This window comes from Impatiens glandulifera, chromosome 6, assembly GCF_907164915.1.
Source record: "Impatiens glandulifera chromosome 6, dImpGla2.1, whole genome shotgun sequence".
In the NCBI taxonomy this organism is placed as follows: Eukaryota; Viridiplantae; Streptophyta; class Magnoliopsida; order Ericales; family Balsaminaceae; genus Impatiens; species Impatiens glandulifera.
Window position 1 is genome coordinate 2270211 of NC_061867.1, and position 70358 is coordinate 2340568.

General features: G+C 28.0%; 11 protein-coding genes across 16 annotated transcripts in view; 8 read left to right on the forward strand and 3 right to left on the reverse strand.

Annotated features, from left to right (window-relative positions):
* The first annotated feature begins 4380 nt into the window (after positions 1-4380).
* On the forward strand, positions 4381-8761 carry LOC124941110 (probable LRR receptor-like serine/threonine-protein kinase At1g63430). The gene is made up of 13 exons (XM_047481378.1): positions 4381-4865; positions 4959-5097; positions 5163-5234; positions 5318-5461; positions 5550-5699; positions 5783-5899; positions 5981-6045; positions 6676-6927; positions 7008-7213; positions 7305-7437; positions 7509-7666; positions 7901-8119; positions 8205-8761. The coding sequence occupies exons 1-13, from the start codon at positions 4772-4774 to the stop codon at positions 8463-8465; spliced, it is 2010 nt and encodes a 669-aa protein (XP_047337334.1). The 5' UTR covers positions 4381-4771; the 3' UTR covers positions 8466-8761.
* A 1082-nt stretch (positions 8762-9843) lies between these two features.
* LOC124941112 (protein ELC-like) lies at positions 9844-11620 on the forward strand. Its single transcript, XM_047481380.1, has one exon. It carries the CDS (start codon positions 9991-9993, stop codon positions 11260-11262), a length of 1272 nt encoding a protein of 423 aa, XP_047337336.1. The 5' UTR covers positions 9844-9990; the 3' UTR covers positions 11263-11620.
* Positions 11621-13278: 1658 nt separating this feature from the next.
* On the forward strand, positions 13279-15500 carry LOC124941111 (tubulin beta-2 chain-like). Its single transcript, XM_047481379.1, has 3 exons — positions 13279-13735; positions 14300-14569; positions 14657-15500. Exons 1-3 carry the CDS (start codon positions 13342-13344, stop codon positions 15334-15336), a joined length of 1344 nt encoding a protein of 447 aa, XP_047337335.1. The 5' UTR covers positions 13279-13341; the 3' UTR covers positions 15337-15500.
* Positions 15501-17406: 1906 nt separating this feature from the next.
* LOC124942715 (AT-hook motif nuclear-localized protein 5-like) lies at positions 17407-19843 on the reverse strand. Its single transcript, XM_047483262.1, has 5 exons — positions 19111-19843; positions 18966-19033; positions 18424-18558; positions 18155-18322; positions 17407-17868 (listed from the first exon to the last, which is right to left on the reverse strand). Exons 1-5 carry the CDS (start codon positions 19574-19576, stop codon positions 17620-17622), a joined length of 1086 nt encoding a protein of 361 aa, XP_047339218.1. The 5' UTR covers positions 19577-19843; the 3' UTR covers positions 17407-17619.
* A 2689-nt stretch (positions 19844-22532) lies between these two features.
* LOC124941697 (serine/threonine-protein kinase BSK7-like) lies at positions 22533-26646 on the forward strand. Its single transcript, XM_047482044.1, has 11 exons — positions 22533-22820; positions 23091-23185; positions 23265-23485; positions 23560-23695; positions 23972-24105; positions 24176-24281; positions 24464-24549; positions 25139-25327; positions 25539-25694; positions 25881-25994; positions 26087-26646. Exons 2-11 carry the CDS (start codon positions 23098-23100, stop codon positions 26318-26320), a joined length of 1464 nt encoding a protein of 487 aa, XP_047338000.1. The 5' UTR covers positions 22533-22820; positions 23091-23097; the 3' UTR covers positions 26321-26646.
* A 957-nt stretch (positions 26647-27603) lies between these two features.
* On the forward strand, positions 27604-30500 carry LOC124942379. The gene is made up of 3 exons (XM_047482869.1): positions 27604-27749; positions 27951-28216; positions 29840-30500. Exons 2-3 carry the CDS (start codon positions 27954-27956, stop codon positions 30393-30395), a joined length of 819 nt encoding a protein of 272 aa, XP_047338825.1. The 5' UTR covers positions 27604-27749; positions 27951-27953; the 3' UTR covers positions 30396-30500.
* Positions 30501-32451: 1951 nt separating this feature from the next.
* On the forward strand, positions 32452-37150 carry LOC124942149. Its single transcript, XM_047482578.1, has 8 exons — positions 32452-32845; positions 32953-33015; positions 33596-34336; positions 34444-34578; positions 35064-35147; positions 35780-35839; positions 36437-36511; positions 36607-37150. The coding sequence occupies exons 1-8, from the start codon at positions 32495-32497 to the stop codon at positions 36904-36906; spliced, it is 1809 nt and encodes a 602-aa protein (XP_047338534.1). The 5' UTR covers positions 32452-32494; the 3' UTR covers positions 36907-37150.
* A 2286-nt stretch (positions 37151-39436) lies between these two features.
* LOC124941075 lies at positions 39437-42383 on the forward strand. 6 transcript variants are annotated; one of them, XM_047481337.1, is made up of 4 exons: positions 39437-39609; positions 39764-39818; positions 39960-41203; positions 41936-42383. In XM_047481337.1, the coding sequence occupies exons 3-4, from the start codon at positions 39971-39973 to the stop codon at positions 42254-42256; spliced, it is 1554 nt and encodes a 517-aa protein (XP_047337293.1). In that variant the 5' UTR covers positions 39437-39609; positions 39764-39818; positions 39960-39970; the 3' UTR covers positions 42257-42383. The 6 variants fall into 6 exon arrangements, with proteins under 6 accessions (XP_047337293.1, XP_047337290.1, XP_047337291.1 ...); XM_047481334.1 differs by having other exon boundaries at positions 39437-39605; positions 39742-39818; XM_047481335.1 differs by having other exon boundaries at positions 39437-39605; positions 39763-39818.
* Positions 42384-60079: 17696 nt separating this feature from the next.
* Positions 60080-63175, forward strand: LOC124941751 (transcription factor EGL1-like). The gene is made up of 9 exons (XM_047482104.1): positions 60080-60413; positions 60505-60655; positions 60739-60993; positions 61089-61185; positions 61381-61395; positions 61476-61532; positions 61604-62362; positions 62449-62880; positions 62948-63175. Exons 2-9 carry the CDS (start codon positions 60528-60530, stop codon positions 63017-63019), a joined length of 1815 nt encoding a protein of 604 aa, XP_047338060.1. The 5' UTR covers positions 60080-60413; positions 60505-60527; the 3' UTR covers positions 63020-63175.
* A 1486-nt stretch (positions 63176-64661) lies between these two features.
* On the reverse strand, positions 64662-66802 carry LOC124942343 (GMP synthase [glutamine-hydrolyzing]-like). Its single transcript, XM_047482823.1, has 5 exons — positions 66211-66802; positions 65884-66134; positions 65444-65819; positions 65066-65373; positions 64662-64974 (listed from the first exon to the last, which is right to left on the reverse strand). Exons 1-5 carry the CDS (start codon positions 66754-66756, stop codon positions 64851-64853), a joined length of 1605 nt encoding a protein of 534 aa, XP_047338779.1. The 5' UTR covers positions 66757-66802; the 3' UTR covers positions 64662-64850.
* A 3182-nt stretch (positions 66803-69984) lies between these two features.
* LOC124942247 overlaps positions 69985-70358 on the reverse strand; it is a 2208-nt gene continuing 1834 nt past the window's right edge. The window contains exon 5 of the mRNA XM_047482707.1: positions 69985-70358. This exon is cut by the window's right edge and continues 274 nt beyond it. Within this exon, the coding sequence (XP_047338663.1) occupies positions 70070-70358 (289 nt within the window). The 3' untranslated portion in view covers positions 69985-70069.

The window sequence follows — 70358 nt, forward strand, 5'->3', positions numbered from 1 at the left end:
AAAACATAGTGTCTAACGTTAACGAGCTCAGAGATTTTCAAAAAAATCAATGAATTCACCGACCACTCCACCGACTTTTTAAAAGAGATCTTCCATGTTGTCAAAATAATAACGTTATGCCGTAAACGTATCGATATTTAAAATATTTGTGTTAATATTCTAACTAAAAAATATATTTATTTGGTAATGTGAATAGTAGAAAATGCTAATCAAATAAGTTTTTGTAGCTGTAAGCACGTGTCGACAATAAAATCCATTCTCACTTCATTTTCTAGACTAGAAAACCATTGAGATTATTTGAAAATTCTATTTTTAGAGTATTTTCAAGGTATTTCCATAAATAAATAAAATGTAGAATAAAAGTAATGGTATTGTTTATGTATATAATTGAGCATTTCAGTTTCAAATTAAGAAACAAATACACTTCATTTTATATAAAAATTAAGGTGATTTAATTACTCATTGTTATAAGGTGATTTAAGTAGGTTACAAATACAATTCTTTTTTTATATGGCAAGCCAATTCTAACTATTAAAAGCATGTTCTAATCTTTTTTTCCTTCATTGGCTGGTCCAACTGAGATTATTTCTACATATTCAAGCTTCATCAATCTCATGGCCACTTCAAGTATGTCAATTTCTCCGGTTATAGTCAACTTTCTCTCGTTCAAATCAACAGTCATCGAGGCGAGTCCTACTCATTGCAAAAAAAAATATATAATGAAAAGTTTAAGAAATACCGATTCAAAGAGGGTATGTAAATAAAATTGAAACATACGTATTTCATACAAACCTTGAATATCTGCGACTACTTCCATAGTTTTCTTCTTTGTCTTCTCATTATGCATGCTCCCGACTTTTACCACAACCTTCTTCTGCAAAACCAACAATAAGAACATTAAGGATCCAATATCGGACCAAATAAAATGCAAATCTCGTAATTTGTGTGCTTACGGGTGCCATTTGGAGAACAAAGATTTGAAACGAAGTTTGAGTTTGTGGGTATGGCTTGAAATTAATATTGAATGAAAACTTGGGAAGTTTCATTCAATTTAATGGATTGATTTGATGATTAATTGAAGGTTTGGTGACCAACCAAAATTTAAAAGGAGGCATTATTCATGCCTTTTGTGACTGAATGATTTAAAGATTTTGTATTGTCAAGTTTTTGCCTTTAAAATAGAAGAAAAATGTAACTTATCAATTATTTAAAATTTTATATTATGCTTTATAACATATAAGAATTTTATTTGAAAACTTTAATTGTCTAATTGTGATTATTTATATATTATATTTGGAGAATCCAATACATATTTTCAAAAACAAAAACCTAATTGTGTTCTCATTTGGGCCTAAGTAAATGAATTTAATGGGCTCATACATGTAAGCCCACATCATGAAACATCTCAAATGACAAAAATACCCTTCTATTATTGGTTGGTCGTTGGAGTTTCACTAATTAGGTAAACTATTAAAATAGAATTAATAAAAATATATTTAAAATATAAGTTAACAATTTTAAAATTGAGAAAGCAGCAAAATTAAAGGAAGGGACCCTTATGTTCTTTGTTTTTTCTTGTAACATAATGGTTCAGTCCCCACCATGGGCCAATAGGTCACGGCTCCATTGTTTATTCATCGGCAATGCTCGTGAAAGACGCGTAAAAAAAATTATTTTCTTGGTTTGATTCGGTTCTTATCGCTGATTCTTCACCATGGAAATTATGATTTCACTATTTTGATTCGATTTTCGACTATTTTGACAAAATTATGTCGGTTCTCATGTCTATAGAAACTAGACATGTTTATGAAGAAAAGAATAAGTATTTATTTTGAAAAATAAAATTGTTACAAATTTAATTAAATTAATTCATACTATTATTTAATTAAATTAATTCATACTGTTATTTGAGATTGAACCAATCGGGCTCACCCTTGTCACACTAGATAATAACAAAATTATAGATACTTATAAATAGACACAATCAAGATTCAATTCAAAATTAAATTAAATATCATACAAATTTCTTTATAGAAGGGAGAATATTATAAAATAGTTAACCTAGGGTAAGATTGGCTAGGCAGGCACATATATGCGCCTAGTTAGTCCCTCTCACTGGCACAAAAAAAATATATACATGAGCAAAGATTTTTTTTTTGAAAAAAAAAAGAGACTAGTGTATATAATTACAATTATTCAACTAAATTATGTTACTTTTATGGATTGGTAATATAAAATATATCTAACAAAAAAAAATAAGAACAAAACATGAAGGGCATATTATCCTCGTGATTAAGTATCATAATTGGTACCAAAAACATTATATTTATAGGTATTTTTCTAGACGGGTTAAAGATAAGTAATTCAAATCGAGTTCAAAGTTAAGAACAAAAAAATATAAATAGCATACTAATTGGGTTTAGATTCAAAAATAAGTAATTATCGATAACCGTTAGTAAAATTCTAAACCATACACCCTAAAATCCACACATCATTTATACATAAAGATAGTTGATATATATCTATATTAAAATTATCTTATATAATATTTAAAAAAATTCACTCTTACATTTATTCTCTCTGATCATAAGTTTAGATTTCTTCCTATTGTTTTTAATTTATATTTTAAGTTAACAAATATAAGATTAAAAAAATATCATAATGTTGAGTATGTGGGTATTTACTATTTACAAGGGATTGAATACCAATATTATTGAGAATAAAAATTGAATATAAATCACTCAGTCTCCGTGAGATCGTGAATAATCATATTGAAATCAGATAATACATCGAAAACAATATTACTTCACGTTTAATGTAATCGATACCCTACTACTCATTCTACAAGAAAGATAGACTACATTTAAAGAAAGAAAGATTGAAATTGGATAATATAATTTAGAATGAAATAATTAATATATATATGTATTTTTTTATTTTTTTATTTTTTTGAAATTTTAATTTGAATTAAGTTTGAAACAAACAATAAATAAATGTCTTAATCATATATACATGACAAATCACAAATGACACAACAGTCCCTTTCTATTTAAAGAAGCCAACTCTTTCTCTTTCTTAAAACCCTACCTAGGCTTTAAATCTAATTGGCAAAATATTGCAGCCTCTTATTTAGTGAGCAATATAATATATGTATACATTTTGTTCTCTTTATAATTTGAATATTTTATCGTACATAATTTATTTTATTATAATTAAAAATTAAAATTACCTAATATTTTTTATATTATTATTATTCTACTCTTTGTTGACTTCTGGGTACTAATTATTTCCTATAATTTCGCATTGCATCTCAATCCCAGCTGTGAACATTTTCATTTCATTATTTTAAAATTTCAATTCTTTTTTTTTTTTTTGTCAACTCATAATTTCATATATTCAAAACAAATGAAAAATACTAAAATAGAGTTGGATTTAGAGTTTATTTGACTCTTTTACTTTAACTTAAAAAAAAAGTGAAATCAATCTGACTTATTGTTTTGTAATATTCCTTTATAAAAATGTCAAATTATAAAATTAGGGTAACGAGGTTAATTGAGATTTGGAATGTTTTTTTCTTTTTGAATTTCACAATTTTGAATTCTCTTTATGTTTAAAATTATATCAAAAATAAATATTTTATTTTTAACAGTTTCATAAGCATAAACAGTTAATTTATTAATAAATAAATAAAATATTTATATTATTAATTTAACTATCAAATTTCGAACTTTTACTTTTAAAATTAAAATAGAATTATACTTTCATCTTTTTCACTATAACTTGGTTTCAAGCACCGGATCAAGCACATCTAAGAGGCACAAGTGGAGTAAGTATATATCCTACCATTTAAAGTGAAGAGGATTTGTTCATAAGGTCGCTTCCTTTTATGATAAAAATGTACTTCGTTTTCTTCCTTAGGTTCATGGACGATTTCAGTTATTTTTTCGTGGAACGCATAATTTCTCTTAATCAATTCATATCATAGATAACAAATCACGCAAAATCTAATACTCTTCGATGGTATGGTCTATGTATCGATGAAATAGACAGAAGAATAGTCGAGACCAAGAGGTCGGGAAGTGGTTTATCTCTCGACAAAAAATGAATTTCTTGATAAAATTTCAGGGTTTTAACTACCTATTCTCTAAAATAAATTTGGTAGTCAAAATCCGTTTTTAAATTTTTTTTTCTATAATTTTAACAATAAGAACCTGGTGAAGAGAGTTTAAAATTAATAATAATAATAATAAATGATAAAAATATATATATAATTATATGTAAATTAATCAAAATCTTAACATTATAATTATTATAATTATTATTTTAATAATACAATAGAACTAAAACATTCTATAGTTCAGATTTCAACCTTCTTCTTCTTTCAGCTTTCTCCATTTTCATTTCTGGTTCATTTCTCTCTCTTCAATATCCAAATCCGATTCATTCTTTTTCAAGTCTTTCCATTCTCTCTTCTTAACGTCTCTTTGAATCCAAGTTTTCATCTCCCACATTGATTCACCATACTCTGTTTCTTCATTCACTCATACAATGACTCAGATTCTGTTTTTGACTTGCTTTAAGAAAGCTGTTCCAGACTTCTGCTTACGCAAACCCTAACTCAACTCATGTGAATCTTCGTCGGTTTATCTTTCCCTATCATATATCAGTTTATAATTATACTTCAAGTTATTCCTGTTTAAGTCATCAATGGATGATATATATCTAGTTATTTGATTTAACTGAAGTTTGCTACAGTTATTTCGAACGGAGAATGAAACGATTTGCTTCGTTTCACTTAACTATATTACTTTACGCAGCGCGGATTATAATCTCGCATTGTAGCAGCTCTCTTCCTCAAGATGAAAGTAAGTTATATGAATTCTTTTCTTAGATCTTAATTCAGTTGATTGATTAGATTTAGCTTAAGAACTGAGATCTGATTAGAATTTTCTTCTTAGTATATGCTCTTACCAGATTTAAGGAATCTATAAGTGAGGATTCAACTCATGCTTTGTTAACTTGGAATCGTGCTGGTTTAGATCCTTGTGATTGGCCTAGCGTAACGTGTTACGCGACTCGTGATCATGTTCAAAAGCTGTAAGTGAAATGACTTTCATTGTTAGGAGGATAGAGTTAGAAATATAATTGGATATGTTCTACAGGGAGATTTCTTGGGCATCGTTGAAGGGATTCATTGCACCGGAATTGGGGAAACTATCGCATTTGCAAGATTTGTATGTTTTTTATTTCGATATTGTTACGAATATTGATGGAAGTAGTATTTCTATAGCTGACATGGATAATGAATGGTGAATAGAATTTTGCATGGAAATAAGCTTACTGGAATCATCCCGAAAGAATTTGGATCGTTGAAATATCTTAGGATATTGGATTTAGGAATGAACCAGCTGACGGGAGCAATTCCTATGGAGCTTTGGAGTTTGACAAACCTTGAAAAGATGTAAATGAGATTGTATAGATTTGTTAATTGGAATAGGATTACATTACTGTGTTTCTTGTCTGATCTTGTAACTTTACTGTTGTTACAGTAACCTTCAATCGAATGGGTTGACTGGGAAGTTACCGTCTGAGCTGACTAAGTTAAGCAACCTTACGGAACTCAGGCTTGATAGGAACAAGCTTGAGGGAAGTATTCCTGGAAGTAATCAGTCAGATTCAACTGAAAATAATGATGGAAAGTAAGTTTAGTGATGTTGGTTGTTGTTAACAATAGTACTTTTATAGTGATCAAGAAAGAATGTTCATGGATTGATATACGCAGGAATGCATCAAATTTAAAGGCTACTGGTTCCTGTTGCACATCTCAGTTAAAAGTTGCAGATTTTTCATACAACTTCTTTACTGGGAGCATCATAAAATGCCTGGCTTGCCTGCCAATGTAATCTATTTATTTTGCACATACATTTGGACCAAAATAATAGGTGCTGACAGTTGAAATCATGTATCTTTTCTTATGTAGCACGAGCTTCCAAGGGAACTGCCTTCAAGACAAAAATGTTAAGCAGCGTCCTCCAGAACAATGTGGTAATTACATCCTTATCCTTGTTGTTTGGGTTTTATAACGCTGAACTACCTGAAGGGATTGATGTCTCAAAACACCCAAAGAAGATTAATCTTACTTAATTGTGTAAAATATATAAGCAAGCATATGGAAACCTTAAATAAACTATCTTACTGACATATGCTTTTAGAATTCTAATGCCACATTGATTTGAATCAACATTTAAAACTAAGCTGCTAATGTTGGAGCTATCGGTTTCATCTTGTTCACTTTAATAAACATTTAGAAAAATAATTCAGAATAGAAAATCTTTAGAGCATACCTATAAATAGTCAAAAAGGAAAAGAGAAACTCAAATGTTCATTTTGAAACACTTTCTGGAGCTGGAGCTAGAGCTGAGTTTGGAAAAGAAAATGTCAACAAATTAAAATATATATGTCTAATTAAAGTGAGATACTTGACAAACACCTGTTTCCTAGGAAATTTATCAGCGATTTCTTGTCCAAACCCATCTTACAAAAAGCGTTTCCAAATGTTACATAGGTCTATTATTGGAATTGACTTATAGCATCAATTGATTTTACATTAATATTACCACATCATCTTACATACATTGGATATTGTTTATTATGGTTTATTTCCTTCTCTTTCAGTCGCTCCACAATCCAGGAGCCATCCACTACTTGCGAAAAATCCATCTCCTCGGCATCGAGAAGATTCAAGACTTAAACCTGCTTCCAAACCTACCTGGATCTTAGCAGTAGAAATTGTAACTGGAACAATGACAGGTTCCATCTTCCTCGTTGCTGTTCTTACAGCTGTTTTCAGATATAAAAGTAAATCTACAAACATTATTCACTGGAAGAAGTCAGCAAGTGATATGGATCATTTGGCAATCTACATAGGTAGGCTGATTTATCTTTTTATTTATTTATTTAAACTTCACAGAAGTCTGATCTCCACAAACGGAACCGTCTTTATGTAGATACAGAAATGTTGAAGGATGTAACGAAATTTAGCCGACAAGAGCTTGAGATAGCATGTGAGGATTTCAGTAATATTATTGGATCTTCACAAGATAGCCAAGTCTATAAGGGCAATTTGAAAGGTGGTCCAGAGATTGCTGTTATTTCCATTTGCATCAAAGAGGATCATTGGGCAAGTTATCTTGAACTTTATTTTCAAAGAGAGGTATGTTAATTGTTAAATGCCTATTACATACTTACAATAATAAACAAAAAAAATGGCCATAGTGATATTTTTTTGTTTTTACGCAATTCAGGTGGCTGAATTAGCCAGATTAAATCATGAGAATATAGGAAAGTTGCTTGGTTATTGCAGCGAAAGTTCCCCATTCACAAGGATGCTGGTTTTTGAATATGCATCAAATGGAACTCTATATGAGCATCTGCATTGTAAGTATATTTTCTAATTCATTTATCTTGAGATTGAGAGTTACTCATCTCCTTTATTCATGTAATTTCAGATGGAGAAGGATGCCAGTTTTCTTGGACCCGACGCATGAAAATAATTATAGGGATTGCTAGAGGACTAAAATATCTGCACAATGACATCGACTTACCTTTCACCATATCCGAACTTAACTCAACTGCTGTGTATCTTACCGATGATTTTTCTCCAAAGGTAAATCCTATAACTAACTAAGTTCTTTTCTTTACTTTTTCAAATAAGACTCGAACCCACAACTAATATGCTCTTATTGACATGATTCAAATTTAACTATAAGGCTTGTCAAATTACACAAAAGGCGGGCATGTTCAACAAAAGAATTTTAATTCAATGAGAATTCTAATTCTAATTCCGATTCCTCTTAACAAACAACATATCCTAATTATTGCTTAAATCTGTCATTTATAGCTAGTTGATTTTGAAAGCTGGAAAAGTATTCTTTCGAGTTCAGAAAACAACTCGGTTTCCATGGGCAACAAAGCAGGTCCTGTATGCCTTCTTCCAAATTCCCTAGAGGCACGATATCTCAATGTAGAAGGCAATGTCTATGCATTTGGCATACTTCTCCTTGAAATCATCACCGGAAAACCTCCATATTGCCAAGATAAACTACAACTGGTGGAATGGGTAAAGATTATCATCTTTTTTTCGAAACAAATCTTGAAAATTTGAATGTGTAATAATTTACATCCAATATATCTGTTATATATAGGCAAAGGATTACATGGAGAAGCCAGAAATGATGTCAAATCTTGTGGATCCGGAAATTAAACATTTCAAACAAGAAGATCTAGAAGTTGTATGCGAGGCAGTTAGTCGATGCATTTATCGTGATCCTTCGAAACGAGCATCAATGGAAGAACTCTGCAGTTTGCTGGAGAAGAAAATCGATACATCGGTTTCTGCTGAGTTACAGTCATCTTCATTGGCTTGGGCAGAACTAGCACTTTCACCAGATGAGTTTCATAGCTAACAATAATACTAGTTTTTTTTTTTATATATATAAATCCATTAATTGATTAATTGCAATATATATTATATATATGTGTTAGATTTTGGGATGAAATGGTTGATTCCTTGAAGCATGGAAAATCCTCATTTCTATGTTTTATTAGAAAAAAATGTATTTGGTGTAATGTTATTGTTCAAAACATGTGTATTTTTGGTCATGCAAAAGTATTGCAACTAAAGACTAATTCTTCTATTCTTAATATTGTATTTTGTGTATGTACAAACTAAATATATATTATTATTGGGTTTTTATGTTCATATGAGTTTTAATTACATTTTTATATTTAAACACAGTGATTAATTTAACTTGTTATTGAGTTTAGATGTATGAGCATTTTATTGATGAATACCTTTGTAATTTATGATTCTCCAAATAAAATTGTCATTGCTTTTATCATTCTAATAATTTGATTCAGATTTTTAAGTATTATTTTACATAGTAGTTTAAATATAAGAACAAAACACTCAGTGTTCATATTATTATTCAACAAATTTGAAATACAACGAGATTAATTATTTGGAGTAACAATGAAAAAATAAACAAAAAATATTTATTAATATAACATAAAATTTAGCGTTAACGAGCTCCCAGGATAGATTTAGAAATCGGGTGTACTTAAAAAAAAAATTAGAATAGACTTAATAAAAAATAACGATGCCAAATAAATAAATAAATATTAAATTATATTAAAAAAATTTATAAATAAGGAATTGTCATATTTTTATCGTAAAAATATATTTTTTTTTTATTTTTTTGGTGAGTTCCCCACCCAAACCCCTATATAGACTCACTCCGTTCAACTCGTAATTTTTTAAATAAATTAATAAGTTCATTTACCGCTTTTACCGATTTTCCAAAAGAGATCTCTCCCATTGTCATAATAATAACGTTGTGAAAAAAAAAATGATAGTTACTTTTGAGCCAAATAAATGATAGTAAAATAATCAATCAGACAATTCATCTAAATACATATATTATTGGAGATATTTGTAGTTTTTTTATTATAATAATATTATTTACAATTTTAATTTTGAATCAAATAATTTATATATATATATATATATATCATAATTTAGAGAAGACATAACACATCTTAATTTTATTTGTTTTGATTTTTCAACATTGAATTGTCATTGTACATGGACCATTTTAAAATCAAAATTATAAAATTTTAATTTATTTCATTAAACTTTTACAATTACATAAATTCTCATTTAATTATTTTAATTTTATAAATATATTTATAAATTAATTATATTTATATCTTTTAATTTCTTAATGAAAATTGAAGTCTAAACACAAAAATTAAATTAAATTAAATAACATCGCCTTGGCCGATTTCAATGACCTTTCTCCTATAAGGAACTTTCCTGAACCTAAGGAAGAAGAACAACAACAAGAAGCTACCACCGAGATTGATTTCTTCTTCATCAAATCAAATCAAATCAAATCCAATTACCCATCATCTCTTCTTCAATCCACAACAATGGCATCAACCCACAACGGATCATCATCATCATCATCTCCATCACCAAATTCCCAATACATCCAACAATTTCTAAGCAGTATCCTCTCTCAACGAGGTCCATCCGCCGTTCCTTATTCAGAAGATGTCAAATGGTTAATTCGTCAACACCTAGTTTCATTATCCGAATCATTCCCTAGTCTCCTTCCCAAATCTGCTTCTTACACTCACAACGATGGCCGTGCCGTCAATCTTCTCCAAGCTGAAGGTACTGTCCCTGTCCCTTTTCAAGGTATTACTTACAATATCCCGATTGTTTTATGGTTAATGGAATCCTACCCTCGTCATCCTCCTCTCGTTTATGTCAACCCAACTCGTGATATGGTTATCAAACGTCCTCATCCTTTCGTTAATCCATCTGGGGTTGTCTCAATTCCTTATCTTCAGAATTGGGTTTATCCAAGTTCAAATCTTGTTGATTTAGTTAGAAATTTAAGTCATTTCTTTGGACAAGACCCACCTCTCTATTCCCAGCGCCGTCCTAATCAAAACCCAATTCAAAGCCCTAACCCTAATAATTTCTCCCCTTCCCCTGTGCCCACCTCAAACCCGGCAAATATAGCACGACCCGCGATCCCTCCCAGGACATACCCACAATCTCCATACGGTGGAAGTGGTAGGATCATGCCGCAATCGCAATCGCAATCGCCTCAGAGGCTGAATAACGCGGTAACAGATGACCCGAATGAGGTTTTTAAGCGTAACGCGATTAATAAGCTTGTGGAGAATCTACATGGGGATATTGCCGCAATGAGGAAAGCTAGAGAAGCTGAAATGGAAGGGCTTTTTAGTGCCCAAGCTGTGTTAAGGCAGAGAGATCAACAGCTGAGTAAAGGTTTGAAAGAGATGCAAGATGAGAAAGAAGGGTTGGAACAACATCTTCAGATGGTGTTAACGAATGCTGATGTTCTTGAAGGATGGTTGATGGAAAACGAAGGTAAAAAAGGGGTTATGAAAGATGTGAATGTTGATGATGCATTTGAGATTTGTGATCCACTTTCTAAACAGATGTTGGAATGTACTGCATCTGATTTAGCTATTGAAGATGTTGTTTATTCTCTTGATAAGGCTGCTCAAGAAGGGTCAATTCCGTTTGATCAGTATTTACGACAGGTGAGGATACTTTCTCGTGATCAGTTCTTTCATCGGGCTACTGCTTCGAAAGTTAGAGCTGTTCAAATGCAAGCACAAGTTAATACTATGGCTTCAAGAGCTTCACAGTATGCTAAGTAGCCAAATTCATCCATATGATTCTGGTATTTTCTTGATTGCTTTTCTATTCATTGCAGCAGTATTGTAAGTGTTCTTTATTTCATATGTGAATGCAAAGATTTGTCATTAACTAGTGTTGGATTATTGCTTGCTAATGTCATATTATGTTAAAGACATGGATACACAATATATAAGAATGATGACATTCTGGGTATTGAAGATGTTGCTTCTGATCAAATATATGAACTATGATTTTTTTTTTTATTTGTGGTCAGGCAGACTGTTATAAAGTGAGAAGAAGTTCATCTTTCATATGTATTGGCCATGATGATAGATACTTATGATTTGGTTTTATTTGGCATGGGCTTTTGCTTCTGATTTTGGTATTGCTTTACTCATTTGAAGTTTTTCTGCATAAAGTAGCTAACAATCCTCCTGTTGGTAGCAGCTGATTCAGTAGCATTGGCTGCAATAAGGCCCTTCTTAGGTCCCTCTCGATTCTCCCTCGAGGATCACTCTTGACCTGCTCATATAGGCTAGTCTGTGTGCCGCATGTCACTAGTGGAAATATTGTCAAAAAAATGTTGAACAGTCTCTTTATTATGAACAAACTATTATTTATACGGTGAATGCCTACAATGGTTATTAATTTGACTTTCCAGCTTTTCTTGACTTTCGAGGTCGAGTCTATCGGAGTGGTATATTTAACTTTCATGAACGTGTTATTTTGCAAGAAGTTTTTTCTTCTAGCAGATAATAATAAGACCTCTTTAACTTTTAAGGGTCAATAGTTAACTTGTATAGATGAGTAGTCAAACTGAGAACCTAATCTTTATGCTTCAAAAATCGGGTCTTGATCCAAACTAGTTTGTCGATGGGGTAACACTTCTCTAGACCTTTCAAAAGTGTTAAGAACGAGGGCATTATATATAATGTGTTTTTTAACCATAGTTAAGGAAAACTATCGTTATTCATTTGGATGGGAAATATTCGTGTTTGTATGTTTTTTTTCTTAAATTTTATAAAGTTAATTCAAAAATTATAATAGAGGAAACAAAATGATTATCATAAATTTATATAATTTTATTAAAATTATATTAAATTAGTATTTTTATTTTATTTTATGAAGACTGGAGTATAGTATTACCTTCCTCTGTTCTAATCCCATATAACAGAAAACACTGTGGACACAACAATATATTAATAATTTTATAATTAATTAATCATTTAAAAAAATAGTTGTGTATTAATATTTATAATTTATTTTATATTTAAGCATATTATATAAATATTACAATTATATAATTTAATTAAATTTTAAAACTAATTTTAAAATAACATTCACTTCTTACATAAAATATTTTCTTAATTAATTATTAATTTTTTTAGTTAATAAATTAGTGATAATCTAATATTTTTAATATTAGGTCTTCTTATCGAGAAAATTGATTTCTTAAAATTAAGATCAAGTTACTAGGGTTCCTACATTTTAAATTCAAGAACACACTTCTCAATTTATAATCATTTTTTCAAATTCTGAAAATAATAGATAAATTCAAAGTAATAAATATGGAGAGAGAGTGCTAGAGAAATTAAATCTAATAAATATTGAGACATAAATAAAGCCTTTTAAAAAAATTAAAAACTAACGAATATAGAAATAATAAATATAAAAAAGAAAGTGAGAAAATAAATCTTTTATTTTTTTAGTTACCAAAAACATTTTTATCTTTTTATCATTTTATAACATCTTTCTATTAAAGTATTGATTATTTCTAAATAGATACTTAATTATTATATTATAAACATTTTCAATAATTAAATTATTTTACTTTAATTAAGAAATATTTGAACTTTTTAGGAATCAGTTTCAGAAATTACATACAAAAACAAACACATCCTTACAATTCAAAATTTTTAATTTCCCACTAAAACAAGACGGACGTTAATATTTCCATTAATAATAAACGGATTCGTAACGGAAAACGTCAGTTCCGTTACTCTATATATAACTTCTTCACGCCATTTTCGTTTCATATCCTTCTCTCTCATCTTCCCATTTTCAAATCCATTTTCTCTCTCTAACTTCATCTTCTCAAAATGCGTGAAATTCTTCACATCCAAGGCGGTCAATGTGGAAACCAGATCGGAGCTAAGTTTTGGGAAGTCGTTTGCGCCGAACACGGCATAGACTCAACCGGAAAGTACAGCGGCAACTTGGATCTTCAGCTAGAACGAGTCAATGTCTACTTCAATGAAGCTAGCTGTGGTCGATTCGTTCCTCGAGCCGTACTCATGGATCTCGAACCAGGAACTATGGATAGTGTTAGATCTGGTCCTTATGGACAGATCTTCCGTCCTGATAACTTCGTTTTTGGTCAATCTGGCGCCGGTAATAATTGGGCGAAAGGTCATTATACTGAAGGCGCGGAGCTAATTGATTCTGTTCTTGATGTTGTTAGGAAGGAAGCGGAGAACTGTGATTGTCTTCAAGGTAAATATGTCATAGAACTGATAGATTCGTTGTTGATTTGTAGAACTAATGGATAGATTGATTGTTGATGTAGAATTAGTGGATAGATTGATTGTTGATGTAGAACTAATGAATAGATTGATTGTTGATGTAAAACTAATGGATAGATTGATTGTTGATGTAGAACTAATGGATAGATTGATTGTTGATGAAGAACTAATGGATAGATTGATTGTTGATGTAGAATTAATGGATAGATTGATTGTTGATGTAGAACTGTGATTGTCTTCAAGGTAAATATGTCGTTGAACTGATAGATTGATTGTTGATGTAGAATTGTGATTGTTTTCAAGGTAACTAAGTCGTAGAACTGATAGATTGATTGTTGATGTAGAATTGTGATTGTCTTCAAGGTGAATATGTCGTAGAACTGATAGATCAATTGTTGATTTGTTGATGTAGAATTAATGGATAGTTTGTTAATGTTTGTTAGGGTTTCATGCTTGTCTTTATGTCATAGAACTGATAGATTCATTGTTGATTTGTTGATGTAGAGTTAATTGATAGTTTGTTTATGTTTGTTAGGGTTTCAGGTTTGTCATTCATTAGGAGGAGGTACTGGATCTGGTATGGGAACGCTTTTGATATCGAAGATTAGAGAAGAGTATCCAGATAGGATGTTGATGACCTTCTCTGTCTTTCCTTCGCCGAAGGTTTCTGATACTGTGGTGGAACCCTATAACGCAACTCTTTCTGTTCATCAGCTTGTTGAGAATGCTGATGAATGTATGGTTCTTGATAATGAAGCTCTTTACGATATCTGTTTTCGTACTCTCAAGCTCACTACACCCAGCTGTAAGTCTTTTTATCAGTTTTCTATTTCACTCATTATCATGATCAGCTTCCATTGATTGCATTGTTTGTGTAATGTTTTCTGTTTAGTTGGAGATTTGAACCATTTGATCTCTGCTACAATGAGTGGAGTCACCTGCTGTCTTCGATTTCCCGGACAATTGAACTCAGATCTACGCAAGCTAGCAGTTAACCTAATCCCATTCCCAAGGCTCCACTTCTTCATGGTCGGTTTCGCGCCACTAACATCGCGTGGATCTCAGCAATATCGATCCCTAACCGTCCCTGAACTCACACAACAGATGTGGGATTCGAAAAACATGATGTGTGCAGCAGATCCACGCCATGGGCGATACCTAACAGCATCAGCAATGTTCAGAGGGAAAATGAGTACAAAGGAAGTAGATGAACAAATGATAAACGTCCAGAATAAGAATTCATCTTACTTTGTTGAATGGATACCTAACAATGTGAAATCAACTGTCTGTGATATTCCACCAATTGGGTTGAAAATGGCTTCGACATTCATTGGTAATTCGACATCTATTCAGGAAATGTTTCGTAGGGTTAGCGAGCAATTTACTGCTATGTTTCGTAGGAAGGCTTTCTTACATTGGTATACTGGAGAAGGGATGGATGAAATGGAGTTTACTGAAGCTGAAAGTAATATGAATGATTTGGTGTCTGAGTATCAACAGTATCAGGACGCAACTGCTGATGAAGAAGGGGAATATGAGGAGGAAGAAGATGAAGATGCTTATGCAGATTGAGGGAGATGGATTTAGGGTTTGTTGGTAAGTACTAGATTTGTATGTTGTTCTTTTAAATTTGCAGGTTTTAATGTTTTGTTATGTTGGAAATACTGATTCCTATCTGGATATTTGCTATTTTGTTCTTCAAAATGCATGGTTTAGAACTTTACTCCTTTTTCAAATTTGTCCAAACCCTAACATTAGTTCAGATTATGTAATGTCAAAATCGGGTCTATCTTAAATGACCCAAACTAGACTACAGGTTATAATATTTTGTGTTTGTTCTTTCTAACTCACTTATTGAAGAAGGTTTTTGAAGCTAGATTTGTGATTTAGTATATTTGTGTTTTGTGTTGATCACACATTTAAATCTAAAATTGAGATGTCATTAATTATATCAAGATTGGTTTAAGTTAGTCTCATTAGAGATTTTGACTTGAATTACTAAAAAGATTAGGTTCAAAGTTAGTATCGTACAACTTCTCAACTGAAATTGATCTAGATTCAAATTAGGGTTGCAAATGAGTTAAGTCGAGCTTGACTCAATTATGTACTTATTAAGTCGACTCGAACTCGAACGAGTTTATAAATTTAAGCTCAAGTTTGACTCGACTATTTACCTACAAACTCGACTCGTTTGAGTTCAAATGCATGTTTTAGAATTTTACTCCTTTAAATTTGTCCTAACCCTAATATTATTTTAAACCCAAAATTCAAAATGATTTGTTTTCATATTAAAAATGATATGTTTAGTGTTAATACTAGGGACTATAAATTCTTACTTGACACCAAAACACATTTCGAAATGAACACGCTAAAATTAGTTTAGCGTTTTGAATTGTTGGGTGTGGGTCGAAATAAGATGGGCTCGTTTAACCTGAATAATAAATAAATATCTAAATTACACCCGCCAACTTGCTTAAAAAATATTTGTAATGTTGTCTTTTTTTACTATTTTTTATATGATTTTTGTAGATAAGTTTGTTGTGATTTAACATCATTTTTGTTAAATTTTTGTTACTTGATGTTATTTTAATATTAAATAAAAATATATTATATTTTATTTATATAAGTTTAAATCCGGTTGAATTTAAATTGAGTTTGTACAAGGAAATTAAAAATGTTAAAGATTTTGATTTGAAATATGATGGGAACTTCCTTTAATTGTCAAACCTATTTAATATTTTATTTTTATGAAGGTTATTTTTATGAATTAGGAAACTTGCTCTCGAATATAATAATTTTTCAAAATGAGATTTGAATTAATGAATTTTGAATTTTTTTAATGTTCTTACATTGAATTGGTAGATCATTATTTATTTAAATAGGTTAAATTATTCATATGTTATGAATTTATAAATAATTTTATAGAAAAAATATGAACTATATTTATAAATTTAAAAAAGTGTTTTATTTATTTAAATAAATAACTTTTTATAATTGATTTTATAAATATAATATTGTTTTAGAGTAATTTGTTTATATTATTGTTTAGTCAATTTTAAATTGACTTTTTGAAGTAAATTCTATATTTGATGACTTTACAAACTCTAATATATATTTCAATATATAAAAAGTTAATAAAGCTTATAAATTAATCCTCTGAAAATATTATATAGTTATTTAAAAGCTTGCATTTTTAATTTTTAATAAATTAAATTAATCTTCTAAAACAAAGTTTTAATTTTTTTTTATAAAAAATGAAGTTTGATCATTTAATAAATCTTAAATGTAAATTGTGGTAGCTTAAGTCAAAACAGTGTTTCATAAATTCAAAATAAAATATAATATACTCAATAAAAATTGTTGTTGTGACATCCTAAGACTATTAAAATATTAAATTGACAGTTAGCTATATTTAACATTAAAAAAGTAAATTTTGAATAAAACTAAAGAAATGATAAAATTATGTCAAAAAAATGTGTTTTTTTTGAATTTTTACAATGACAATATAAAAAGTATAAAAATTATTAGAAAATAAAGGTGAAAATTTTTCAAGAACCCTTTTGCATTAAGCAATAATAATAATAAAATATTAGCAAAGTAAAATCTAAAATCTCTTACAAACCACCACATAAAAAAAGAAAATAAAAGCAAATTGTTCTGAAATTCAAATAATAATAATAATAATCTCCTAGAAATAGTCTCATCAGAAAACTAATAATAATAGTAGCAACTACAAATGGGTTCTTGCTTTTTTGTTAGAACAGCCCATCAAAAGAAAAGATCACAAACAAAGTAGATGAGGAGGCACAGTTAATGTACAACAAACAACATTTTTCGCGGTTTTCTTCCCCTTTTTCAGCCACTAGTTAAGTCAATCTCCATCTGCGGAGGATTTCTCAGATCCAACCTCGAATCATCCCAACCACCAGCTGTGGACGAATCAGAAGTCTCGTTCTCAGAAGAATTATCAGCTGATGCAGCAACTGATTTCTTACCCGAACTCTTCTTTTTGGTTTTCTTCTTCTTGTTCTTCTCACTAACCACCGTTTTAGTCTCCATTGTTGTAGGTTTGCTGCCACCATAAATGAAACTAGACACTACCACCTGTAAAAACCAACAATTGTCACTTATTTCAGATCACTTCCAATAACCCACCATCCAATCATCAATACATGTACCAAATTTTCAAATTACCCAAGATTATTTGAGTTTTATTTCAAATAACCCACTGTCCAATCTGCAAAGCATCAACCAAATTACCCCTAGATCTTGTTTGATTTTGGATTGGGTTATTTCAAAAAATAACAATTTATCACATCACCTATCCTTTAAACTATCAAATTACTTAATTCATCAGCTCAAATACAAAAATAATCAAACTAGATCCTACCTGAGTCGGACTAGATGCAATAAGCATACCACTAACCGCTCCACCAATGACATGTCCATCGGAGCTGCAAAGAGAAACACTTAAACCACCTGTACGATTACGATCACTCACACCCCCCTTTTCATCAACCAAGTATGAGCCAGATAAGCACAATATCTGATAACGCCCCTATTTATAATAAAAAGAGATTGAAACAAGGATTAAGTCAATTCTGAATTATCTCTAAAGTATACAATTTGATGTAAATCGATAACAAGTGAAAATGAAACCTCGTAAGTGGCAGTTGTGGAAGAAGATGGTGTGTGCTGTAGAAATGAGACTGAAGATACTGAACCAGTGCCTGATAATATGCATAAAGCCCTCTGCCTATTTTGAGCAAATGATAATACTTTCAAAGCAATATCCTGTAAAACAATTTAAAACTCATTACGCAAACCCTAGACAACCTTTAAGAAACATAATTATTCATCTCGATTAACCCTAAGATACCCAAAAGTATTGAAAAAAACCAAAATCACAGGTGAAATTCTTTATTAAAGAGCAAATCAGAGTTGTTACACATATTAGCATAATAGCGTTTAATTAAACTAACAGTTAATTTACACCTCATTAATAAAGATTCGACAAATTTACGCTTTCCATCATTTAACCAACTTCATAAACCATTAATAGTTGTTCCAAGAATGGTAACAAATAACATGAAAGATTAAAACTTTCTTAATCAAATCCAGAAACCGCCTAAGATATTTTATTAATTGACCCAAATCGAAGAATCTAGCTAACAACAAGATATAACACATCGATTTCATACCTCTCCAACAGCTACATGGATTATATGTGGGGTGAAAGCCATTCCAGCAGAACTGTTCATCCATTCACCTGAAACATACATAATACATGAACTCAATTCTATATCAATTCACCATAAACAACCCAAATAAACAAAGATTACATACCAACTTTAGCTAATTGTTGCTTTCTACCACTTCCTCGGGGCCTGCCTCTAGTCTTTTTAGGGTTTGGTGTGATCTGTCCAGATGGAGGAGACAAAGGAGAAGATAGCTCTAAAGACATATGGGTACCACCAGGACCATACTTCCTAGGCCTTCCCCTTTTCTTCTTCACAGGATCTCCAGATGAGCCACCACCACCACCACCACCGGAGGAAGGAGGACCCATGTTAAGCCCATAACCTATATTAGGTGAAGCATTCTCTGCTGAAAATGGTGACACTAAAGAGTTATCCCTAGCATTAGATTGACCTGAAATGTTAGGGTTTGTGATGGGCATATAACCAGAACCATGAGAGGCATGTAACCCAGTATGAGTTAAGTTACTAGAACCAGAACCCGAATCATGAAATCCTTTATGGATGTAATAAGAACCTGATCCTGATACAGACATACTTTCTCTCAAATCCATGCATTTACTTTGTGAACAACACTTGATAAAATCTGGGTTTAGGTTGGAAAGAACTTTGGCGGAGAAAGCAAGAGGGTTTTGTTGTTTAGATTTTGTTGCTGAAACGGAAAACAAAGGCCTGCAAAACTGAAGATTTCAATGGTTAGATGTTAAAGAAGAGAAAGATTGGACCTTTAGGGTTTACTACAACCGGAGCTTATGAAGCAGCTCCGATGGGAGTAAGATGAAAAAGAAACATTACAGTAAAATAGAGAAACCCTAGATGTAGTACTGCAGGAGTGAGAGGGTATAGACAAAAGTGAAAATATCTAAATAAATAAAATCAATTTGTAAAAATTAAAAAAATTATCGAGTTTATTTGAAAATAACTAAATTTTATCGGAAGTTAAAGTTTGACCGAAAAATATTATTAAATTTGTTAATATATACATAATTAAAATATTATTTTAAATATTATTTTATTTAAATTAATATTTTAATATATTCTAACAAAAAAAAAAAAAGTAATTTTTAAATCAATTTAAAAAAAAAACTAATGTACATTTTTTTTGCTTAACAAAATTTTATTTAATTATATCTGTTTTTTCGTATAAAATTAAATTTTACATTTTTATTTTAATAAATTTTTTAATTTATAATCAAATATTAACATTTATTCTCTCACTCTTAACTTAGTATTTATTTCAATATTTTATTCAACTAAAACATAATTGTCAGATTATTACGGAAATAAGACCAAGTTTATAAAAAATAAACAAATATTACATAACTTTATATATTTTAATTTGAATATAAAAAGTATAATAAATTGTATCAAACAAAAGAAAACCAATAAAAACAAAGTTTTCTCAATCACGGGTTCTCACAACACAGTGCACAATAAACAAAATCTCAGAAAAAATCTCGAGTAGTCAATTTTCGAGTTCACATGCTTAAAAATTTGAAACATTTAAATTTAAAAAATAACATTAAAAATAAGATAAATTTTGAATTATGAATTATAATTTCATAATATAAATATAATTTTTTAAATTTAGATGTTTCAAACTTTTATGCACGATAAAAAAGATCTCAGAAAGGGATCGAGTGGTCAATTTTCAGATTCACATGCATAAAAATTTTAAAAATAACATTGAAATAAGATGAATTTTGAATTATAATTTCATAATATAAATATAATTTTTTAAATTTATATGTTTCAAATTTTTTTACACGATAAAAAGATCTCAGAAAGGGATCGAGTGGTCAATTTTCAGGTTCAAATGCATAAAAATTTAAAACATCTTTAAAAAATAACATTAAAAATAAGATGAATTTTGAATTATAATTTTATAATATAAATATAATTTTTTAAATTTAGATGTTTCAAATTTTTATGCACGATAAAAAGAATCTCAGACATGATGAGGCGAGTGGTCAATTTTCAGGTTCACATGCATAAAAATTTAAAACATTTTAAAAAAAATAACATTAAAAATAAGATGAATTTTGAATTATAATTTCATAATATAAATATAATTTTTTAAATTTAGATGTTTCAAATTTGTATGCACAATAAAAAAGATCTCAGAAAGGGATGATCAATTTTCAGGTTCACATGCATAAAAATTTAAAACATCTAAATTTAAAAAATAACATTAAAAATAAGATAAATTTTGAATTATAATTTCATAATATAATTATATAAATATAATTTTTTTATATATATAAATATGTTGATTAGGATACTATTTATACACTTTTATATATTAAGATACTATATTATGCGATATATGAGATTATATATTAGGAATTACTATAGATAAATGTGATAGGAGTGTATCATTAAATTTTGTGTTATAATCTAATTTAAAAAAAAAAACTACAAGGCTACAATAGAGAGTAATCAATGAAATGAACAATAAAATTATGAAATTGAAATATTAAAATGAGTTATATTGATCTAACCAAAGTTTGAAAATAAAAAATAGACCTAATTGAATTAATCCAAAAGCACAATTATTCTTTAGTTAGAGCCCAAATACTTCACATATTAAAGGATTTATCTAGAATTTGAATAATTTTATAATTAAAACAAAGAGTCCATAAAGAAAATCAATTTTTTTTGTTAAATTCAATAACAAGTATTCAAACTCAAATTCCCATATGATGAAATTCAATTTCTAAACATTTAATAAAACTTAACATACTTGGAAATCCAAAAAATGAAGGGAAGAAATCTAAGAGACAATGATGTCTATTTTTTTAGTAATTAATTTTGTTTTCATAATTACTTTAATTTATTTTGAAAACCTTATAATTATGAAAACAAATTTTATAAATAAACCCATTAAAATGACTTTAAGAAACATCATATATAAATATTAAATAACCCAATATAACATGATCAAATACATGCTCAATTCTTATTTCAAACATCATAATTTAAAATGAGAAAATATTAAATAACCCAATATATATTTCAACTTAAACCACAAATTTAAGGATAGGTTTACAATAAAAAAAAAAGATGAAAGTGAAAGAGGACCATATATTTGATAAGATTTGACACCTATATAAATAGGATGTCTCACTAGAAAAATTAACCATTCACCATTTTACTACATAATAATAATTGACAAAATTAGTGATACAAAAAGGATAAATTTAATATTTTACCTCATTCTTACCCTAAAAGAAAACAATTAAGGGGATATTAGTACACCAAATATACCCTAAAAATGCAATCTTTAAATAAATTGGTCTCTTAATCAGTCATTTGAGTGCTTTTTCATGAGATTTGGCCAGATGGGTTTGTATTATAATTGAGTGTAATAATAATATAGAAAAGGGTTTATGTCGGTGGAAAATGGGGAACAGAAATTCAGCAATTTCAGTACACATGTATATTAAATCCACCTGTATATAAATATATATAATCTGTAATTATGTATTTATATGAGTCCATGTTTTGTATATATCGGAATCTCATCATATCATCATCAAAAGTTGCCTTTTTTTTATGAAGGCAAGATCTTCTTCATCCAACTGTTCAACTTTACCCATCACCAAGAGCCAAATCAAACCCATCTATCTCTTTCTAACCTTGTTTATGAACTTGAAGGAATGAAGATCGATGAAGCTTTGATGGGTTGGTTGAAGATTCCCATGTTTTTGTGAAGTTTATTGTTTAAGCTCACCATTTGACTACAACTAGGTCTGATTTTGACTGTATTTGAGTCAGGGGCTGAATCGAGTTGACTTGGTAAGAAAAGTTCAGAAAGGATTTTCCTTAGATTTGTTTAGTTTATGTTCTTCACGTTGCATTCAGTCAGCGTTTGGGTTTTCTTAATCTTATCAACTGATTTTGTTTAGATTAGAAAATTGTGTTTTAGTTCATTGATTCAGTTGTTTATATTGGGAATTTGGGAATTTGGGGTTAGTTCATTGTTCATTATGGAAATGTGATTTATGGGTATTCTGCATATGAACTTGATGATCATGTAGAAGTGAACAATTTGATTGAATAAAACAGGATCAGAATGGGCTGTGAGTCTTCAAAACTCACCAGTTGTTGTTGTTTCGATTCTGATATCAATGGGAGAAATCAAGAGACAAACAGTAATGTTGGTAAGGATGTTTATGTTATGCTATTTTGTTTTTAAAAGAGATTGTGTTCGATGTATGTGTTTTTTCGTGTCTATGTTAGGAAACGAGGAGAGAAGTGAGATGGATGGTTTGCCATCGTTTCGTGAATACACAATTGAACAACTTAGGAATGCAACTTCTGGATTTGCTGTAGAGAATATTGTTTCAGAACATGGTGAGAAGGCTCCCAATGTAGTTTACAAGGGAAAATTGGACAACCAAATGCGAATTGCTATCAAGCGTTTCAACAGGGTTGCTTGGCCCGATCCACGCCAATTCTTGGTAATTATTTTTAACTGTTTAATGATTGAGATTGTTACGAAAGGTTATGATCGAGCTGGTTCTGTCTATGTCAGGAAGAGGCGAAAGCAGTCGGTCAACTCAGGCACCAGAGATTGGTTAATCTTCTTGGGTGTTGTTGTGAAGGCGAAGAGAGATTACTTGTTGCAGAGTTCATGCCCAATGAAACTCTCGCAAAACACTTGTTTCATTGTAAGAACAATTTAACCTTCTTTTAAAAGTCATAATCTTTTCATTAAACCATGTTCAACTCGAAAGTCATATCAACCATGGTACCATAAGTCACCCAAAAGTACACGATGCTCAAAATTGAGGTTCTCGAAAGAGCTGAATTCTATTTGAAGCTTAATTTGACCAGGCCTCACTTCCTTTCTCCTACCATACCATAAATTACATTGATATAGAGTATATAAGTCACTTTTCATGCTTTGATTTAACTATTATGGGTTTCTTTGTATAATTCTTTAGGGGAAACACAGCCCATGAAGTGGGCAATGCGATTGAGGGTAGCTTTATATCTTGCACAAGCTCTCGAATACTGTACCAGCAAAGGACGTGCACTTTATCACGATCTTAATGCTTACAGGATAGTCTTTGATGATGTAAGAAGGAACAAAAAACTAGGTTATGCTTGTGGTTTAAGTTTGCTTATAAGTTTCTGGATTTTAACAGGATGCCAATCCAAGATTGTCATGTTTTGGTCTGATGAAAAACAGCCGAGATGGAAAAAGTTACAGCACGAATTTGGCTTTTACGCCTCCAGAATATTTGAGAACAGGTAACTTTCTAAAGAAGGAAAATTAAAAAAAAACAATTTGAAATTTAGAAAGGTAGCTTGACCCTCGATAGTCATACCCCACTTCAATTTAGGGCGTTCTTAGTGGGAATCAAACTCGAGACCTTCAATTTATTTGTTTTGAGTCACTCCCTTTATGTTTTCTTTGTCCAATTTCATTGCAGGAAGAGTAACACCAGAGAGTGTGATATATAGCTTCGGTACACTCTTACTTGACCTTCTCAGCGGGAAGCATATTCCTCCAAGCCATGTAAGGCTGTATTTGATGTAGTGCCTATTTGAATAAGTTCATTTGATAAACTGTTGTTTAAAAATCACTTCATTATTTAGATTAAGCTGAAATGAAGCTAAAAAATGAAGCAATTTTTCAGTTTAATTTGGTAATTTACTAATAGGGTTCGAAAGACAATTTTGACTCCTAAAAATTAATCAAATTACGTCATTAAAAGGGTAAAATAGTCTTTAAGTACTTTCCCGACATTAATTTCACGTTTTAGCACTTCAAATTTAGATATTTTCATTTGGTTTACTGAACATTTATTTTTAATTGACTTAAATCATTCAGCATTGATTCTATGTAATCTGTTTAAACTTATGACAACCATTGTTATAACTTGTGTTTAGTTTGGTTTTCTCTTCATGTGTAAACGATCTCACTTTTTCCAAAAAAAATCAGTTTTATCAAAACGCATTCCAAGAATTTCATTTTCATTGCTTTATTACCATTAGTCAGTTGTTGTTTGATTATGTCTAATCACCAAAACAAAACTTTTGTTTGAATGATGGTAATTATTTCTATCAACTGTGGTTAATCGCATGCTGAATTTGTACTATAATAGGCCCTTGATCTCATCCGGGACAGAAACATACAAATGTTGACGGAATCTTGCCTGGAAGGCCAATTCTCTAATGACGAAGGTACTGAATTGGTTAGATTAGCTTCAAGATGTCTGCAATATGAGCCAAGAGAGCGACCTAATCCTAAATCACTTGTTACTGCTTTGATTCCTCTTCAAAAGGAGACTCAGGTTGGTTCGTTTTTCAGTTTAGTTTGAGTTAAAATAAATACGAAGAATGGCGTTAAAATAGGAAAGTAGATTAAAATAACGTCATCCCTTGATTGTAGCGTAACAAATCTAATCTTTATTTACTAAATAAAAACTTGAATTAACTTAAATATAGGAAAGTGATCATCTATGGAACTGTAATTTCTTTGAGTTTATTTTTTTCTCTGGCAAGGTTCCTTCTCATGAGTTAATGGGTATACCAGCACATGGTTCAGTAACTTTAACTTTGTCTCCACTTGGCGAAGCTTGCATGAGAATGGACTTAACTGCCATACACGAGATCGTAGAAAAGCTCGGATATAAAGATGACGAGGGTGCTGCAACCGAGGTAAAAACATGAATCTGAAAGCTTCCTTCTTTGTTTGAGATTAATTCAAATAATGTTGTTTTTTTACTCAAATAATTTGAAGTAACCTATATTAAACAAGGTTATTTGAAAATAACCACTTCCACTAGATTATTGAAATAACCATAGATTTATATATTTGTGACTGTTTTCTTGTGGATTTTTCAGCTTTCGTTCCAGATGTGGACGAACCAAATGCAAGAGACTTTGAACTATAAGAAAAAGGGCGACGGTGCATTTCGCCACAAAGATTTCAACACTGCAATAGAATGCTACTCACAGGTTAGTTACTCTTTCCATAATCATTAGCCTGTTTATTTCTGTAATTGGTAACTTTTTCAAATAAAAGGAAATTGAATTTTTGTTTTTGGCAGTTCATTGAAGTGGGAACCATGGTCTCACCTACAGTCTACGCCAGACGAAGCTTATCATATCTCATGAGCGATATGCCACAGGAAGCACTGAACGATGCAGTCCAAGCGCAAGTAATTTCCCCCGTTTGGCATATCGCGTCGTATTTGCAAGCTGCAAGCCTCTTTGCTCTGAGAAGGGAGAACGAGGCGCAAATAGCACTCAATGAGGGCTCCATATTAGAAGAAAAGAGATAGTTGCTGCTTCATATATGTATATCCATCTTTCAAAAAAGAAAAGTAAAAAAGGAGAAACTTGCATTATTCTAACCCACAAAGTCCACCTTTTTAATCAAGTTTGCTCCATGTTGAATCAATTCTTTCTCTACATTTTATTGGATGTTTTCTTCTCTTTTTTTTTTTGGCTATTTATTGCAATAATTTGCAGTACAAGTTGGGTTTGTCTTTTTTTTTTTTCTATGTGAGTGACAAACAGTCATGTTTGCTTCTTATTTTTCTTGCAATTTCTTGTAATTTATGTACTATATGGGTTTCTTAATCATGTGAAATTGTGAATTGATGATGATGTCTTCTTTTGGTCTTATCATATATTATATTAGTTGTATATTATTGTTATTTGTATAAATATAAATGGTTAAATTGGTGATGCTTATTGAGTTAATTGAGATTTCGGATATATTTTTATATTATATTTTAGACTTCTTATCATTCAAGTTATACCAAACAAGATTTTGTTTTAACGGTTACATTTTTTCGAATAAAAGATCTGTGTCACTATTTTTTAACTATCGAATTTTAATAAATAAACGAATTAAATGTAAAATCTAGTTTTTTATAACTCTAATAATAAAGAATCTCAAATTGTATCTGAATTTTAACAAATTGACAGTTTGGATTAAATAAATAAATTAAATGCAAAATCTAGTTTTCTATAACTCTAATCCTAAATAATTCATAATAAAAAGCTTATAAAAAGCTTAATTTGACAATTCAATTTATTATAAAGTATAAAATTATTCTAAAAATTATATTCAAGATTCTCTAAGAACATCTTAAATAAAATTAGTGGTTAGTTTCTTAAAAGTAATTTAAGAAAATTAAAAGATAAAGTATACTTAAAAAAAAATTGAATTAAAAAAAAGTATTTAGTTAAATTTTCCTAAAATAAGAAAGACACTATGTTTCCACCTTAAGATCATAAAAATATTAATTAGTTTATATAAATATGAGTTGTTATATCTTAAAATTATAATATAATAGGGTTAAAATTTTGTGGAGGCTAATAGTCTAATTTATGTATTATTTATTTAAATAAATTAATTAATATATTGTCATTTACTTATTATTGTTTTTTACTTAATTTTATACTTATATATTTTATTTTATTTTGAAAATTGTCAATATATAAAAAATACTTAATTATATATATATAATAATATAATTATTTTTTTTTAAATTAAAATTGTACTATTTTATTAATTTATGAGAAAAAAAAGGCCCACTTATTTCCCAAGCCCATCTCTTTCCCTCGTCCAGAACTATACAGCCGACTGCTCAATCCCAGTTATTGCGCCGCCGCCACTCCTAACCCTCGCCGCCGCCACTCCTAACCCTCGCCGTCGCCGCTCGCCGCCGACGCCCGCCTCCGGTCACGCACTGACGCCAGGTTAGTTAGTAATTTTTCTTCTTGATAGTATTGTTTAATCTAATTGTTACTTAATTACATTAGAAATTAGGTTAAGAATGACTTAGGTTAGGTTTAATTGTATATCTATATCTTTGATATGGGTTGTGATGATTTTCATCAGCTGTTAGTTTGAATTTGAATCTGTTTATTTTGAGTGAAATCCATTCTTCCTCTTTGTAGCTGATGGGTAAGGGAAGATCCAAGAACAACATATCACAGAATGTGTCTAATGTTTCACCTGTGATCATGGAAAAACCATTAGGAAAGAAACAGACAAATGTCAATGCAAAATCAATGATGAAACTTGATCATATTCGTAAATTGGCAGTTTGGGCTAGTGGAGAAGCTGCCTTACCATCTCTAAATGCTTTCTTTGGATATCGGCTGTCTGCTCTTACTGAAACTCTTGGAGCTTCTCAGGACTCGTCTTTGCTTCAGTGTCAAAGGTTTGTATGGTTCTTTTATTCAAATGTCATCTCTTTTATAATTAATTGTCTCGGTTTGAAAACACCTGGAACTGGATTTGGACAACAACAAATGTGACAATATATAGGGAATTGATCTAAGTGGGATATTCTTACTGCATTATCTCCTTTTATGTTGTTTTTGTGTTTCCTATGGATTGCAAAGGAAATGTTGAAATTATTTGTAAAGTTGATGAAATCATGTGAAGAAGAAGAATTGTTTATGTGGTGAACTTAATCATTTTGGGCAGATGCGAATCAATTCTCCATCCTGGCATTAACTGCACTGTAAGAATAGAGAAGAACAGATATACGAATACATGTATAGAGAATGAGATACATGAGAGAAAGGTGTTTCCAAGGAAATTTAGCGATTTTAATGCTAAACGCAACAAATGTGACATTATATAGGGAATTGATCTAATCAGAGCATAATCTAAAGCATCTCCTTTTATGTTGTTTCGTTAAATCAATTGTGTTTCCTATGGATTTCAAAGGAAATGTTGAAATTATTTGAACAAGAACAGATATATGAATACATGTATAGAGAATGATATGCTTGACAGAAAGGTGTTTCCTAGGAAATTTAGTGATTTTAATGCTAAACACAACAAATGTGACATTATATAGGGAATTGATCTGATCAAAGCATAATCTAAGTGGGATATTATTGCTAAATCATCTGATTCATCTCCTTTTATGCTGTTTTGATAAATCAATTGTGTTTTCTAAGGATTTCAAAGGAAATTTTGAAATTATTTGGACAACAACAGATATGTGAATACATGTATAGAGAATGATATATTTGAGAGAAAGGTGTTTCCTAGGAAATTTAGCGTTTTTAATGCTAAACACAACAAATGTGACAATGTATAGGGAATTGATCTAAGTGGGATATGTTGTTTTGATAAATCAATTGTGTTTCCTATGGATTGTAAAGGAAATGTTGAAATTATTTGTAAAATTTATGAAATCACATGTGAAGAAGAATTGTTTATGTGGTGTGAACTTAATCATTATGGGCAGATGCGAATCAATTCTCCATCCTGGTGAAAACTGCACTGTAAGAATAGAGAAGAACAGATATATATGAATACATGTATAGAGAATGAGATACTTGACATAAAGGTGTTTCCTAGGAAATTTAGTGATTTTAATGCTAACACACAACAAATGTGACATTATATAGGGAATTGATCTAATCAGAGCATAATCTAAGACATTTTTTTGGGGATCTTCTTGCTAAATCATCTCCTTTTATGTTGTTTCGTTAAATCAATTGTGTTTCCTATGGATTTCAAATGAAATGTTGAAATTATTTGGACAAACAGATATGTGAATACAACATGTATAGAGAATGAGATACTTGACAGAAAGGTGTTTTCAAAGAAATTTAGCGATGATTATGCTAAACACAACAAATGTGACATTGTATAGGGAATTGATCCGATCAAAAGCATAATCTATGTGGGATATTCTTGCTAAATCATCTCCTTTTGTGTTGTTTCGTTAAATCAATTGTGTTTCCTATGGTTTGCAAAGGAAATGTTGAAATTATTTGTAAAGTTGACGAATCATGTGAATCAATTGTTTATGTTTGGGCAGATGCAAATCAATTCTCCATCCTGGTGAAAACTGCACTGTAAGAATAGAGAAGAACAGAGGTGGCAAGACAAGGAGACACAAAAAACCAGATGTTTCTTCCACCCAGAACAGTGTTGTTTATACATGCCATTTCTGTTCACATCAAAACCGAAGGCGAGGAACTCCAAAAGGTCACATGAAGAAAATATGTCCAGCCAAACCCAAACTTGTCAAAAAACAGGAGCCTTTATTACCAGTTGTAGAATTGGTCACAAATCCAGACAGCTTTTCTGAGGTGAATAATAAGGATAATGGTGAAATAGTTGTTGGTCCATCAACACCATTAGTGGGAACAAAAACTATGACTTTGTTGGAGTCTAAACAAAGAAAGAGGAATCGGTCGGGTAAAAAGAAAGCAACTGAATCTGATGACAATTCAAATGTCGTCGATTTAGGGACTTCGAGGAAAAAGAAGAAGACTTGGACTAGTCTGAAGGAAATTGCTGAGAGGAGTGAACATGATAATGATATTAATAACCATAAATTTGCTAATTTAAAAATCCCATTCTTACTATAATCAGTGTATTGATTTTAGTTAATTTATTTGTAAAAATACTTTATAACATTTTTTAAGTTTTTAGAATGTTATATTTTATATTTTGAATTCCCTTGTTATGTAATATACCCTATGTTATATTTTTGTTTTATGTAATATTTTTATGTGATTTTAAAATACTGTTATAGATTCTTTCTAGCAATCCATTTTAAGTTTTTTCTATCTCATGTATTATTATTATTATCTTTTAATTTAATAAGCTTAAGATTTTTTTAGTTGGAGGATATAATTTTTAAAAATTGTTAGACTGAAAAATGTATTTGTTTGTATTTAATATAAAATAAATAATTAACTTAAAGATAAAATGTTTTAATAAATAAATATTTATATATATATCATAATTATTTGTTAGGAATTGTTTATATCTGAATTATTTTTTTAAAAAAATGAATAATTATAAAAGTTTAATAATATATTTTTGAAGTAAAATATTTTTTTTATAATTTCATTAATAAATAAATTATTAAAATAAAGTTTTAATATGAAAATAATATTATTTTTTAATATAGTAAGATAACACAACACCTGTGATTTTGCATTTTTGGGTATACAATTTTGACACTAAAACTATAATAATATTAACAATAAAATTTAATTACTTAAGATTTGTATGAATTCATTTACATTGTAAAACTCATTTAAAATATATATATATATATGTATCATTACTCTCCTTCATATTTTCTCAACACCGATTCCGTCACAATTTCATCCCGAACACTAATAAACAAAATTAAATATATAAAATTATTATTATATTTATTTATTTTTTATATTTTATAAAAAAATTACGTTTAGTTTTTTATATAACAAAAAAAAATCACAAACATAAATGTCCAACTTGTAATCTTTGTCAAATATAATTCTGAACATTTGTACTACAGAAGAAATGATCAGTGTTTACATTTCAGCATTTATCAAACTTTTTAGGTTTAATATATACATAACAAAATATATAAAATAACTATTATATTTATTTATTCTTTATATATTAGAATTTTTTTCTATTAATTTTCAATAAATTATATAAAAGTCATTTTATATAATTTTTATCATATATATATTTTAAATATGGTATGAAAGTGTCCGTACAATTTTTTTTAAACCGAAAGGAACCGTTAGGATGATAATGGGACGATTCGGGGCGAAAAATACATTTATCAACCCGTCCCGTTTTTATTTTAGAGATTTTTTTATATCATCACCGTCCCGTTCGATTTTGAGGGACACCGTTAATAAAATATTAAAAATAATAAAAAATTATTCAATAAAATTATATAAACAAGTTTTTTAATATAATATATATGATAATATATTAAAATTTTATATTAATATAGAGTAATAAAATGACTCTTATAAAATTTAATGAGTAAATAAATATATTGGTGATTTAATATATTTAATTATGTTTATAGTGTTCGGGGCAAAATCGAGATGAGATCGGAGCGGGGACACAAATATCATTCCCGCTCCATCTCCGTTCGGTTTCGAAGAAAAACCGTCCCAAGCATGATAATTCGATTCGATTTCGATGGACAATTTCAAATTATCATCATTAAGAACCATACGATAAATACACGATCCATACTAATTCGTACATTGTGCTCTCAACTCTTATATTCGTAAAAATGGTAGAATAATTATGAGATTCATGAAAAAATATTCTATTACTAAATGAGCTTAAAGAAAATCTTCAATCAATTTTAAAAATCAATTTTTATAAAGCAAAAATTTCATATAATAATTAAAAGATCTTTTATCAATTTTAATTTCAATATTTGTAATGAAAATTTGATTATAATAAAGATTATGGTAATATATATATTAAAGTTGGTTTTGGAATTGATTTGTAATCTCAAATTAAATTAAATTATTGTTTAAATAAAAAATAAAATGAAATTGAATTTCTAGAAGTTGAATAAATTATTTGTAATTAATTAATTTATTTAATTAAATAAAAAAATGGAAATAAAATACATTAATATCCTTTAGAAAAATAAAATAGTGTTATTATGAACAGCCATAGTTCTAAAGAGAAGGAGAGAGAAAGAAGAACTACGATGAGTAATCGTCGCTTGCATCTTGCAAGCGATGATGATGACGATGAAGAGCTCGTGCCGCCGCCGCGGCGTTCGCGTTTGCGTTCAAGGAACAAGGAAGAACCGAAAGACCAGCAAAGGAAGAGGAAGAAGTTAAAGCTCGTGGACGAAGATGACGAGGAAGAAGAAGTTGGAGGAAAGAAAACTAAGGAGGAAGGACCTTCGACTAGCGGAAGTGCTGGGGATTATGAAAAAGAAGAACCTGTAGCTGATGCTAATCCAATTGGTGATTCGATTAGGGTTTCTGGAAAGGGACGTACTAGACGTGGTCACTTTGATTCGTTTGAGTATGATGGAATTACATTTGAACTTGTGAGTTTATTTCTAATTGTTGTTTTTAAATGATTAGGGAAACTGGGTATTGTATATTACTATAATTGCTTGATGTTAAATATTGTGTTCTATGTTTGCCCCTGCAGGAAGATCCTGTGTTGTTAGTTCCTGAGGATACAAGACAGAAGCCTTATGTTGCTATAATTAAGGTAATTACACAATCCTCATGTTGGAAATTTGATACTAACAATATGTGTACATTTTTATTGCATGTTTGTATTGGGTAGGATGGTTGTTCAATTGTCTTTGATTTTATGCACTTTATAGTTATATATATATTTCCTTGGTTATTGATTTGGTTGGGTAATGCTTCTATTGTCTTTGATTACGTTCGAGTAGTCACGATTCACTAAAAACATTTATTCAATTCTTTTGATGTAGATTGCTGCACTTTTGTCTCATTTCATGTGTGAATGGCGTTGATATATGTCTAACATAGGTTTATTGTCTTTTGTGTTGATTTTATGCACTTTATAGTTATAAATATATTTCCTTGGTCATTGATTTGGTTGGGTAATGCTTCTATTGTCTTTGATTACGATCCGAGTCACGATTCACTAAAACAATTATCGATGTAGATTGCTGCACTTTTGTCTCATTTCATGTGTGAATGACCTTGCTATATGTCTAACATAGCTGTCTGTTAAATCTGAATTGACACCCAATTTTCTGTACTATTTTTATTGTGCTTGTTCACTTATATTTGCATGGACAATATGGTATGTACAGGATATTTCTCAAAAAAGAAATGGGAGTGTCATGGTTACTGGACAATGGTTTTATCGACCCGAAGAAGCAGAAAGAAAATTAGGTGGGAATTGGAAATCACGTGATACAAGGGAGTTGTTCTATAGTTTTCATCGAGATGAGGTCCCTGCAGAATCTGTAATGCATAAATGTGTAGTTCACTTTATCCCTCTAAACAAACAGATCCCCAGACGTAAGCAACATCCTGGTTTTATTGTACAAAAGGTGTACGATACTGAACAGAAAAAATTGTTCAAGCTCACTGATAAGGATTATGAAGATATAAAACAGCATGAAATTGATCTCCTTGTTCAGAAAACAATGTCTCGAGTGGGAGAACTTCCAGATGTAGAGATACCAGAAAGCTCTAATGAACAAGAAGAGAGAAACAAAAGGCTTTTTAGGAAAAAAACTATGGCACCCCTTGATGTTTCAAGGGATGATGAAGGGACAACTAGATCTGGTCAACAGTTAAAACCAGAAACTCCGGGAAGTGTTACAAGTAATACGTCTGAGTATTACATCATTTTGTCAAATTTTAAAGTCCTCACTGGTGAAACACAACGTGACAAGTGGTTAGAAAGGATTCTTCAAGGAATTCAGTTTATTTGCACTTCAAAGGACAATCCAGAAAGTATTGACAAAGATAAACTTGGTACTCAAGGCATCAATGGGGCAAATGGTAGTAGCTCAAAAACTGCAGATGGCTCCCTAGATATTAATGTAAGTAATGATTAGTTTGAGTTATGTTCGCCTAATTTGAATTTGTTGGTGTTATGTTGGAAGGCAGAGGCATAACTGACTTAGAGCTACCATGTTTTATTTCACAGAATGCTGAAACTTTTCAGTGGCCTAAAGCTGCTGTTCCTGCTGTGACTGCACTTGAGAAGGCTACACATGAAGCCTTTTCTTCAGATTTTCAGAAGTATAACCAGAAGCTGAGACAGCTTTTGTTTAATCTCAAGGTCAGATGACCCTTTTCCTCTAGTTTTATGGTTGATTAAGGAAATGATTAAAATTGAAAAAAATAGCACCTGATTTAGTAATAGTTGACGTTTGAGATAAAGTAGGAATCTTAGTTTTGATGTTATGCAATTTATTTATTTGTTTTGATCTATGTTCTTGAGAAAACATTTAAATTCTGATCTTCTTTTACTGTTTCCTAATCTACTGACCTATTAGTACTTATTGTATGATCTCCCTATTGGTTTTTCCTGGTAGCTTTTTGTATGATAGTGGCATGCAACTCAGGGGGCAAGCTTCAGTAGGTCTGAGCGCTTATTTAATTTGAAGACTGCAAGTATTCCTGATTAACTTTGAGCATTATTAAAGCAAACTATCTTGCTGTGTCCATCCAAGAAACAAGACATATTTTCTTGTACATTTATAGTTATTATATTGTTAATTTACAATATGCTAACTTTGCCTTGTTTCCGAATCTTTTTGACAGAATAATGCCATGTTAACCCGACGAATGCTAAAGGGAGAGTTGGAACCCTCAAAAATACTGAACATGTCACCGATTGAATTGAAGGTATGGTTCTTTGTCATCACCATTGACCGACATTCATGATTTTTCTGCATGAAAGGCCTTTCTCTTCTTTGCATGAATTTAGGTGTCTGAACTCCCAGGGGGTTTGGCATTTCCTAGTGGCTTGACCATGAATCCATTTATGGATATAAGTGATGCGCAAACTTGGTGCTAATTCAAATGCATATACTGTTTACATTCACAAGTCATGTATCTTATGATCCTAATAAGGAGTTCTGAGTTTCACACAGAACAATGGTTGTTATATCCAGTAATTCTTTGTAATGATTTCCTGGCGCACCATGATACCTATTTTCCAAATCTAGTGTTGCTTAATTGTTTTTATTCTCGGACTAGTGTTATTTATTGATAATACTTCTATTAATTCTTCCTTAAGGAATGATAATTATTTACATCAAAAAAGATAGATTTAGATTTGACATTATACAACCTTTTCTAGAATAGAAAAGTGTGTATTGGTGTTTTTGAAATGGCCATTTTTAAAATTTTAAAAAGTTGAACGCAAAATGTTTTTATTTTCAAATGTTTACAATTACAGAAATGAAATTACAAAACAAGTAAAGGCCTAGAAAAGAGTGCAATGGTAAGTCCTATGCTAACTAATTGATTTTCAGGAGGGTTTAACATCAGAAGAATTAGCAAGCAAGCAGCCTGAAGAGTCAGAACATATGCAGGTACAATTTCTCATCTTAATGTCCAGTTTGGTGGATATGATCTAAGAGTTTTCGACAGGTTAATCACTGGTAATGTGGATAAGTTGTTTTTTCTCACTTCTCGTGTTATAAGATATAATTGTATTATGTTGCTATGCCTTCATGTTGCATAACTTACACCATCTAATTAATACTTAGAATTTATAAAATAGTCCTTACTTACTTTTTCGATCTTAGTGTCAATTTTTTTTTTCCAAATAAACTTACACCATCTAATTAATACTTAGATATTTTCATTTGGTTTATTCAACATTTAGTTTTTGAGAAACTTAACTCAGTCTACAACTAAAAATTCAGTATTCCTCGTTTAACTCTTATAGCCGCGCCTTATAAGCTAGCCATTAAGGTGGGAGAGCCCGGGTGTTATTAAACCCTACACTAGAACCCTATAATTTCGATGTATTCAAGTCCCATTCCTTAACCATTAGATGGTAGCAAACTCACTTATATGCATATTTTATTTGGAGCTGAATTCTTGGAAGATGCCCGTTATCAGATGTCTATTTCTCATCCTTGTTTATTTTCAAATGTCAATTGCCATGGCTTGTACTATGATAGATGGCTGATGCGCGCTGCAAGAGATGTACTGGAAAAAAAGTAGGTATAAAAGACATTATTGGCGAACGCTATCAGGTATTAATTTTTAGATTAGTTCCGATTCTAAGAATTCGCGGTAAAGACAAAAGGTGGGGTAATAATAATAATAGGTTATTTGTTGATTATTACAGTTGGAATGCATTGGTTGTGGTAATACATGGTTTTCTTCTCGAGATGAGGCTTCTACACTGACTATAAACGAGCCAATACAACCAGGAAGTGTTGGAATTGCACCATTGGCCACGGCTAAATTTGAAGATGTGGAAAAAGCTCTCGTGAGCCCAAGAGAAGTCGGAGGAGGAGATAATAAGTCTGCTGTTGAAATTTTGAAAAAGTCAACGGAAGCCTTCATTCCGGTTTTGGATACACAGAAATCCCTTAACAAATCACGAACCAACGAAGGTCCATCCACCACCAAAGTTGAGGATTAATATGGGATTTGTAACAAATAAGGTGATCTGTATATGGTAGTTGATAGACTGATGGAAGATAAGCGGTTTTGAGTGTTTTTTCAGGTTGTTTTTTCTCTATGTTTCCATGTGGGAAAATATTAAGAATTTTTGAATCTTATCTAGTTGTTTTTTACTTGGAGCATAATATGACTGGTTATGCCTTTTTTTACTTTGGTAGTTGGTTTCTTGACTAAGTTTTATATTGCATGTTTGGTTTTACTTACATTGACAGATCAAAATAGCTACAAACAAGGATGGTGTTTATTATTTTATTATTCTACTGTTAGTTTTAAATGAGAATCAAATTTAAATCATATTTTCACTTAGATAAATTGTGATTTGGGTTATGTTTTGAATAGGTTGAATTAGAATAGAAAATGTGGTGAAATGAAACAATAGTATTATAATTCTATTAAAATTTATTTTATAAAATTGTCTCAAAGAAAAAATTGACAAGTGTAGTAAACCTAATAAGATTAAAAAAAGTAATATATAAAAATATCAACAATATCCATACATTAACAAGTATAGTAAACCTAACCAGATTAAAATAAAGAATTATTATGAGTAATAACATGTTTTTTATAAAAGAAAAACAAAGAAAAGTGAAAATAAGAATTTCAATTCCATGTTAAGAGATTTATTTAAATTTGTATGAAATTATAATTCTAAATCTATTTTTTTTAGATTTGATACAAACTATATTATGATTTTTAAAATTTTCATAAGTAAAAAAATAAATATCACAAGTTCAACTCACGTAAAAATAAATAAATATAACGAGTTTAATTTTAACCAAAAATATTTTAAGAACATATTTGTCAAAAGTTAAAGTTATGACATACATGTTAAATTAAAAATAAACATAAATTCCATATTTATCATATAAGAGGTAAATGTTCAATTTTTCATATTTATTATCATCACTCAATTAAAATAATTTATATATTTTTTTTTGACACCGTTTCATGTTCGCTGTACTTCAGCCCTTATCATTAAAATAACTCAAATTTATTGGCTTTTTATAAAATTTTCAATAATTTTTATAAAAAAAATTACAATTAGTTATTTATTTTTTAAGAAATTACTAAGATTCCATATTTTGTATACTAGAACAAAAACAAATAAACACTCATCTTTACTTCTATATTCACAAACTCCTAATTAAAATGTGATTTCCAGAAAGGCTAGATTCGCTACAGTTGAAAAACATACATTATGAAGAAAAAAAATACATTTATTGAAATAACTTATAAAAATGGTGAAATTAATTATTAGATTTAATAAAAATATAAAATAAAAGACAGTGAAGTGATGGACCAACTCAAATTCAGATTCTGTCTCCCAGACCAGACAAATTCATTTTGTATTTGTCTCAAGATATATAGTTAATTATTTCTTATATTTTAATATATAATTTCATATTTTTCAGTTATATTGACACAAAATAAAATAAACGAAAACAAAATTTATTAAATTACAATAATGAAAGTCATAACGGTTGTTTTCTCTCAATTAATAGTGGAGACAATCAAGGATAATAATTAAGAGTTAATTTGTTGTTGTTTTATTTTTCAAAACATAATTAAATACATGAATTAAATTATTCACAACTTTTATTTATTTAAAAATAATATCACCATCTAATACATTGTTAGTGAAAAATTGAACTTTGAAAACATTTAATTACTTAATTATTTTTTTTATAAATTAAAATATCCTAATTGGTTCAACAATTTAATACAAATAAAAAAAAAACATTTCAACTTTTTATAAATATATAAAACACAAACAAGTATGATTTAAAGAGGATCGTTATTAATTTATTTATGAAAATCAAGAAAAAAACATTATTATTGCATATTATAAATATATATTTTAAAAATGGTCCATATGATATAGACAATTAGATTCACTTTATATACTATTTTCAATATTTTGATATAATTACTTAATTCCATTTATTTTTTTTTGAATAAAATAAAATAAATATTTGTTGAATCCCACTAAAGATATTACATTGTCTTTATATTTTGAGACAAAGACTTTGCAGATAATAAAAAGAAGAAAACAAATTCACAAATCAAAATATTTGATTTTTCAAAAGAAAAATCTATAAAGACAATAATATTCCATATGATTTTTTTCTTTAAATAAATTGACCCTTTTTATTACATTTATTTTATTTTTTTTAAGTGAGAATCAGAATTTTTAACCCATATGTTTAATATTGTCTCCAAAATTTAGATTCCTTTAAAATTAAACTAAAATTAGAAAAATTATAAAATAATTTAAAGACTTTAATTATACTTTATCTAATTAAATTATTATTTCCCAATACTATATGATCATCAGATTGTGACAGTGATTCTTTATTTTATTATATTTAATAATTCATGGACATTTATACCCTTCAAATCAGATCTGAACATCTATTTAATAAGGGGTAATATCGTCTTTTACTCAGTCTTCATCTTCTTTAATGGCCGTTCAAAGCTTAGACCTCGAAAAGAAGAAAGACGCACCTTGATAGAGACAGTAGCCTGAGAAAAGAAGAGAGAGAAAGATAATTTAATGGAGAGAGAAAGCATATGAATCTATAATGATGATGACGACGAAGGAAGGTTTCTTTAATGGACATCAATAGATGGTTGACAGTGGCTTGTCTGTTTTGAGAGTAAGGCATGCTTCTTCGTATTTCCTTTTTGTCTCTTTTTTACTTTACCATTATTGTTATTGGGTTTCTGTAAATGATGGGTTTTTTTCCAATTTTGATTTTGATATGAACTTCTCATTGATCATTGATGAACGTTATGTGTTTGATGAAATGCTTCATTGGGTTTTTGCTTTTGGATTACTCAACTGAAATCTACTGTTGTGGGTGTTTGTGGGTATGTGTTTAATTGTTCTTTCTTCGTCTTGAAGCTTTGAATTAGATTCTCTTGATTTTGTTTCTTAATTTAGGGTTTTTAAGTTTTTTTTTTCAGATCTCAGTCTTTCTCATTAATGGTTATGATTTGTTTTTTATGTAGATAGATAGACAATGGGGATGATTGATATGGAGTTTGATAAGTATTGTATAGTTGATGCAAATTGTTCATCTTTTATTGACAAGAAAGGAACTGTGAAGAAGATTAAACAGGATTTCAGTAGGGATATCAATTTTCATCGTTTTCGTAGTTCATCTTGTAAGAGTAGTCCTACTCGGGATTCTAGATTGGAGGATCTGGCTATGAATTCGCCAAAATCAAGAAGAAAAATCGAGATAGCAAACAGGGGTGCCAAGCCTTTTACCTTTTTCGAAATTCTCGATTCTTGTTGTAATTCTGAAGAAGAAGATGATGATGAAGATGATGATCTGAAGATGAAAAGAAACGATATTGTCTTATCTTCAGATGGGTTTCTAGAGATTTCCTTTGATTCTCCAGATGGAAGGAAATTTGAATCTGCAGAACAATGTCGAAGTGGAGAAACAGATGATCAGAAGTTGTTGTTAAGGTTTGATTCACCAGGAAATTGTCTTTCGGAAACTGAAAACAACTCGAATACGAGCACTCCCAATTCAACATTGGGTCGTTTTAAGGAAAACAAGTTCTTCTTAAGGAAGAAGAAGAAGAGCACACTTTGTAGGTCATTGTTGAATGAATTTTCAAACACGTCGATAAAAGAATCCGAATCCGAAAGGAAATTGTTTTCCCCTGCTCATCTGCGAGGTTTTCTCAAGGTGGAAAACAGAAACGGGCTTCTGCCCTCGTTTGAATTCTCCATGAACTTTCCTGAAGATGTTCTCGTCGCTCAGACATTGAAAACAGACGATATAACGAAATGGGCATACACCTTTTCTTCATTTCGTAATCGAAGAAAATGCAGGAAAGGTAGTGGTTCTTCTTCTTCTTCATCTATGTTGGCTCAGATGCAAGTTTCCAGTTCTTCATCGTCGATTACGGAATGCGTTCTGTATGATAATGCGACAAAAGTAGGAAAGTGCGATGGTTTGATGAATTTGAATCCAAAAGTTGAAATTGCAGCCATAGAGATTGAGAGTTGGAGAGACGAGAAATGCATTTCGAGGATGGGGAGAGTGAATGTGATTACAGGTGCAGGAAAGCATGGTTTACCGCCGAGTGGCGATAGCATCGGCCCTTCATCGTTGCTTGAACGATGGAGATCGGGTGGAGGTTGTGATTGTGGCGGTTGGGACATGGCTTGTTCTTTAACTGTCTTGGCTAATCATATGTGTGCAGATAATCAACATTGTTTTCAGCTATTTCTCCAGGTAAGCATTCCACATCATCCTTTTTCGATTATCATTAGGCCTTGTTCATATTCGTGTTTTCGAAAAAGAGAATTATTTGGGTAAAAATACTTATATATATAGTGATTTTTTTCTTATAGATTTCTAGAAGAAAATATATTTTGGTTAATGATTTGAACTATTTCATGTTAGAAAAGAAAAAAAATAAATGATGTTGAACTTACGCAGATTTTGATATAAGTTTGATTCTCATTTAAAACACCTTAACTGAAATTGGGACAATAATCAAGAGCGGAACTAACATTTAAAATCAAACTTTTCATAAAGTCACTCTGGCTAAAATCTTTTCATAAAGTCTATCCGGACAAAAAAAACTTTTCAGAAAATCTACTCGGGTTAGAATAATAATAATATAAAGTAACAAATAAAATATACCTAGTTTACCGTCGTCCATTCCTTATAATAACGAAAAACCTATCAATAACAACAGGATCTTCACATACAAAATATTTTGGGCTGCCCGGGTAGGCTTGTACATAGATCCCCCTTGACCATGACTATCCGATGTTGTGCTAGCTTTATGCAAATGAAAAAAGAAAAAACTAGTCGATGAAAAAGAAGTGGGAAGAGAGTTGACACTTGATATAGAGTTTTTTCACAAATTCAATTTTGAGAAAGCTCTTTGTTTGATTGATGTGAGGTAATAATCTTAATCAATATTTGCTTATTATGTTTTGTTTTCAATATACATAGGGCATGAAGGATGATAAAACGCCAGCATTATCAATGATGGTGCTCGGGGAGGGGCAATACTCAATTGAATTTCATGCTCGTTTGTCGACATTACAAGCATTTTCCATATGTATTGCGATATTGCATTCAACACTATTACAACACCAAGAGCACAATGAGAAACCATTACTAAACCGTGATCAAATGAAGGTGTTTGCGGAAGAGGAAGTAAACCGATTAACAGCTGCCCAAGATGAGAGGAGAACCGAAATCAATAAACAAGTTTTTGTGAACCCCTCGTTTCTTGTTAACCCACCATTTTCGCCTATTGCTCGTGTCTAGAGACTGATATTTAATATATATTTATTGATTTTCAGTGAAGTGAAGTGTATATTTCAGAAAGGATGGTTTATTATGTGTTTCCTTTTATGATATAAATAGAGAAATGTCTAGATTATTTATTATCCATCATTGTTTTGTAACCATTTTTTTTTAACTCTTCAGGTTAATAAGTTATATAACAATATATCAAAAGGATTGAAATTTATTTGTTATAAACTTATAAAGCAATAATACACATACTAGGTGTTAAATTTTATTTATAAATATAATAAAAGAATGGTTTATATTATAAAACAAAAAAATTTGTAAAAAACACAAAATTATCGCCGTACAGGCGGGAATACTTACCACTATACTACAACGACTTTGTGAAGATAGTAATATATATATATATATATATATAATGATGCTTAATTTTTAAAGTGTCCGGATTGACGGGTCGAGAGTTGTGGTTAATTTGAATATATATATGTGAGAGTAATGAATACTTGGGCGAGAGTTGTGGTTAATTTGGATATATATATGTGAGAGTAATGAATACTTGGGTCGGATTGTGGGTTGACCCGTACATAAATTTAAAATGGTTAAAAATAAAATTAAGTATGGATTGAACTTGCAACCAAACAAAACAAGTATAACTCTTTAACCAAATAGGCTAATAACACTTTATATTTTAAATTTAACACCAAATTTGATGAACGCGAGACATTTTAATAATATAAGTTTAACTTTTTAACTAATTTATATATATATATATATATATATATATATATATATATATATATATATATATATATATATATATATAATGATGCTTAATTTTTAAAGTGTTCGGATTGTCGGGTCGAGAGCTGTGATTAATTTGGATATATATGTGAGAGTAAATAAATACTTAGGTCGGATTGTGGGTTAACACGCCTATAAATTTAAAACGGTTAAAAATAAAATTAAAAATACTATCACATTTTTACCGTAATATTTTTTTCACGATTTTTTTTATATTATTACTCGTGTAAATATATATACTAGTTGAATATAATCCTATCAATAACCCATGTCATCAAAATACAAATATCTAATATTCAAATCTAAAATGACAAAAATTAATTGAACAACAAATTAGGATAGTCCAAGGCTTATTTTTTTTTATTGCCTATTTGTAGTTCAATAAAAAAATCTAATGTATTTTTCTTCAACTATGGGCTTTTTCTATCTAGGCCCATGGAAATATAGCATTCATTTTTTTTTGTAGCTTTTATTGTTTGATCTTGATAATATTTTTGTGGCTTATGGGTCTTAAAAAAATTGAAGTATATCAAGAATCAAGATAAATCCATTCACAAAAATCCAAATTCCAAACCTTAATAATGAAAAAACATTTAGAATCAAACAAAATCCTTACTGGTCCCAAATGTAACCCCATATGAACAATGACAAAGAACATAAACAAACATTCAATGAAATACAATTATTATTAGTCCAAAATGTGACCCCAGGTTCAAAGACACAAAAATAGACATTTACAATCAAACATTATTCTTAATATGCCCTAATATAGCCAGGCCCAAACCTAGTTGAGGCCCCTTATTAGAGTCTCAAACAATAGTTTAAAAAAAATATTAGTTATATATAATTAAATATTTTATACCTTAATCATTTTTACAAATTTATATATTTAAATATAAAATTAATTAAAATAATATTAATTAAATAACATGAAAAATAATATTTATAAAATTAATTTATTTGAATAAATAATAACTTTATTTTAGTTTATAAATATATTTATCTTTTTAATGTAAAATGATATAAAATCTTAAAATTTTATTATCGTAAATTTAAATTATAATAATTATCTAAAATCGTAAAATCCAAATTTTAATAGTCTATATCCCAAGTTAGTGTTAAGGATCAATGATAGATCAATAACAAAGAATTTATAAAAAAAATCTCAATTTTGATTAGGGGTAACAACAAATTATATCAAACATATTAGCAAAAAATACTTCAAATATTTGATTCTCTTGTATAAAATTTTCTTAACATATAAATTAATCAATTACACTAAACTAGTTTTTTTTTAATAATTGTAACAACATAATATTATATCTCTCAAAATTTTCTTATAAAACACAAAGTATATTAAAATATTGGTTGAATGAAGCCAAGCAACATGTTAGAAACAATCTAAAATTGTACTTCTAACAATATTAGTACAAATTCATTTTAATCCTTGTTTTAGATACTTTTATGATTTTCCTTTATGTTTAATTTTTTTTTGTTTCTATGTTATAAACTAATAAAAACACTTAAAAACTCTTAAAATACGGCTACCAAATTGCTCATTATTAGTAAGGTAGTGTGGAGCAGTCACTCGATTCGATTTGATTCGATAAAACTATTTTTCTGTTCTTTTTAAATTATAAAAAAATGTATTGTGTTTATTTGATGTTAATCCATATATATGAGTTTAAAATCAGTCCATTGTATTGAGGAAACAAATAATTGTAATAATAATAATAATACATATATCATTGTCATATCTCTAATAATTTAATCAAATATTATTATATGGTGTGGAAACTCACCTAACAAAACATTTCACTAGTTCTCCTCTTGGGATAGTCTCTATCTACCATTCTTGTTTTTCTCCCAAACTATTTGTCTTTTATGCAATAATACTAACTATTTTAGATTAGACTTTGTTTGATATTTTATAAACTTAAAGTAATACAAACAAATTACAAGTTTAATTACAATAGTTTCTTAAATTGGATGGGTAGGTTTCATCGGGTAAATCGGTTGAGTCGGTCGAGAACTCATTGATCTTCTCGAGAACTTCCGTAATCGTTAAAGTTTATTATTTGTCCATTGATAAACATTTTTGTGTCGTGTTGCTTTTTTTAATGAGTTTCTCACATTATTTTTTTAATACTTTTGTCGTTAGACTTCAACTACTCTCATTCAAATAAATAAATAAAAACTTTGAAAATGACTACTATTAATAATGCTCGTGCAATATAGTATAGGACCACTTAAAAATAAATGCTCATGCAATAGTATAGGACCATATTAATTTAGAATCTTTTTAGGTTTAACCTAGATATTATTAACCTTCTTATCAAGATATATATACTTAATATATGAGTCACTATTCAATTTGATCTGAATTTACACAGATCCAATTGGAATTGAAAAACATATGATTCACTTAATATAAGAAAAATAAAATTTGAAATTTTCTTATGTTAGTATTTTTTTAGATAAATTTATTTGATTAATAAATTTAAATTAATTTATGAAAATGCCTAATCTTAATGAAAAGATGTATATGATTGGATAAAGTATAATTGGATTAACATGTCTATATTTAAATAATATATATATATATATATATATATATATATATATATATATATATGTTGAATTTGTTTCTAAAATATAAAAAATAATTAAAAAAAAGTAATTACCTAGGTCACACTAATTCCTAAAAGCTCGAAATATTGTGTTTGATTAACTTGTTTGACCGGTCTATAAAAAATCCCTATTTTCTTTTCAATTTTTCTTCATTTTTCTTCACCTTTCTATGAAAAAATACATTATCTATTCTCAAATTGATTAAATAATTAATTAGTGAATAAAAAATATAACTAAAGTGGGATGAAGAAGAGATATTATAAATTAAATGATTAGTCTTACATCTTCTTTGACCAACTTAATTATTTATTATTCCCTACCGTTAGTATTGATGTGTAACGTTTGAAAGCAACAAATAAAAAATCACATATTTTGAATTTTGATGTTATTTAACATTTTTAGCAAATAATTCTTAAAAAAAACATTTTAAATTAATATAAAGATCATAACAATGAGCATGGTGTTAGTTTAACTTTTTAGAGAATAAATTTCAAAAATCTAATATAGGAATATATATATATTTTAATTCAATTAGCACTATTTCTCACCATTATTTTTTTTTTAACTTAAACTTTTTTTTTTTAATAAAATTGACTCTTACCCATTTAACTAACCATTGGTTTATCTAGGGAAATTGGATGAAATGATCATAAAATATCTTTAAATGTGTTGGTGACCATTGCATAAATTAAATTACGCAAATTACAGAATCGTCACGTGAAGAAAAAATCTGTGAAATTACCCCATCGCGTAACGCAAAGGGCACGATCGTCATGCGAAAGACACGGTCATTTTGAATTTTTTACAGGATTTTCCTTCGCGAGACGATTCTGCCCTTCACGTTACGCGACGGAGTAATTTTGTCAAAATATTTTGAATTAATCATTTGTACAATTAATTTATACGCTGGCCAATTACCCATTTTTTAATATCTTCTTAAATTAAAATAGTACATACCTATAAAATCATTCCAAATTTTCAAATTATAATAAAAAATAAATAATGAGAATCACATGTTCATATTAGATCTTACTAATGAATAGCTTCTGCATCAGTGTGTAGACTAGCCTACAGCCTATATTGATTGTTGTGATCAATAGAACTATTTCAAGTGACACTTTTTTTTAATTGTTTTTTTAAGTTTATTCTGTTTTATTTTATGTAAATAAATTTAAATTTATTTAAAAAATGTCCATGAACTATGATTTCGAATAAGTATTTTATTTTATTTTATTTTGTGTGTGTAAAAAGGCAAATGATTTAGTTTGAATTATTTAAATAATTTTAAATTAATCAAACTAAAATATTAAAAAATCTTCTATTTAAAGAAAATAATTAATTATTTTATAATTATGAGATATCTGAAATTCACAATAAATACAAACTCTTTATAAAAAAATATTATGAACTAATTTAAAAGAGTGAGTTAATAGACTATAGATATTTTTATGTAAACTTAGATTGTTGTGATTTACTAGTTTGCTCAAGGGTATTTATAGTCTATACTCTCATGGGTAATGGTACTCGAGTTCAGAGCGTTACATGTGGTATTAGAGTCTACCCGATAGTAGGACCAAAGTGTCATGAGAGAGTACCTCTTGAATCCTGCAGGAACAAAATGTCATGTGGGTCACTTCTAAAGTCCTAACCGGTGGAGTCTGGACTACTAACTAGATTGCGACGAGATGTCTCACATTATAGAAAATCTCAGTAAATATGAACTCTGTATAAGAGTTAATTAATAGAGTATAAATATTTTTATGAGTACTTTTAAGCATGGGTTGTGGTGGCTGTTCAGGGTATCTATAGTTTATATCATCATGGTAATAGTACTCGGGTTTGAAGCTTACAACAAGACTAATTGACTGTAGATACAATCATTTAGTACTTTATAAAGTTGACTATGGTAGCTTAGTATTTTTTTTGGGGAGAGGAACCAAGTGTCACAGAGAGCACACTTAATTATGCATGAACAAAGTAACATATGTATCATTTTTAGAGTTCTAACTTTAGGCATAATGGAATCGCGATTAGGACGTCACATAAGAAACTAATATTAAGAGTGAGACTAATAGACTATGTATTCATTGATACATTTTGAGTTTGGGCTAGTGACTTAATAGTTTTATTGTCTTTTTAGAAAAAAAATCACCTCCTCAAAATTATACTTATTCATTATTTTTTAAATAACTAAGACTATTCAAATAAGTAAAATTCGAATAATCCTTTTAGAAAGTAGAATATATTTTAATATTTTAGTTAAGGAATTGAATTATGCAATTGATAAGAAATTGGTGAAATAATGTCTGATTATTTATTTGATAATTTTTAAATTTTAATCGAATACTTCTGAATGAATTTAACTGAATATAAAATGTTAGTTAGTGAAATTTTATTTTGTTTCTATATGTCCAGAAGAGCACAAATCTTATAATGAGCACATATAACTGTTCATTTCTTGTTTGTTAGATTAATAATTAAATTTAGAAGTCAATATATATTGAATTAAAAACCTTTATAGTCTTCAAATATAACTTTTAGATTTAATGAAGAAACTATTAAATTTTAAGATTCAAATGTCAACCTATTTAATTCTAAAATAACAAGTGGATTACATGCATGCTTTCAACATTTGTATGATTAATTACAATGTATTGTTAGGTTTAATCAAGGTTAATTAATATTTAAAATGGGTGTAACAAATATTTACTCAAGAGTCTTCTTTCTACTTGAAAATTTAAATCTGTCTTTCAAAATGTCCCATTCAACTAGGAGAATCTCCTATCCCCATTTAGGTGCAACATAAAACACTACTTTTTTTCTTAAAAGTTGTTTTTCCTTTCTTTATTTCTCCTTTTTGGTATGAAATTACCTTACATTCAAATGGTTTGGTAAGGGTGGAGATTTTTTTTTTAATATTTGGAAAAATGATTTTTCTTGTTTTGGATTCAAGGTTGATCCAAATTGATAGAGATGCTGACAAGTAAATAATAATGAAAGGATAAGAAATGGTATAAAAATAAAGTAAAGTTGTAATTTAATCTGTTTTGGTTGCATTATTATTTGTGGTGTGTGTGTTTTTATGGCTCTCCATTCTAGAAACAACACAACTAAACAATGTTGGCTCATGTATACTATTTAATGGTCCACTACCATTCTTTCCAAACAGATGACTGTTAGGTATAAATATTTTAAAAAATAATGAAACTATTATTACATGCAACTATGATTTAATAAAAAGACTTAAAAGTATATATACTATTTTTTTTATATATTATGATAAAATAAATTTTGTTTTTTAAACACAATGGTATCTTATTTAATAAATTAAATAAAATGATGGATAAGAATTACTTAAAAAATTACTTTTATATAGCCTTGACCTCTTTGTGAGATACTGAATTTGGCCTCTCTGTGGATAATTAAATAGTTAAATGTATTTACGGACTATATGTTTAACTTTTTGACCACATATAATAATAAAATAATTATTTATTTTAAATACAAATTATTTTAATATTTTAAATATTAATAAATTAAGTAGGATAATTAATATGAGAGATGAAATCAGATACAAATCTATTAAATAGTCTAACAATTTTAACGTAAAAAGTGACAAAATTCTTTCTTCTAGCCTAGCGGTAATAAGAGATTGATACTAACCCTAAGTTCCTGAGTTCAAACTCGTCATGCGGTAAAGTCTGCGCCTGATTAAGTGTATTTGCGGGCAACAAACTTGATCCGTTGTTCCATTTTTTAAAAAGTGACACAACCCCTAATTTCATATACATTTCAATTTAATTCATTATTTGTTTATCTATTTTTTATTTAAAAAATACAAAACTCACCTTCATATATTTATTTTATCAATAATTTTTACTTTAAATTTTTATGTCATCTTAACAAAATTTAAGTCTACCCTAACTGTATTTATTGAATCCATGATTTTGTTAAAGTTAATTTTTTATAAAATAAATTCACCAAACAAGCTCTAACTTGCAATGTAATTATACACAAATAATATCAAATTAGACATTAAAAAAACATAAAAATAGTAAGTGGATGGGAACATTAATTAATTCATAAAATTGAGGCTGTCAAATTGGTCATGTTCTTGAGGTTATATTGTTGATATTTATTTTTCTCTTTCTCTTATATTTGAATTTTAAGCTTTATAAACATTTAAAATAAAAATAAAAGTAATGATTGTGGGTGTATTTCATTGCAATTATACTAATTATTTTAGATTAGGTTTTGTTTGATTCTTCTATAAACTTAAAGTAAATACAAACAAATTACAATGGTTTCATAAATTGGATTTGTTTGATCTTGATTTCTTGTTTGGCATAAATCCTAGCTACCGATATATTTTTATGTTAACTAACTCATTCATAGAGAGAATACGACATTCAAATGTTTAACCATTTAAGTTTTTTGATTTTTATTTGTTGTATGACAACCGGGGAGGTTTAATGGGGTAAATTGGTTGAGACGATCGGTGACACATTGCTCGTTAAAGTTTGTTTTTTGTTTATTGGTGAATATTTTTGCGTCGTTTTGTTTTTCAATGGTTTTTTTTTTAAAATTTTTTAATTTGTAATAACTTTATCGTTAGACTTTAACTCAAATTTATATTATTTAAATAAATAAAAGTTTATTGTAGCAATAATTGAAGCATAAAGCCATAGTATATGGAGATATCAGCCTAGTCTTATCAAAACTATAACTTTATAAAATAAAAAAGAAAATAATTTGATCAAAGCTCGTGCAATATTATAGGACCACTTTAAAATAAATGCTCGTGCAATAATATATATAGGACCACATTAAAATTTTAGGTTTAATCTTATATTTCAATTGATCTAAATCGTTCAGAATTTATAACGATCAAATTGGAATTGAAAATCATATGATTCGGATTAAAAGTTTTTATATAATAAAAATCGATAAATTAAAATCAGATATATATTAAATTTACAAACGTGCTTAGAATATATTAATTAAGGTTAAGATCTAAGAATGGTATTTTTTTTTTTCAGTTATACTAATTAGATATTTTCGTCTTTATATAATAAAAATATTTGTTTAAAATTTTGTCATCTTAGTAATTTTTTAGATAAATTTGTTTGATTAATAAATTAAAATTAATTTATAAAAATGACTAATATTAATGATAAGATGTATATGCTTGGATAAAGTAGGGTCGTAAGTGAATCGAATTGAAGCGAATATTACTGTATTCGATTCGTATTCGTGAAACTATTCGAATATTCGTATTCGTATTCGTATTCGAAATTTTTTCGAATAATTAATGTGATTCATATTCGATTTGAAATTGATATTCGTATTATTCGATCTGATTTGAGTATTCGATTCGATTTTTTTTTAAAACATATTTTATACAATTTATTAGAAAATTTGAAAATTAATATTTTTACATAATATATAAATATTATTTATAAAATTAAAATTAATAAAACGGTATATATATATATATATATATAATCGAATATTTAATCGAATATTAGCGAATACCGAATCGAATATCTTGATTTTGTATTCGTATTCGTTTATTAGTCGAATCGAATATTTTTATTTGAATTCGAATCAAAAAATTACGAATATGAATATCAAAATTCGAATACGAATACCGAATCGAATTAAAAGTATTTGATTCATTAACAATCATATGATAAAGCATAACTGAAGTAATATCAATATGACTATATTTAAATAATATATATATATATATATATATATATATATATATATATATATATTTTGAATTTAATAGGAAAACTAATTAAAATAAAGGTTACCTAGGTCACTCCCCGACGCTCCTAAAAGGTCATAATATTGTGTTTGATTAAATTGTTTTTGGGATTTAAATGAATCTAACTTTTAAATGATATATCTAATTAATTTTAAAGAAATTAAAATTCGCATAAATCCAAAAAACAAAAACAAGATGAATTTCCCTTTTTTTTAAATTAACTTAAAAGAATGGTATAAGAACTTTATACATGACCATTCAACAATTTGAGTTGTGGTGATTTAAAAAATCTTTAACTCGTGAATTGAAAAGTAAACAAATAAATTGTGAAATATCGATATTTTATATTATAATTTCAAAAGATATATTTCAATTTAAAATTAATAATCAAAATTAAATATTTCATAAATATCTATTCTCAAATGGATTAAATAATTAATTCGTGAATACAAAATATAAAAAAATTGAGATGAACAAGATATATTCTAAATTAAATGAATATGTAGTTTATGCTATAGTAAAGTTTGAAAGCAACAAAAAAAAATCATTATATTTTGAATTTTTATGTTAATCAACATATTCAACAAATAATCCTTAAAAAACATTTTAAATAAAAATTAAATAGTGTTCTTTTTTTTAGAGAAAAAATATTAAGTTTATTATATTTTAGTTTAAGAAACTAACCCGATTCTCACCGTTGATGTCTTTTACCATTTGAAATTTCCAAAAAGTTTTTAAATTAAAATAGGTCATAATCATTCTATATTCTCAAATTAAAAAATAAAAATAAAAAATGAAAATCATATGGTCACATGATTTCTTACTAATGAATAGCTTTTGAATCAGTGTGTAGCCTGGCCCTATGTCTTTTAAATAGGACTATTTTGAATGACACTTTTTTTTTTTTTTTGAATTGTTAGTCACTGATTTATGTAAATAAATATAAATTTATTTTAAAAAAATGTTTATCGTCATTAGTTTTGAAGAGACAGATATTATTTTTTATTTTTATTTTTTTTTTATAATGAAAGGTAATGATTTGAATTATTTAAATAATTTTAGTCTAATCAGACCATTTCGAATGGATGATTATTATTAAATTCATTAAATCACTTAATTTATTAATTAAAATATTATTATAATTATATATTAATATATTTATATTTTCACCAAAAAAAAATAAAATTATTTAACAAAATAATCACTTCATAACTTTTTTAAATAACTTATGGTATTCAAATTACTTGAATACAAACAAGTTTTAAAGAGTATAAATATATAATGATAATTATTTTAAAAAAAAATATAAGATACTTTAATGTTATAGTTGGTGAATTTAGTGATGTAATTGATAAAAGTCAATAAAATAAATTTACGCCCTAAAATCAGTCCGTGCATGTCATTTTACCTGCTTTTCGGATCCTATTTGGTTTGAGAGTAGCCACTTAATTTTCTTTTTAAACTAGGAAAAATATTTTACAGAAATTCTATAGAAAGTTAGGTATTTAGTTACATTTGGGAATAGTATCAACGTCGTGTTTCACATGCCTATCTAAAAAACTTTTTCTATTCAAAAACTACACGTATTATAAAAGACATGGCAATTTTATACTAAAATAATAATTTAAAAACATATTTAAAATGTTGAAGCTTAATTCTATCCTATAACTTATAGAATTCATAGTTAGAACATATATTAATAAAAACAAAGTATACATGTAAGAGAGAGGGTAAAAAATGATAAGACTTAAAACCATTTTAAAAATAAAAGTTAATATGGTCAAGAAAAATACAAGAATCATACATAAAAGTTTTTTCATATTTTTTAGAATTGCACAACTCAAGTTATAGACTTGAATGTGAATAAGAGAATCCTAAGTCACCATTCATCGTATTCATAAGTATGTTTTCCGAAAAAAACATTTTTTTTAAACTTTTCTTATTTCTCAAAACTACGTTGAAAACTAATATAGTTAATCAAATCTAAGACTAAACTATTCTAAAACATAAATGTAGCCTTTTTGGATCATCTCTTCCTCTAGCTGATCCAAGAAAATTTGAATTTCTTTTGAATTTGGGCGAATGCGATTTGGAATGAATTAGAGAAAACTACCTCGATGGTTAGCTTTCCAAATCATATTTGGAATGCAATTGCATGTTATCGAACAATCACACAAAAAACTAAAATGATAGAAACTTGAATATGAAGAAAAAATAGATGAATCTAGAACTTGTAATATATGATGATTTGAAGCTTACAAAATACTTCTAAGACTTGTGGGTAGTTATTGGCTTAACCAAAATGTGTTACAGATCTTTTGTACGAAAATTCATGAAGAAACTCAAAAGCTTTAAAGGCCAACAATGGAAGATTTTGATTTAGACGGCATAAGGCTGTAGTTTTCACTCTCGAATGCTCTCTATATGTTGTTAATTAACCCTTAATACAATGATCCTAACTTCTTGAAATATGTCGCTTGTGCTTGTGCTTGAAGAATAACGCTCCTCAACCACTCTATGTATCTTCTAGATGATATAGTCATGATATAGTCGTGATCCTTGAGTCTTAAGGTCACACTAAATCTTTCCTTGAAACGATATTGTTTTTGGCCAAATCGTGGACGCTTGAGCGTTTCGTTCGCGTCTGGCAAGACTGTCAAAATCTCAAGTTAACTCTTAAATTTTACAATTTTACGATTTCAGACGAGATTAACGAGTCTAATTTTAAGTAAACTCTTAAATTAGTAAACTCTTAAAATTTTAAATTTACGATAATAAGAATTTACGATTTTACGAGTTTATAAATAATTTTGATTTTACAATTTTACGTTTAAAAAATAAATTTATATTTAAAAAATTAAAAATAAAGTTATTAATTTTTTAAATAAATTATTTTTTATAGTGTTATTTCTTATTATTATTTTAATTAATTTTATATTTAAATATATAAATTTTAAAATTGGTTAGGTATAAAATACTTAATTATATATATAAATAATAATAATATATAACTATTATTTTTTCAAATTAAACTTTACGATTTCAAGGAACTCTAGATTTTATGAGTAGACCAACGATTTTACTTAAATTCTCGATTTTGACAGCCTTGACGTCTGGGCTAGCGACGTTAAAACGTGTATTAGTTGATCAACTGCTTCGCGAACGCGCATTTTATCTGTTGCAGCGGGCGACGCTCCTTGCTGTTGTGCGTCAGATGAGATTACAATGCTCATTCGATGGTTGTGTTGTCTGCTGCAGCCGTTTTACTTATATTCGGCTGCACTGGAACTCGATCCTTTTCAGTCTTAGAGCTTGTTTGAAATTAAATATTTTAATTCATCTTGCTTCATTTTTAAACATAGAAAATATAAAAAATATTTTTACTCGACATATTATTTATTTTGCCTATTTATTTTATTTTTATATTTTTATATTTGGGTTTTATAAATAATTAATTTGAGATAAAATAGATACAACATTTATCTCAAATTATTTATTTTAATTTTTTTTAGTCCTTAAAAGTAATTTGTGATAAAATGAATATAACATTTATCTCAAATTATTTTATTTCATTTTCTTGGTCTTTATTCTAATTAATTGAATTTTAATAATAATTATCCCAATTAATTATTTAATCATGATATAGCCGTTATTTTATTTATTTTGAATTTATTTATTCAAAATAATTATTTTAAAATTTATAAATTGAGTAACTAAAATTTTAGTGCTTACCAGAGAATTTGTAAAAAAAAATGAGTGTCTACAATGATGTTTGATTATTGTTTACTTTTTTTAAAAATACCCGACCTATGAATTTAATTGAAGATATAAGATATTATTCATAAATTCAATTTAACTAGAGATGAATTTTAATATTCTATTGTTTCTATATACCAAAAGAACAAAATCTTATAAAATGTACATAATGTCTAATTTGTTAGACAAATAATTAAATTTAGAAGTAAATAAATAAATAAAATATATATTATAATTTAAAATTTTAGTATGATTCATTAATTAGTTATTATCTCTATTTCAAGTTATATTCTATGTAAAATTGAATTTAAAAACCTTTATAATTTTCAAATCTAACTTTTAGATAAAATGAATAATCTAGCTATTCAATTTTAAATTTCAAAAGTCAACATATTTAATTCTAAAATAACAAATTTGAACATTTTCTTGATTAATTATTACTTTTAATGGTTAGGTTTAAAAACGTTAATTAATATTTAAGAGTGTTGTTTATACTCTAAATTCATTAATTTTAAATGAGTGTCTCAAAATGTCTCAAATCAATATGAAGAATCTCCAACCCCACATTTAGGTCCGACATTGGATACTACTTTTCTTCTTAAAAGTGTTTTTTTCTTTCTTTATTTCTCCTTTTTGCTATCAAATTATATATCTTACATTCAAATGGTTGGTAAGGTTGGAGATTTTTTGTTTCAATTTTTGAAAAAATGATATTTCTTGTTTTGGATTCAATGATGATCCCATTTGTATAGGTGCTGACAAGTAAATAATAATGAAAGGATAAGATATGGTATAAAAATAAAGTAAAGTTAGTAATTTAATTTGTTTTGGTTGCATTATTATTTGTGGTGTGTGTGTGTTTTTATGGTGCTCCATTCTAGAAACAACAAAAACAAAACTGTGACAATGATATATATTTTTACAATGATTTGTCCACTCATGTATCCTATTTAATGGTCCACTACCTTTCTTTCTTAACAGACGATTGTTAGGTATAAGTATTTTAAAAAAATAATGAAACTATATATTATTACATGTAACTATGATTTTTATTGAAAATAAATTAAGATGGCAGTGAATTATTTAAATAATTTGTGGGGTTTTTAAAAAGTGGTGATTATGGTGATTTTGAAAGAAGTGATGTTCTTTTATTTAAGAAAAACTTTTATGGTATTAATGTATTATCATAAATTAATTTGTGTTTTTTTATAGGCAGTGGGTGAATCATTTAACTACAGTAACAAAGAATGAAATGATGTCTAATATGTTATTGAGTTCTTAAATTTTTGAAGAACAATTAATTAACTCTGAACGACTCCACCAAATTTCCGAAACGAATGTCAAAAATCGTCTTAATAATAGTACGGTGATTGATACGCATCGAGCGACTTTCATTATTAAAGGTTCAATAATTTCTTTACAAATCAGATAACTCAAACTAGATAACTCACGAGAAAATAATTGGAATGATAACATAAATATGTAGGTCACCCATATGAGTAGTTTAAGTGCAAATTTCTCAATAACTATCAAAAAATTTGAGAATCGCCTAATTAATCTTATTAATGCTCTACAAAAGACTCCACATACTAGTCATTTATCGACAATGCAAAAGTAAGTGAATTGTTGATTCTACCTCCTCGTGACCACTTACCATAATATAACATTTTTATGCAAATATAATTCGTAAGAATTTCACCGTAAATATCACTTTAATTCAAAGAACGCGATCTTAGATGAGATTTTTGATTCTCAAAACTTCTCCAACAAAAGTAATATAGAATCGCTAAAGTTGTATTTTAGTTAATGAATTAAATGATAGAGTAAAAGTAAAATAATGTTGAATTAAATTAAATCGAACAAGTTGTAAGTACAAATTAAGTTGCCACCTAAATTTAGGTCAAATACATAATCAAATAATCTCATGTTAGACATAAAAAAAAAACTAAAAAACATACAAATTGCAAATGGATGGAACATTAATTCATAAAGGTGAGGCTGTCAAATTAAAATACTTATTTTGGTCATGTTTTCAAAGGTTATATATTGTTGATATCTATTTTTCTCTTTATCTTAGATTTGAATTTTTAACTTCTTTTTTAAAATGTGAGATGCACTTGATCTCAAGTATGTTGGGGTCTACAATCCCTAAAGAGGAAAACAAAAATAAATAAAAAATCAAATAGTCATAACTTATAATTAACTTAACATAAAAATAAATAAACTCATATCACAAAATAAGAAAATATAATCATTGTTCATAATTTACTTTAATGTTTTTATTTTATATTTTTTGCATTATTTTTTAATTGTAATTGGTGACTATCTTTTAATTTAAATACCTATGCTTTTTTAGCAACAACTCTAAAACCACTTTAACATCTCATGTGTGGGGGGAGGATCTATAAAGATGATTCCTTTTCAAAAACTTTAGTTAGAACATCAATATTTATGATAATCATAAACTAATTAAATAAATAATTTAACATATATTTTTAATTTGGGTTTTATTTTACAAAAATAATTCTTAATTTTTTTTTTATTTTAAAAAAAAAATATTAATTATGAATTAGGATCTGTCTCTATATAAACAAAAACACATGACCGGCAGGTAGCCGCCATGCATGGTTTTTTTTTCCGTTGACTGTTCATTGGTTTCCCAGCAAACCGACTTCTTTTTATTTTTTACACCTTTGACTGGTAAGTAAATTAATTATGTTTTTTATTTTTTAATAAATAAAATGGACAGTAAAACTTTTTTTTATAATAATTTCAATACAATAATTAATTGATAAATATAAAATCAGACAAATTCATGTACTAATGATATCTTAATAGCCATGATTCATGGGAAATATTATATTTCATTATTTTGTCTTACTGTGAATCTTGGGATTATTCAAGTATAATATAAACTACAATTTTATTTTAAAATTTTAAATTTTAATAAGATGTATGTGGGGGCTGTTTATTGATTATTAAGATAAGTTTTAATAAGATATTTATTCTAATTTATTTATGTATGTCTTCCGTATAATTCTTAAGCATGTCAACATCGTTAAATTATGGATAAAATAAATGGACAATTATTAACGAATACCGAATATCATGAAAAAAATTCCCACTATAAGAAGAAACTTTCTTGTTTAAAAAACGGAGGCACATTGATGAGGATAAATTTAAAATTGGTAAAAACACATATCTTATTCAAGGGTCTTCATAAAACTAGATTTCAAAACAAAGTGATTATGTTTTATAAACTAAATTAAGCTTAGTTCTAAAAGGTAACAGTTTCTCATTTCTCTATTAAGAAATTTCATATATAGTATTAAATTAAAGTCATTATTCCCATATTTTAGTGTGTATAAAAAAATGACATTTGAATTAACTAAAGAATTTAATTTAGTAGAATATTATTAATAGAATATACCATTTTATATAGTATTACAGAATGTACTTTCTCAGTCAAACTTTTAGTTGAAATACCATCCTGACCAAAGATCTAAAAAATTATTAAAAATAAATTGGTATGAAAAATGTTAATATAAAATGAGTAATATTAGTGCAACATAAATTTTTATTGTGTTTCATAGCCAAATGTATATTTTTTGAGTTTTTGTCATTTATTTATTTTTTACACAAAAGGCCCATTAATAGATTAAATATTATATATATAATTACTTTAATTTATTTTAAAAATGTAATTATTTTAACTCAATTTGTTTGAAGCTAGTAGAATTTTAATACTTTTATTAATTTCTGAAATTATATTAAATTAACTTGTTTGAAAGTAATTAAATTTTAATGCATCCTTCCAAATTGTAAGATTTTACTTTTACTGATCAATTTGACAATTATTAGTATTATTTAAATATATTTTATTATTCAATCTACTTGTCAACCAAACAATGATCAAATTGAAAACCCTATTTTAAGTGAGAAAAGGTAGCCCGACCAATAATTAAAAATAAATAGCATGCAAAAAATGCATATTACACTTTTAGACTTTTAAACCTAAGACTCATTTGAATTATTATTTTTTTTTTTTGAGAGATGGTCCATTCTAAGATGATGCACCTTATACAATTTCATATGACTAAATAAAAATAGTTTTTCCAAGGCTTGAACTATTGAATTTATTAAATTTATATAGAAATATGTGAGTTAAACCCTCAACTAGTAGAGCACGTTAGATTTGATTTTTCTTTTTATAAATTTTACTTTTATCGTATGATTGTTATTCTAATTATAAAATTATTAATTTCATCAACTAAAATATATTAAAATAATCAACTTATTCAAAAATCGTTTCATTCATCTCATCAATCACAACACTCAATTCATTAATTTAAAATTTCAAAATTATCACTAATAATTACTTATTAAATAACTATAAAATAACAAAAACCCGAATTCGAATAAATTTTATCTCCTTGCGAAAAAAAATGGATCAAGCACCGACTTACTTTTTTTTTTCAATAATAAATTTTTAAAAATATGATTTAAACAACGAAAATATAATGAAAATAAGAATTCAACGTGGTCTGTTACATACATGTAAAAGAGAATAAATTATTTTAAAAATATAATAATAAATTAAAAAAATAGTTGAACATGACCATTTTTTTTTAATTTATTATTTTCTTAGTATGATTTTTTTTTTTTTTAATCTCACTCCAACAGCTAAGTCATCAAATTGTGGTCTTGTTTGGTTGCCCTATCATATATTTTTTTTTTCTAAACAATATTAGAGTATCAATCAATTAAAATACTATAAATTTGATTTTTTTAACCAAAATAAACTTTGAATAATCCTTTATAAGATCATAAAAGTTTAATAATTCAAGAAGACCCTTTTCTTCTACATATTAATGTATTAAGAGAGAGAAAGAATCTTTTCATTCTCCTCCAATTCCATTAAATTCCCACCATGTTATCTCTCTCCTCCATTTCTATACCTCCAAGAAACCAGAGTCTAAAGTTTTAACCTTTTGTTTAAATTCAATTTGGATTTTAATGAGCAGAGTAATTCAAAGGACCACGTTTCTTTCTCTTAAAAACCCAAGACTTTAGCACTCCCTGCCCTTGTCTACACTTGACTGTTCCCCATCTTTTAGGTGAGTTTTCCAAGATTCTGCACTCCATCTGTTCGATAAAACTCTTCAAAGAAAGATTCTCATTTATTTAACCACTTCCACCATTAAAGCTCTGGTACGGTTCTTCTCTAAGCTTTTATGAATGATAGTCCAATGATTCAAACAATATTGTATTAAGTTGGTTGTGGGTTTTTGTTTTCTTGAAGTTATAAGTTATAACCACCGCATAATGGCGGCCGCCGGGGATAATCATAATGGGTTGATGCCGGAAAATCTCAAAACTCAACTTGCTATTGCTATTAGAAGTATTCGTTGGAGCTACGCCATTTTCTGGTCGATTTCACAATCAGATGAAGGGTATTTCAGTTCTATTGCTAGATTTTAATTCTTTTGTTTGTGAATTTTTCTTAAATGTTTGAACTTGAATGATGAATGAACAGGGTATTGGAATGGAGAGAAGGGTATTATAATGGTGATATTAAAACCAGAAAGACAATTCAAGTTGCAAACTTTGATTCTGATCAATTAGGGTTACTGAGAAGTGAACAATTGAGAGAACTTTATGGATCTTTGTCGGATAGTGAGACTAATTTGCAAACTAGACGGCCGACGGCAGCCTTATCGCCGGAAGATCTTACTGATACAGAGTGGTATTACCTTGTTTGCATGTCTTTCATGTTTGACATCGGCCAAGGGTAGGTGTTCTATCTTAATCGATCTAACCCACTTTAGAAATCATCAAATAATTGTATGTTTTTGTGACATTATTGTTGTTTGACTTGTTTTTAAGGTTGCCCGGAAGAACATTTGCCAATGGTCAGTTCATTTGGCTGTCTGATGCTCCTTTTGCAGATAGCAAAATATTCAACCGTTCTCTTCTAGCCAAGGTAATAATTTGTTTTTGTTTGTTATGTTTTCATTCAATGTTCTTTTCGAAAATCGATAACAAAGTTTTAAGTTGAATTGGGTATCATAAAAATCGAGATAATAGACTTAAGACTATGTTTTTTTTCTATGTTAACTTGAAGCTAATGCAATGTTTATTTTTCATCTTTTTCATTTGAATGGACGGATTATCTCAGAGTGCATCGATTCAGGTATGATCTTGTAAAACATTATGTGAAAAAAAATGTTACAAAATTTGAAAGATTTCCTAACTTGTATAATCATTGTGTAGACCGTGGTGTGTTTTCCATATCTTGGAGGTGTAATTGAAATGGGCGTGACTGAACTGGTAATTCATCGAGATTTTGCAGTTCTTCGATTGATTGATTGATTCTTTAACGGTTGTTGTTTAATTTGTAGGTTGAGGAAGATCCCGGTTTCATTGAACATGTTATAACATCCTACTTGACAAATCCATCGGTTTCATTTTCCATGATTCCGACCTCTTTCTCGGGAAATGGTGGAAGAAACGACGAGAATGATCATGTCTTTGATGATCTTATCGATACAGATTTAAATCTAACAGACGAATGGGATCCAATAACGAGCGACTCTTTTTTGGTAGATCATGATCTTCGGGAAGAATTCAGCAATTGTATTATGCAAAACGCGACGAGTTCGAGTGAATGCATATCTCATACGCTTCTTAACACGTGTGGATGGAGCAGCCCTGGAAAACGGAAGGCGAATGACGAGTGTTTGATTGATGAAATAGAACAACACGATCGCACGATAAAGAGGAGTAATAGTTGTAGTATATTGGATATTCAAACCGAGGATGATAGCCATTATGGAGTGGTTGTTGCGTCATTGTTGAAAAGCTCTAACAGCTTTCTATTGGGTACACCTTTAAGGAAACTCGAGAATCAAGAATCAAGTTTCGTTGGATGGAGGAAAAACTCGCCCGTTCAACCGAGAAAAGGAAATCCTCAAAGATTATTGAAGAAAATTCTCATCGAGGTTCCTCGAATGAGTCGGGGTTGTTTGCTTGATTCGAAAAAGAAAGAAGGACAACATGACGTGGTTGATTCGAATCATACTTTGTCGGAGAGGAGGAGACGAGAAAGAATAAGTGAACGATTCTCGGTTCTTGGCTCATTGATCCCCTCCATTAAGAAGGTACTCCTTGTGAATAAGTGTATTTTGATTGATGATAAGGCAACAAGGCCGGTCTAAATCTAATGCCCTTGTTTTGTTTTTCGCAGGTAGACAAAGTTTCCATACTCGACACCACAATTGAATACGTTATGGGGCTCGAGAGAAGGGTGGCAGAGTTGGAATCTTGTTCGGATGCGGGATTTGGTGAACTAAACGCGAAAACAATAACGAAAAGGAAGAATGTCATAACCTCGGATGAGAGGATATCCAATAACATTGGAAAGCATCTTTCCACAAACAAAAGAAAATCAACCATATTAAACGAATCGGGATTAGATGGAAAGCTAGCAAACAATTCAACCGATAAAGTAAAGGTAATTGTCGACGAAAATGATGTCATTATCATCGAGATAAGATGTCTTTGGAGGGAATCATTACTTCTAGACATAATGGATGCTATGGGACGTATTTGCCTTGATTCTCATTCGGTTCAATCTAACAATGTCGATGGCTTCTTAGACATAACCATAAAATCCAAGGTTTGTTATTTCCGACAATTCTTTTCTCGAGAGTATCGTTTTAAAACCCTTCTTTTGTTTATTTTAGTTCAAGGGTTCGGCGAGTGGTTCGGCAGGGATGGTCACCGAAGCAGTTCAAAGAGTTGTATGGAAGAATTGAAGAATATGATCTTTAAATGACCTTGAATTAGAGTCTAATATGATGACTCTACTTAGTAATTAAATTTGTTTTTATCTTGTATGATCCTACTTGAGTAACATTTTTATCAACATGTAATTCCTTTTTATAATAAAGTTGAAGATTATCCTTCAATTTGTAAGGAATTTGAAATCGTTAATTTGTTAAGATATAAATGTATATGATTTAAATATCACAACTCTTTATACAATCAGAATAATGTGTCTTAACCAATGAATATTTCATCTTAGTATTAATTTTTTTAGATCATAGTTTTCTTCTTTTGAATTAGCACAACTTTCATAATTATAACATTTTTTCAACTTTTTTTTTTTCATTTTCTTTACATTATACATACTTAGAAGCAAGTGTAACATGTTTTGAATGAAGAAAATAAATAAGAAAAAGTTAATTATTCAAAATGCAATAAATTTCAAATTGTTTGAAAAGAAAAGTAAAATGAGAGTAATGAAATATAGGGAAAAAAATGTTTAAGTTAAAAAGAAAGTGTAGTGATAGTGGACAATAATATTAATAATAATAATAAATGCATATGTGTGTGTGGAAGGAACTCATTCACAAAATATTATTTTTTTGATGTTGACAATTAAATTAAAAAGATTTGTCTTACTATATTTGGCCTAGTAGCTATTAATAGGGTAGATAGGAATTATTTTTTATTTTTATTTTTTTTTTTTGAAAGAAGGTAGTATTCAACTTCATTTATTATACCATTCTTATTATTGATAAAAATAATAAATAATAATTTAAAATAGACTAAGTAGTATTTTTTGTTAATAGATTGAGTGATGTAATAAATGAAATAAGGGTAATATGATATTTTTTGGTTTTTTAAATAACTAGAACTGAAAAAGACCTCAAGAACTTGTTCGGATTGAGTTTATTTAAATAACCTAGAAAAAGAAAAATGAAAATCGTTGATGATTTTAAGGGAGTAGTGATTATTTTTGGTAAAAAAAACTTAATGTATATAAATAAAATAAAAAATAATAATTTAAAATAATGAGTATTTTAATTTTATAAATTGAGTAATGTGATAAATAAAAAGGGAATGAAATGATGTTTAATTTTGTTTATGTTATTAAAATAACTTAAAACCAAACCAGGTACAAAGTTTTATATTAGTTTTTTTCTTAAAAAAATAATTGAATGATAAGAAAAGAGATGAGTTATTTGAATTTTTTATTGGTTTAATTATTAAAAATAATTATATTTAAAATTTAAATTTAATAAAATAGATATAAAAAATAAAAAGAAAATAAGACATTTTAAGTATGTATTTTCATAGATTAGGTTTGGGCATCAATCAATCTTGGAATTAAATTCAAGATGTTGGAAAAGTAACTAAACCCAAAGTCAATGACTTGGATCATGCAAAAGCTAAATGGAAATTTGTAACTTGTTATTTTCTTAATAATTTGTAACTTAATAAGATTAGGTTTAGCAAATAAAAAATTCTTCATAATTTAATAAATCACACACTTTTCATAACCTAAACACAACCACTCAATTAGTTTGGATTAAGTTATGAGTTTGTGACAAGAGTGATCTGGCTATCTACGGTTAAATGTGCGATTCACTCAATGACTACATACTCGAGATATGATCACCAACGCATAGTAAAAAACCCGCTTAATGGTACAAAATACTTTTGAGACGATAAATCTGGTATAGATAAACCAAAAACAAACCAACCCACATAATGTAGCAATTTAAATTATTAATACCACAAACCAATGTTAAACGAAAGACCTGCAAATCATATGTTCCTACGCTAGATTACTTACTGATTTCATTCCCATTCGATAGTCGACGGAGGCTTCGAGGTAATATCTAGAACAACACGGTTAACTCCTCGAACGCTATTGCATATCTTTCTCGAAACATCATCCAAAAACTTATGCTCAAAGTTGTACCTAAAATATAAACAAAATAACTTAGGATTATCTTTTCCCATAAAACAAAAAACATAAAGCAGCAACAAAAATCAAATAAAAACTCCCTTACCAGTCTGCAGTCATTCCATCTTGGCTAGTAACCGCTCTAAGAGCAACCACATGAGAATGAGTCCTCTGATCTCCTTGAACACCAACAGATCTTATCGGTAAGAAAACCGCAAAAGCTTGCCAAATCGAATCATAAATCCCAGCTTCTTTGATAGACTCGATGAATATCTCATCGACATGACGAAGAGTCTCTAGCGCATTTCCTTCTGTTACATCGCCAAGAACTCTTACAGCCAAACCGGGCCCTGGAAATGGATGTCGCTTCAAAAACGGCTCCGGAACATTCAAAATCTTCCCCAAAGCCCGAACCTTCAAAAACAATTTACAAATTACAATCAATAACCAAACAGTGAATGTTAAGTTACATTAGCAAACAAACCTCATCCTTAAACAAGAGCTTAAGTGGTTCAATTAGCTTCAATTTCATATCTTTCGGCAACCCTCCAACATTATGATGGCTCTTGATCGTATGCGAGTGATTCCTTCCACTTCCGGGTGGTGGGCATGATTCTATAACATCCGGGTATAAAGTGCCTTGAACTAAATAAGTCGGTTTTGTTCCCAATTTCTTCTCCAATTCCTTTGCGAATTCATCAAATGTGTTAATGAATTCTTTTCCAATGATTTTCCTCTTCGCTTCTGGATCCACCACTCCTTTCAGCTCAGTTAGAAACTTCTCAGTTGAATCATAGCATGTCACGGGCAAATGAAGATCACTTTCGAATGTTCCCATCACTCGCTCCCTCTCTTTATACCTGCAACATGATTTGTCATTTGATTTTGTTCAATGGATTTGTTCATGTTTATGTTCTTGTTTACCTTAATAAGCCATTGTCAACAAAAATGCAGTGAAGCCTATCTCCAATGGCCTTATGAACAAGAGTTGCTGCAACTGTAGAATCAACACCACCAGATAAAGCACAGATAACATGATCTTCAGGACCAACCATGTTATTGATAATCTTAATTTCTTCTTCAAGAATATCTTCCATTTTCCAATCCGCAGAAACTCCACAGACATCAAAAAGGAAGTTCTTCAATGTTTCCATCCCTTGAGGAGAATGAGTCACCTGCAAATTAACAATCCCACATTTACAGATTGAAATCATCCAAAGAAGAAGATGCAATCAATCAATAATGAATTACCTCAGGATGATACTGAAGCCCATAAAATCTCCTCTCCGGATTCTGCACAGCTGCCACCGACCCCTGTCTGCTTCTAGCCACAATTTCAAACCCAATTGGCAACTTAACAGCTTCATCTCCATGGCTCATCCAAACAATCTGAGAATCACCAATACTTTTAGACCCATAAAGACCACTTGATCTCTCAACCTCAATTTCCATTCTCCCATACTCTTGTTTCTCACCGATTTTAACCTCTCCCCCTAGTTTCTGAACAATCAACTGAAGGCCGTAGCATATACCAAGAACGAATACGCCATTAGACTCGACGTATTCGACGAACCCATCTGGAAAACAGGGAGCTTTTGGGGAGTGAACGGAATGAGGACCGCCGGAGAGAATGATTACACGAGGATTGAGGTCGGTGATGGCTTTAAGCGATGATGTGCCGGAAAGACAGAGAGAAAACACAGAGAGACTTCTTATCCGGCGAGTAATCAGATGGGTGTACTGTGAACCGAAGTCGAGAATTAAGACTAAGTTGGATTTCACGGCGAGGGAATCCATTTTTTCAAGAGAGAAAGATAGGCGGCAAGAGAATGTGGTGGTGGTGGTTCAAGATTAGGGTTTTGTAGAGATTTTAGTAATCTTCGAAAATTGTAAAATTAAAATAATAAAATAAAAGTAAATTTATTATTATATAATATAAAGATATGATGAAATTAAATAAAGTGAAGTTGATAAAACAAATATATATATAATTTTTTAATCAAACATATATAAAATTTTAGTTTGTATATATTGATTTTGTAAGTTATCTTAATATTCTAATTAATTATTCAGATTATTTAAGATTAATATTAATAATTATAAAATAATGTGATAAAATTGGATTAAATTTTTTTTAAATATAAAATAATGAAAAAATATATATTTTTAATATTTTTAAATATATCTCCACGGTTATAAAATCAAAATTAATATATAAAAAGTAATTTCATATTATAAAGATACTTTTTTTAAAATTAATATTTTATTATAAGAGAATAAGAAAATAAAAGTAATTTTATTTTTATTTAATATAAAAATGTAATAAAAAAATTAACTTAAAAATTAATTATTTTGGATTTAAAAGAATAATAAAATAAAATAAATTATATTTATATTTAATATAAAAAATTTAAAGGTGAAAATTAATGAAAAATAAAATTTTATATTCCTATTTTTTTTATTTATTGAGAATGTTTTAAAATTAAATTTTTATCATAAAAAATATTAAAATTATTCTGAAAATTATTTAATTAAAACATTTTTTTTGTAAACCTTAAATTAAACTTAAATTTAAGAGGTGTACTACTGTATCATTAAATATAATTTACTAATTTCATCAAATATTAAATATAATTTACTAATTTCATCATATAATTTACCAATTTCATCAAATATGTAAAATTAAATAATAAAAAAATAAAATCAATATTTTTATTTCTTATAAAATTATAAAAATGTAATAAATTTGAGTAAACTTTTTTAAAATGAATATATATTTTTAATTATTTAAATAAAATTATTCTTTAAAATAAAATAAAAATAAATAATAGAATTTAATTTTTTAGTATAGAAGTTTTAATAAATTTATATAAAATTTATTTAAAGTAAAATTTTTAATAAAAATAAAATTAATTTTTTTTTATAACAAACCTTGAACATTAAAAAGTTAAAAATTAATAAATTTATTCAATAAAATATTATATAATAATAATTAAAATAAAATAAAATATATATATATATATATATATTTATATATATAATTTTATTATTATTTTATAATATAAAGATATGATAAAATTAAATAAAATGAAAAAGTTGATAAAATCAAAATAAATATATATATATATATATATATATATATATAATTTTTAATTAAACATATATAAAATTTTTGTATATTTTTTTTTATAAAAAATGTGATAAAATTTGATTAAACCTTTTTTCAAATATAAAATAATAAATATATATATATATATATATTTTTAATATTTTTTAAATATATTTCCCATGTTAAAAAATTAAAAATATATATATAAAAAATACATATTTTAATTATTTATTAATATTATTTTAAAATTAATATTTTATCTAAAATATTATGAAAATATAATTAAATTAATTAAAAATGTTTTGAATATAAAAATGTAATGATTTTTTTTAAAATAAAAAGTGAATGAAAATAAAAGTAATTTTATTTTTATTTAATATAAGAAATTTAATGAAACTTTCTAAAAGAGAAAAATTAATAGAAAAGGAAATTTATATTTATATTATTTATTGTTTATTAAGATTATTTTAAAATTAATATTTTATCATAAATATTATAAAAATTTTAAGTATTTTTTTATTTGTTATAATTTTTTTTGGCGTAACAGGAAAAAGGAACAGTGTTATAACGGTGATAGTTAGGAGAGTGTATCAGATCAAAGTTATATTTTAAACTTTTTGATTTAAAACTATAATAAAATAAAATAAATTGTATTTTTATTTAATATAAAATTTGTAATACAAATTTTTAAAAGTGAAAATTAATGAGAAAAGTAATTTTATATTTCTATTATTTATTGAGAATATTTTAAAATTAATATTTTATCTTAAATATTATTAAAATTATTCTTGAAAATTGTCTAATTAAAATATTATAAAAAATTAAAATTATTTTTCATTTAATATAAAAATATAATAAAATTTGATTAAACTTTTTTAAAATGAAAAGTAATATTTTTTCAAATATTTATATATATTTAAACAAAATTATTCTTTAAACAAAATAAAAATAAATAAAGGTAATTTATTTTTTATTTAATATAAAAGTTTTAATAGATTTAAATAAAACTTATTTAAAGTGAAAATTTTGATAAAAAATAATTTTTTTTTTTTTAATAACAAAGATAATCAATAATCACTAGATTTAAATAAAACTTATTTATTATAAAAAAGTGTGAAAAAATTAATTAATTTATTCAATAAAATATTATAATAGAATAATTAAAATAAAATAAAAAATGTAATTTAAAAAAAATGTAAAATTAAAATAATAAAAAATTAAAAGTAATTTTATTTTTATTTAATTTAGAAATGTAAAAAAAATTGATTAAACTTTTTAAAATAAAAAATATCATATTTTATTTATTTATTCATATTATTTTAAAATTAATGTTTTATCATAAATATTATTAAAATTAGTAATAAATTTTGATTATTTTTTTCAAATGAAAAAAAGTAATTTCATATTTTGATTATTTAACGAGGTTATTTTAATATTAATATTGTTTTTATAAATATTATTTTTAAATTAAAAAAATAAAATAAAAGTAATTTATTTTTATTTTTAAAAAATAAGCTAAAAAATAATAAAAAAGTATTATTTTTTTTAAATATATATTATTAATATATAATATTTTATTGAATAAACTCTTAAAAAATATGATTTTATTGATTTTTGATAAAATATATTTTTAAAAAACAAATAAGTTTAATAGTATTATTTAATTAGATATCCACTCATTTCTTAAAGTTTGTATATTTTTTATATGAGATAATATTTACAAATTTATTTTATTATATATACATTAATATAAAACAAAATCTATAATTATTAAATAGACTTTTTTATATCTTTTATTTTCACTTAAGTTTCATCCATTAATCAATTAAAATGATTTATACCCCATACAAACTTCTTTTATTTGTTGTTAAAAGTTCAATGTAGTTATTACACAACCATAAAATGCAATAACAGGTAAAAATTAAGAAACTGTATGCTATACATACATATGTCTTAGATAATAAATACTTCAATTAACAATAATACAAGCCAAAAATAAGTTTAAAAATTCAAATGAAAAAACTCAGTTATTGTATCGGGTATCAAGTCAACAGCAATAATGAATTCCACCACCTGAATCGCGATATCCTCAACTTCTATTCGAAGATCCATCCATTTCCACGTATTATCCATCAAGTCTTCCCCAACAATATCTTGCAAAGTTCTTGACATTGGCCGAGGAACAAACTGTTTGTTTACTCTTTTGTTTATCTCATTAAACAAATCTAATTTGTTCCATACTACTAGATTAGATGAGCTGAACCCTAAATGGGATCGACACACGTCCAAG

What these genes read in the sequence shown, in the direction of transcription:
- LOC124941110 (XM_047481378.1), top strand. Translation starts at nt 4,772, where the DNA reads ATGAAACGATTTGCTTCGTTTCACTTAACTATATTACTTTACGCAGCG. An exon ending in GCGTCCTCCAGAACAATGTG is followed by an intron (nt 6,046 to 6,675) that starts GTAATTACATCC and finishes CTTCTCTTTCAG; the next exon opens with TCGCTCCACAATCCAGGAGC. An exon ending in AACTTTATTTTCAAAGAGAG is followed by an intron (nt 7,214 to 7,304) that starts GTATGTTAATTG and finishes TACGCAATTCAG; the next exon opens with GTGGCTGAATTAGCCAGATT.
- LOC124941112 (XM_047481380.1), top strand. Translation starts at nt 9,991, where the DNA reads ATGGCATCAACCCACAACGGATCATCATCATCATCATCTCCATCACCA.
- LOC124941111 (XM_047481379.1), top strand. Translation starts at nt 13,342, where the DNA reads ATGCGTGAAATTCTTCACATCCAAGGCGGTCAATGTGGAAACCAGATC. An exon ending in GAACTGTGATTGTCTTCAAG is followed by an intron (nt 13,736 to 14,299) that starts GTAAATATGTCA and finishes TATGTTTGTTAG; the next exon opens with GGTTTCAGGTTTGTCATTCA. An exon ending in CAAGCTCACTACACCCAGCT is followed by an intron (nt 14,570 to 14,656) that starts GTAAGTCTTTTT and finishes TTTTCTGTTTAG; the next exon opens with TTGGAGATTTGAACCATTTG.
- LOC124942715 (XM_047483262.1), bottom strand. Translation starts at nt 19,576, where the DNA reads ATGGATTTGAGAGAAAGTATGTCTGTATCAGGATCAGGTTCTTATTAC. An exon ending in TCCATGTAGCTGTTGGAGAG is followed by an intron (nt 18,559 to 18,965) that starts GTATGAAATCGA and finishes ATTGTTTTACAG; the next exon opens with GATATTGCTTTGAAAGTATT. An exon ending in CCACAACTGCCACTTACGAG is followed by an intron (nt 18,323 to 18,423) that starts GTTTCATTTTCA and finishes TATTATAAATAG; the next exon opens with GGGCGTTATCAGATATTGTG.
- LOC124941697 (XM_047482044.1), top strand. Translation starts at nt 23,098, where the DNA reads ATGGGCTGTGAGTCTTCAAAACTCACCAGTTGTTGTTGTTTCGATTCT. An exon ending in AGCATATTCCTCCAAGCCAT is followed by an intron (nt 24,550 to 25,138) that starts GTAAGGCTGTAT and finishes GTACTATAATAG; the next exon opens with GCCCTTGATCTCATCCGGGA. An exon ending in CAATAGAATGCTACTCACAG is followed by an intron (nt 25,995 to 26,086) that starts GTTAGTTACTCT and finishes TGTTTTTGGCAG; the next exon opens with TTCATTGAAGTGGGAACCAT.
- LOC124942379 (XM_047482869.1), top strand. Translation starts at nt 27,954, where the DNA reads ATGGGTAAGGGAAGATCCAAGAACAACATATCACAGAATGTGTCTAAT. An exon ending in TCTTTGCTTCAGTGTCAAAG is followed by an intron (nt 28,217 to 29,839) that starts GTTTGTATGGTT and finishes ATGTTTGGGCAG; the next exon opens with ATGCAAATCAATTCTCCATC.
- LOC124942149 (XM_047482578.1), top strand. Translation starts at nt 32,495, where the DNA reads ATGAGTAATCGTCGCTTGCATCTTGCAAGCGATGATGATGACGATGAA. An exon ending in CTTATGTTGCTATAATTAAG is followed by an intron (nt 33,016 to 33,595) that starts GTAATTACACAA and finishes TGGTATGTACAG; the next exon opens with GATATTTCTCAAAAAAGAAA. An exon ending in AGCTTTTGTTTAATCTCAAG is followed by an intron (nt 34,579 to 35,063) that starts GTCAGATGACCC and finishes TCTTTTTGACAG; the next exon opens with AATAATGCCATGTTAACCCG.
- LOC124941075 (XM_047481337.1), top strand. Translation starts at nt 39,971, where the DNA reads ATGGGGATGATTGATATGGAGTTTGATAAGTATTGTATAGTTGATGCA. An exon ending in GTTTTCAGCTATTTCTCCAG is followed by an intron (nt 41,204 to 41,935) that starts GTAAGCATTCCA and finishes CAATATACATAG; the next exon opens with GGCATGAAGGATGATAAAAC.
- LOC124941751 (XM_047482104.1), top strand. Translation starts at nt 60,528, where the DNA reads ATGGCGGCCGCCGGGGATAATCATAATGGGTTGATGCCGGAAAATCTC. An exon ending in ATTTCACAATCAGATGAAGG is followed by an intron (nt 60,656 to 60,738) that starts GTATTTCAGTTC and finishes ATGAATGAACAG; the next exon opens with GGTATTGGAATGGAGAGAAG. An exon ending in AAATGGGCGTGACTGAACTG is followed by an intron (nt 61,533 to 61,603) that starts GTAATTCATCGA and finishes TTTAATTTGTAG; the next exon opens with GTTGAGGAAGATCCCGGTTT.
- LOC124942343 (XM_047482823.1), bottom strand. Translation starts at nt 66,756, where the DNA reads ATGGATTCCCTCGCCGTGAAATCCAACTTAGTCTTAATTCTCGACTTC. An exon ending in GTTGACAATGGCTTATTAAG is followed by an intron (nt 65,820 to 65,883) that starts GTAAACAAGAAC and finishes ATCATGTTGCAG; the next exon opens with GTATAAAGAGAGGGAGCGAG. An exon ending in AGCTCTTGTTTAAGGATGAG is followed by an intron (nt 65,374 to 65,443) that starts GTTTGTTTGCTA and finishes TTGTTTTTGAAG; the next exon opens with GTTCGGGCTTTGGGGAAGAT.